This window comes from Leucopleurus acutus (assembly GCF_964270905.1).
Source record: "Leucopleurus acutus genome assembly, chromosome: 8".
Lineage (NCBI taxonomy): Eukaryota > Metazoa > Chordata > Mammalia > Artiodactyla > Delphinidae > Leucopleurus > Leucopleurus acutus.
The window spans coordinates 94235030-94304729 of NC_139151.1; the positions used below are offsets into that span (position 1 = coordinate 94235030).

At 55.0% G+C, this 69700-nt stretch overlaps 1 protein-coding gene across 2 annotated transcripts; it reads left to right on the top strand.

Annotated features, from left to right (window-relative positions):
• Positions 1-5145: 5145 nt before the first annotated feature.
• CD82 (CD82 molecule) lies at positions 5146-54880 on the top strand. Of its 2 annotated transcripts, none has more exons than XM_082844364.1 (9): positions 5146-5261; positions 30252-30382; positions 35407-35479; positions 40291-40415; positions 40571-40645; positions 49759-49860; positions 53155-53358; positions 53584-53667; positions 53964-54880. In XM_082844364.1, exons 2-9 carry the CDS (start codon positions 30320-30322, stop codon positions 54039-54041), a joined length of 804 nt encoding a protein of 267 aa, XP_082700490.1. In that variant the 5' UTR covers positions 5146-5261; positions 30252-30319; the 3' UTR covers positions 54042-54880. The 2 variants fall into 2 exon arrangements, with proteins under 2 accessions (XP_082700490.1, XP_082700489.1); XM_082844363.1 differs by having other exon boundaries at positions 5159-5261; positions 30300-30382.
• Positions 54881-69700: the final 14820 nt, after the last annotated feature.

A 69700-nucleotide genomic window follows, 5' to 3' on the forward strand; every position in this document is an offset into this window, starting at 1 on the left:
CTGTTACAGTCAATTTCTGCAACCGAAAACTAAGTTGGCTATAAACTATCACTTCTCTTTCCTCTGTCACTTACTAGTTGTAGGACCTTGAGCTGGTTACTTACCTTCTCAATGCCTCCATTCCCACATCTTGGAAATGGGCGTCGTAATAGTACGTACCTCCTAGGGTCATTGTGATGAGGATCCAGGGGTGCTATTTAAGTTTATAATGTTAAGGAAACCATGCAGGTCGAAGGGAGGGAGGTGCTAAATCTGGTCTGATTACTCTCTGAAGAAGGATGAACCGAAGTAACCTAAACACTCAGGACTAAGTGTCTGCTGCCAGGCCTCTGATTCATTTGTGCACAAATGGTTGTGTAAGAAAATATTGGGCCCCTTTTTCTTTAAATCAGCTGAATTCAGACTCTCAGTTCCCACCAGAGGAATATCTACTCCAGTCATTCCGAGGTCCCACTTGGGACAGACTGTGTTTTCCAGATTGAGTTTCCCACCAACTAGAATATCTGCAACTACATCGCCTGCCCTGCAAGCGCTTCTAGAACTTTGCCACCCCTCATCGAGAGGAGACTATGTCCCCTCCCCTTGAACCAGGTGGGCTTTCGTAATTGCCTCCGCTCATAGAATACAAAGGAAGTGATACTACATGATTTCTGAGGCTAGGTCATAAAACGCCATAAAACGCCATATGCTTCTATCTTGTTCTCTGTTAGCTCTTGAAACCCAGCCATCTTGCTGTGAAGAGGCCCCAGCAGCCTGCCGAGAGGCCTCATCGGGAGGAACTGAGGCCTTGGACGCCAGCTCTAGCTGAGCTCCCAGCTGACAGCCAGCACCAACTTGCTAGCCAGCTGAGTGAGTGCACCATCTTGAAAGTGGATCCTCGGGCTTCCCTGGTGGCGCAGTGGTTGGGGGTCCGCCTGCCGATGCAGGGGACACGGGTTCGTGCCCCGGTCCGGGAAGATCCCACATGCCGCGGAGCGGCTGGCCTCGTGGGCCATGGCCGCTGAGCCTGCGCGTCCGGAGCCTGTGCTCCGCAACAGGAGGGGCCACAACAGTGAGAGGCCCACGTACTGCAAAAAAAAAAAAAAAGAAAAGAAAGCGGATCCTCAACCTCCAGCTGAATCAGCTGATATTGTCTAGAGCAGAGATAAGCCTTCCCCACTGAACGTACCCCAAATGACAGATTTATGGGCTAAATAAATGACTGGGTGGTTTGTTACATAACAATAGGAAACAGATGCACCACTCTCGCCCATCCCTCTCCTCCTCTTTCCTCCCAGAGCTGTACAAGAGCCTTGGGGCTTTTCCTAGGCCCAGACACCGATGAGACCCTGACACCCATGTTCTTGTCCACAAGGACCTTCAGATCTCCTGCTTTGCCACCTTTGGGGTGGAGAATCTTTGGGAGGCTAGGAACCCATGGCTATACCTTTTTGAGGTCTTATAACCACCATCTCCCCTACCTCCAGGTTGGCCATTTGACATGTTTTGGCCATGCCATGTGGCTTGAGGGATGTCAGTTCCATGACCAGCGACTGAACCCAGGCCACAACAGTGAAATCCTGTAACCCTAACCACTAGGCAACCAGGGAACTCCCTAGAGTGGTTCTTCTTGCCCCTTTTCCTGCCTCCAAAACTCCTGGTTTCACCTCTGGAATGGACTGGAGAATTTCCCAAAAGATGGAAGTAATCTCTCACTAGAGGTGGCTGTGCTCTCTGCCTAGAAAAGTGACCGAGGTAAGTCATGGTGAAGCCTGACTCCCGCTGGAAGAGAGGAAATGCTGAAAAACCAACCCAATTTGACATTTCAGTAAATAACTGAGACACACATCTATTCATTGACTGTCCGTTAAGCTCCCAATGTGTGCCCAGCATTTCGCTGGGTGCTGGGAAGACAAAGCTGAATGGCAGTGCCACCCACAGACCTGGACAGGAAATCCACCTGTGTCCACCCAAAGCCTGCACCCCACCCTCCTCCTCCATCATGCTTCAGGTATCTAAAAACCTAGAAATCTCTGCCTAAACGGCCCAAGCCCAGTTTTAGGGCTTTTACACAAGCGACTTCTCCAGGTCCATCCGTCTGAGGGTACAACATGGCCCCGTGTGCACCCCTAGAGGGGTGACTTGAGTGGCAGCTATAGGCAAGGTGTGTGGACAGAGTTTGGGCATGTGAGCTGAGGTGTTCACAGGCCTGAGTCCTAGGCTACTTGTGACACAGGACACAGATGGTGCTAGGAAGAGAATTAGGGCGGGTGTGCTGAAGACTAGTGTCAGGGCTGACTCACCCCGACACCCACCATGTCCCTGCATAGAATTACAAAGAGTACAAGGATTCTAAATTTCAACATGGCCTCCTTGGTCATTATAAAGAATATTTCTCAAGGCAGGAGAATAGACATATTTTATTTTACAGTCTGTTAAATGTTTAGATATATATGTGGGCCTCGGTTTTCGCTATCAACATTTCAGAGTAGCTCTGTGGTACAGGACCAGTGCCCCAGGCTGTAACTCCTATGGGAAACCCTCTTCTGTGGGCTGCAAAGGATGGTGGGAGAGTCTGGCAGAGATTCCAGAAGCTGCCTGCAGACTGCCCTCCATGTTGCCCCAGCTGCCTCCATCTCTAATCTGGAGTGACAGAGACAGGAAGGGGTGGCAGAAGGGACTCATGTGATCTAATGCCTGCCTGGGGGAAGGGGGGCATTGCTGATGGAATCCAGCTGTTTTGCCACCTGCCAATCACCATCACCAACACCCCCAGCTTGAGGGGAGGGGACCCGGAGCAAGGTAGGAGAGGAAGGTATTTCATGCCCATTTTGCACGGATTGGCTAGGGTGGGAGATGGAGTCCAGGCCAAGACAGAATAGCACTGTGGTTCCCGAAGTATGGTCTCTGGACCCGTAGCATCGACATCATCTAGAGCTTTTTAGGCTCTTGGCCCCTTGCAGGAAAGATGCTGTCCTTCTGTAGGAAGGGCAACAGTATGGGACACTTCTGGGCTTAAAGAACTCCCCAGCCCCACTCCTCCGGCTTGGTGTGGAGATTCTATGAAAGGGACTTTTTACTGGAAAGAAAACATTTATTTACTGAGCATGCACAGTGTGCAAGAGTGGAGAAACACTTCACGAGCACTTCCACATTTAAGCCTCAACAGCCACCCTCGAGATTGCTATTATTTTTATTATCATGATATCTTTTTTTTTTTGCAGTATGCGGGCCTCTCACCGCCGCGGCCTCTCCCGTTGCGCAGCACAGGCTCCGGACGCGCAGTCTCAGCGGCCGTGGTTCACGTGCCCAGCCGCTCCGCGGCACGTGGGATCTTCCCGGACCGGGCTACGGACCCACGTCCCCCGCATCGGCAGGCGGACTCTCAACCACTGCGCCACCAGGGAAGCCCCATGCTATCCCTTTTAAGGGCTCAGTCTAGCGGGGTTAAGTACCTTCCTTGCCTCGCCTTGGGTCACAAGGCTCCCGGGAGGCTACTTGGTCTGTGTGATTCTCAGAGCACCCTGACTTCTTCACCTTTATGCTAAACAGTGGTTCTCAAACTGAAGTGTGATTCAGAATCACCTTGAAGCCTTGATAAAGCGAACTGCTAGGCTCATCCCCCAGAGTTTCTTACTCAGTAGATCTGGGATGGGGCCCCCAACACACATTCCTAACAAGTTTCCAGATGCTGCTGCTGCTGCGGGTCCAAGGACCTGCTTCGGGAACCACCGTGCTGGGCGGGGATCCAGCTCCCCGTCCTGCTCCACCCATGCAAGACCGGCACAATCAGACCTTCCCCACAATGACGTCCTTGTGAAATGCCAGTGAGATAATGGGAGTGAAAGAGCTTTGTCAGCTGCACAGCTCAATGGCTCTGGTCATAACCCAGGGACCTGAGGCTGGTCCCTGGGGTCTGGGTGTGTGGAGGGCTGGGATGCAGGTGGGGGTACCACAGCCATCCGGAGATCTTTTGCAGCCCATCTTAATTCTGAGCCACTTCTCAAGGGAGAAAGCCGGCTTCTCAGGGATGGACCAGCAGCCCCTGCTGCCCCCCAGCTCATCACCCCATGCCTTCTCCCTTACCTCTGGCAGCCTGCTAGCACTGCCTCAGCAGACGGCTGGTCCGGGCTACTCCTCCAGGGGCCAGTCCAGGCAGGCTGGTGCAGCATCAGGCCTTGTGATTCACGGCCTGGGACTGGGTCCTGCTCACCAGCCTTGTGAGACTCAGGGGCCGTGACTTCCCTTCTCTAAGCCTCAAGTTGCTCATTGGTAACATGGGCGCAACATCTGCACAGAGTTGTGCAAACTCAACGGCCAGTACTTTTAAAGTACTTTTCTAAGCCACAGCTTGGCACACAGCCTGGCCCCTGGCGAAAGTTCAATCAGTGGTAGCTGTTAGTATTTTCAAAAAGTGCCTGGGCCCAAGCCACCTCCTGGTAGAGGCCCGGACTTGGAACGCAAACCGCTCCCACGCCGTTCCCCGGTTGCACCCGGATACACCCGACCCAGAATGCCAGTGTGGGGATCCGGAGGCCTGCCTGCCTCGGGTAGGGTTGCCAGTGTAGGGCAGGGCAAGATTAGGGAGGCGGTGAAGCGAGGAAGGGGCGTTCCTGGGGAGAGGCCTCAAGCTAGGAGGGCCGCGGGCGGGGATAAGCCCGGAGGAGAGGGAGTCGGAGGCGGGGGTGGTGGGAGGGCCTAGGGAAGTGGCCAGCGGCCTGGGAGGAGCGTGGGAAGGCTGAGGAAGGCCGAGGAGGGGCGGGACCATTAGGAAGCGCCGGGAGTGAGGTTTCCCACCCGGCAGGGCTGAGGCTCATGCCCACCCAGACAAGGATTTATCCGGGCAGGGCCCGGGGCCTGGAGGGGCGCAGAAGACCCGGCCGAGGAGGCAGGCCCAGGGAGGGCCCCATCCACAGGGTGAAGTTGGGCCGTAGCGGGGCGGGGCGAGGGGCGTAGCTCCATCCCCCGCAGGACCCGGGCCGGGGCTGGCCGGTTAGAGCAGGGAGGCCGTAGCGGACAGAGCCCGATCCGGCTGGAAGCCAGTCAACATTCCTGCAGGGTCTGGGGGCGGGGCTGGCGGGCCCAAGTCAGGAGGCCGAGGGGGTGTGTCTGGGGCGTGGCCTCCGGAGGGCGGGGCCTGGCCGAAGCCTCTGCGTTCCCCGACGACTGCCGGGAGGGGGACGATCGAGCTACTGAACCCAGGGCTGCGCAGTCGAACGCTGACTGGGGCGCGAGCGGGCGACGCCAGGCTTGCAGCGCGGAGCAAAAAGCAGAGCCAGCAGGTGAGAAGGGGGTCGGGGGAGGCCTGCCGGCAACCACGAGCAAAGTTAGTTTTCGTCCCCACTTCCAGAGGCCGCTCGGGCAGTTTTCTCGCAACAAGTGACAGGTCGGGCCAAGAAGGCAGCTGGTGGGTGAGAAGGAACTTAATTAAGTTCCCAAGTCCTGACCCCCAGTTCTCCGGCTCCTCCGTGCTCCAGCTGTGTGAGCCCGGGTGCGTCCCCCGACCTTGCCCAGGACCTCTCGGGTTCCAGTAAAGGAGGAGGTTGGACTAGGTGGACTCCGTGTTCTTACTGCCCTTTCTCACTGAAACCCCGGAAGGTGAGGCTGGCAGGTGAGAGCGGACTCAACAGGTATTCGGATTGCGTCGCCCAGACTACAGTTTGTCTCCCTGCAGAGTGACACTGAGCAAAGTGAACTCTCTGCGAGCGTGAAGCGAATTGCTTTAAAGGTCACACTAGTTCCTCGCATGGGACTTGAACCCACAGGCCTGGGAACCGGGGGCAGAGCCGGGGGTGGGGGTGGGGGTAGGGTGGGTGCCCAAGTCAGGGACGTTTCAGCCTCCCCTTCCCCCCAGCTCTGAGAGCCTAGTAAGACTTGGGGTGGGAAACTCAGCAGGGCATTTGTCCCCCTCCCAGGGCTTTTCCAAGTGAGCTGGCTTGGGAGGCCCCTGGCGGAAACTAGGGGACAAGTTCTTATCCGGGTGAGTGGGGCAGACAAGGGAAAACCCCACAAACATTGGGCCCAGAGTCAAGCCCAGAGCCGGGGCTCTTGCTGCATGCCCAGGGCCCCTTCCTTGGGCTGGAGGTTTCTGTCCCTGTGGCGGTAGGTGCTCTGTGCCAGGGGCCATAGTAGTTGGGCAGCCTAGTTCAGTGGTCAAGGACTTGGGACCAAATTTGGATTCCACTCCCCCTTCAAACTTCAGTTTCCTCATCTGTTAAATGGGGGTGGTGATGGTACTCAACGGTAGTAGTGAGGACTTAATAGAATAATGTGTATATAGTGCTTAGCAAGGCGCCAAGCACCCAGTGAGGCCTCATTGTATGACAGCTGCTCTGATGTGGATGGGCAGGTGATAGACTGGCTTCCTGCCTGGGAATGAGACTGTTTTTGGAGGGCTGGCTGCAGCTCCTCTTGACCTTGTGAGAGCCAAAACTTGCCACCTGCCACCAGCATCACTTTGTCCATTTTGGGGTTGGGGAATGTGTCATCTGGACCAAAGAGTAGCTGAGTTTTCAGTAATATTGCTTGCAGTTGTTAGGTGTCCCGTTAAATAAACCTCCAAATGTTTACTTAGCACCTACTATATATTAGATGGAGCTAGGTGATACAGAGGTGAACTAGCCTCTGGGTTCTGCCCTCATTTTGAGCTGCTGACAGTGAGGTCCCCATCCCCACCATGCCTCTGCTGGAGAGGATAACTCACACCCAGAGCTCAAGGCCAGATGAGGTCTCATGGGTTTGTACTGGTCTGGTGGCCAGAATCCAGCTCTTCCATTGCATGCTTGGCTCAGGGTGGAGGTGAGGGCCAGTGTGGGCACCTTGTATCTGTTTGATCAGGGTTGGGCACTGAAGGTGGCTGGCTCCCTGCATCTCCTGGGGAGATGAGCCCTACACTGTGGAACCAGCTGGAAAACAGTATGGGACAGTGTTTGACTGAGGGCTGTGCTATGTGGAGGAAACAGCTTGTGTATGTATGGGAGGGTGGTGCTCAGGGCAGGTGAGACACGGGAGAAAGGGAGGTAGTGAGACTTGAACAGGACTTTCTGCCTGGGATCCCAAGTCCTGGTTGGGCTTGGATCAACTTGGGGCCCCAGACTCCCCTCTCCAAGCATTTGAGTGGCTTAAGATTAGAGTTTGGTCTGGTGGGGAGGGAGAGGGGTCAGTAGGTGTTGCCTGTGAGGGGGGCAGGGAGGAGATGTTCATTTCAAACAGTGTTTAGTAAACATCTACTGGGAAGTCCTCCTACCACCCCTCCACCCCATGTGATGAATGACGGACAATGACACACTGACCCCATCCTCAGTTGCTTACCATCTGGTGAGGAACTTAGACAAGGGGACTGTGATAGGAGATAGATGAAGGGTCAGAGGGATCTTTAGGAAAGCTTCATGGAGGAAGTGGAGTTTTGGGTGGGCCCTAAAGATGGCAAAGGTTTCAGTAGCCACAGCAAATATAGTGTTTTGGGAAGAGGAGGATGCCGAGGGGAAGGCAAGGAGGTCAGTGTGTTCAGGGCATTTTTTTTTTTTTCAACCTTGTTTGAAAGTAGCCCACATACTATATAGCAGACACTATGAGCGCAGCTTCGGTACTTTTACAACCACCAAGACCAGGGTTCAGATCCGATGGGAAAGGGAACCAGAGGGTTCAGGGGATTTTTAGGAAACTGCCAGATTGATCAGTCTGGCTGAAGAGCTGGGACTGTGCAGGGATGCGAAGGGGGAATGGTCGGTTGGATCAACTTGTAGAGGACCTTGAATGCCAAGGTGAGATGTTTGGATTTGATTTGTAGAAAGTGAGGGCCGCTGAAGGTTTCTGAGCAGGGGAGTGACATAGTCAGGGTGGCACTTTGGGAAAGATAGTCTTGCCAGATGCGCTGGGGTGCAGGACCCAGTGGTCAAGGGATAACGAACCGATGGCTGTGATGATGGAGAAGCAGGGGCCTGGGGGGCTTTGGGGATGTCTGCAGCTGGGGGATAGGAGAGGCACTGTTGGAGGGGAGGGGGAGCAAATGTCCCAGTGGGTGCCCTTTGTTTCTTTCGATCCCCCATGGAGCCTAGACCCTGGTGCATAGCGGGTGCTCAAGAAGGTGCCTGGATTGGGTGGGTGAAGGCACCGGGGACGGTGACAAGTGCTACAGAGTGATAGAGAGGGAGCCGCCCAAGAAGGCTCTGTGTTCGCCCAAGAAGGGGAGGCCTCTGGGCCAAGTGAAGGGAACTTGAGCCAGTCAGCAGGGGCTGGGGGGGCGGGAGAGCAAGGCGGCTGGAAAGAGGTACCTGCAGCTCTTCCCTCTCAGTCCCAGCCCAGGGAAGGCCAGAGTGAGAGGTTAGCCAGCGGGGTCGCAAAGTTCCCACATGCGGCAGGGGGGTGGATTTTGGGTTCCTCCAGGGCTCCTCTGAAGTTTCTGCAATGTGGGGCAGTCCCCTGTCTCTATGGCCTCAGACTTTTGAACCACTTCCTGGAAGCGCCTCACCCCCTTCTCTTACCCTCCAACCCTGGGGATGCAGCCCCTGTTCACCCTGAGGGCCAGACGGCCCCTCCTGGCCCAGGGCAGAGCAGCCCCGAGCCCCGAGCCTTGCTTTCGATTTGGAGCATCTGGGGCCAGCGGACACCCCCTGGTCGGGCTCAGCTTTGACCCCCGGCTCCAATTCTTTATACCCACTTCCTCCACCGCACGGGAAGCTCAGGGGGCGGTTATGATTTCACGGAAGAATCAAACAGTCAGGAGTTGGCTGTGTGAGAGGCGGGCGGGAGGGAAGAGCCTGCCCCTGTGTGCGACAGGCCGGGGCCAGGGTTGGGGGTCCGGTTTAATCTCAGCAGGAACTGCCCTGCCCACCGGCTTCCCCTTCTCTAAGCCTGGATCTGAGGGGCCGGGAGGGAAGCCTGGAGGTAAACATTGGCCGAGCTCCATGCTACACTTGCTTCCCTCTTCCCTTCGGCCCCTGATGCTGCCTGTGAGGAGGCCAGCCACAGGCCCAGGGCCTCTGTGACGGCCCCGCTGGTGTCTGGGGGCTGTCTGGTTCCTGACTCACCCCTGGGGTTCCCCCTACACTGTGGTTTTCCTGTCAGCAGCTGATTCACTCTGTGCTGACATGGAGACGCAGCTGAGGTGAGGGAAGAGGCCTGTCTTCTGGTTCTTAGTTAGTGCCAGCTCTTCTGTTTACAGGCTGTGTGACCTTTCATGAGTTCCTTCTCCTCTCTGGGCTTTCCTTCCCTCCTCTGCTAATGGCCTATTCTTTACTTGGCTCTCAGGGGATTCTGTAACCTGGACTCTGTCGTTTGTAAAGTAGGGCACATGTGAGTGCACACACCACACACACACACACACACATACAACACAGGGTCTCAATACAGAGTGGAACTGGACAATTCCACCTCCTAACCTTGCCTGCCCCCCACCTGAAGCACCCTTGTCTACCGTCTGCCTGTCCGCAGATTAGGGAGATGGTACAGCATGGTGGTGAAGAGTTGGACTTGGAGCAAACTCTTGGCCCTGACCATTCCTAGCTATCTGACCCTTTCTGAGCCTCAGTTTCTGAATCTCTAAATTGGGGATAATAATGGTAACGACTTCATAGGGTGACGTGAGGATAAAACAAAAAAGTGCATGTGTTGGGGCTTCCCTGGTGGCACAGTGGTTGAGAGTCCGCCTGCCGATGCAGGAGACACGGGTTCGTGCCCTGGTCCAGGAAGATCCCACATGCCGTAGAGCGGCTGGGCCCGTGAGCCATGGCCGCTGAGCCTGTGCATCTGGAGCCTGTGCTCTGCAACGGGAGAGGGCACAACAGTGAGAGGCCCGCGTACTGCAAAAAAAAAAAAAAAAAAAAAGTGCATGTGAAGCGCTTTGCAATTTTCTACCTACACATGGTGTATCCTCCATGAATGAGAGCTGCTGCTGCCCTTATTTTCTTCACCTGGCCAGTCTTCAAGGCTTATACTAGGCTGCTTCTCAGGCCCCCAGAGACATTCCCCAGAGCACCAGCCTTCCGTATGGGCCCTCTGTGCCTCTCCAGCGTGTGTGTACGTGCTCCAAGACACCAGTCATTTCCACCTGCGTAGTGCTCTTCCTGGGGGTGGCTGGGTCTCCCCACCGTGACTCTGAGCTTCCTGAGGGGAAGTAGGTCTGAACGTCAGTGGCAGACTTTCTCCTAAACCCCTCCTTTCCCTTCCCCTCTTTCCTCTGCGCTTGCCTACACTGAGTACTTGCCTCTTTGCTGCTGTTTGGTGGCATATAGAGTATCTCTGTGAACCCTCCCAGCCAGGGACTGCCCCATCCATCTCTGTGTCCTGACTCCTGGTACAAGGCCTGGCCCACAGCGGGCACGCAGGAAATGTTGGTTGAATGAATAAGTGATTCTCCTCAGGGTGGCCCAGTAGGACCCAGTTCAGAGCCAGATCCTCGGTGGCTCCTTTTGGCAAAGGCGGAGCTGGGAAGCAGGGTCTGGATGCCCCTGCCTTGCCCTTCAGGCCTGCCCGTCCCGTGCCTGCAACGGGGTCCAGGGAGGTGGGAATGGTGTGGCTGGCCTGGGATTTCTTCAGCCCAGGCTCCGGCTTCCCTCATGAGGCCCAGCCTTTCCCCTCCTGAGAGGGGAAGAGCCCAACTTCCTCCAGCCCCAGCCTTGTGGGAGCCACTCTGGCCCTTAGTGAAGCCCGACTCAGCCAGAAAAGGCACGTTCAAGTCAGCAGTTATTTGTGGAAGGTGTTCCTGCCCCGTGAGGCGAGGGCGCAGGGCTGGGGGATGGGAGGATGCCCTCCAGGAGGCCCACCCCTGACATTATCCCTGGAGACCACCAGGTGGGCAGCTCTGGGAGGCCCTGCCACTCTCTCCTCTGGCTTCTTTCCTGGAAGTGGGAGCTTCTGCCTTTCTTTGGGCCCCACCCCTGACTTTCCCTTCTGTGTCAAGAGGTGATCTGGGGTGGGAGTTCCTGAAGATTCTGGACCTAGGCTCATAGGACCCATGCAGAAAAGTGGACGAAGTGCCGGAAGCTGGGCATTAGGAAGCCTGGGTTCGGCTCCTGGCTCTTCTGTGACGTTGCAGAGTGAGCTGCTCCAGGGGAGTGACCTCCTAGGCCAGTTTGCTTACTCCTCAGGCAGAAATGCTCCAGAAGCCTGCCTGGGGTCCAGCTGGCCCTGGCCCAGGAGAGTGGAGGACGAACCATAGGCAATGTCGTGGACTCTGGAATCAAACTGCCCAGGGATGCTCATTTCTGCCTCTGCTCTTTACCTGCTGGGTGAGACCTTAGGCAAGTGTCTTAACCCCTCTGTACATCAGTTTCAGCATCTAACATGGAGTTGGTTATAACACTTACTTCATAGGGTTGTTTGAAAATGATACGAATCAGCGTACGTGAAGCATTTGTGAGACGTGCCTGGCACACAGTGAGTGCTTTATATGGACCAGATGTTTTGGATAGCGTTGCTATTATTAATAGGAAGCAGGATTTAAGTCTTTGGGGGCAGTCTTTGGTGAATGGCTTGAGTCTGGGAATTTGGAGACCTGGGTTCTGATCCCAGCTCATCCTTTACTTGCCATGTGACCTTGGGCAAGTTGCAGCCCTTTTTGGGCTGCAAAACTCTATTATCCTGCGTTTGCTGCACTTGGCTATTGTAAGACAGGCACATGTGATATCACAGTGCGGAGCTGCAGGGTTTTATTCAGGGAAAGGACTTCTGGGTGCCCAGCCTGTTCTCCTGCCCTGAGACAGCCACAGTAGGTGGGCAGGATCCCACACTGTCACAGAGGTACTGCAGACACAGAACGACAGGGCAGCCCCCCGCAATGGCACTCAACAAGGCTAAAAAGTAGGTGAAACATTTAAATATACACATAAGGGGATTATCTAGATCATATTACAGCTTTTTTTTTTTTTACTTTTCCCCATTTTCTGAATCTTCTGCAGTAAGCCCATATTATTTTTATGCTCCAGAAAGAAAGAAAGAACACACTTATACAATAAAGCTATCAAAAAACGTACTATATATATTTAAACAAAAATGCATTATACAAACGTGGGATCATATTGAAGTTCTTGTTGTTGTTAACAAATCATATTTATTTCAAAGGGGGTCGGGTGTTGGTTTGAAGTGGTTGTCAATTTGTCAAGCCTCAGAAGACTGAGGGAGTGTCTTTGGAGGGAGACAAGAGTCAGATTCTGAATGGGATCACAATCCTGCTTCCATTGTGGTGGACACACCCCAGGTGCCGCCTGGTGTTTAGAAAGCTTTTCAACAATGCTTGACGCCGACGGGCTTACTTTCTTCACGCGTAAAATGGGGATAATAATAATACATAATTCAGAGCGGTGCTGTGAAGGTTAAAGGAGCTTCACACGTTTAAGTTGTGAGGGAAGCCCTCTTCTTCTGAATTTGGAACCAAGTGAAAAGAACAGTCGACAAAGATGGAGCTCCAAAGGAAGCCCCGAGAACGTGGCTTTAGATCCAGTCCCCAGAGGACTGGCTAACCGTCTGCCCTGGAACTGGCAGAGTTCCGGTCCGGTCACAGGCAACTCTGAACAGGGGCCAGCCTCCCTGCAGGGGCTGGTATTATGCAGAGGAGCAGCCCGGAATGGACGCTGCCTGCGGGCAGCCGCCGAGCGTGCCCGGTACGTCTCCCAGATGAACCAATCAGATAACCCACTGCTGGGGTCCTGGCCTGAAGTGAAGAAGTGGGTGGAGCGAGGCCAGAGGTGTTCTCCCTGTAGAGGTCCCTCCTCAGGGAAACAAGTGGAGAGAGAAATATGTGTTCCTCCTCATAAGTACAAGGTGCTTCCAGCGATGCCTGGTAGGCAAACACTCAATGTTAATTTGACGTTGCTAACAATAATGGTAGCAATGAGTAATTCTACTACTGAAGTTGGAAAATTACTCTCCCACCCACTGTCTTAGGATATGGAACATTAGAATGTTGTTGCAACGGGACATGATGAGACGTCCTCATTTATAAAGGAAATAGAAACTCAGTGGGGCTGGGGGATGACAGATTTGTCTGAGATCCCACCGCAAATGAGTGGGTGGCTAGCTAGGCCCTGGGTCACTGACGGTCACGTAGGCAAGTCACCTCCCTGACGCTTTGACCTCTCTGAACTCACAGCAGAGGAGTAACTGCGGCAGGAGGCTGTGTCATTCAGGGGCTCTCAAATGCCCCTCTGATCCCCTCTCTCACCAATTTCGGTGAGGATTAAATGAGATAATGGCTCTGGGTAACATGCTTAGTGGTGGGCCCAGCACGTAAAACTCCTTCCATACAAGCCAGAGGTTGATTAGGGTGATAGTGATGAACGAACGCTGCGCCTTCCACCCCTTTGAGGAAATGACAGAGTCCTCCTCCCCAAAGACCAAGGTCCCCGGTCTGGAGTAAAGGAGCTTTCCAGGGCCGTTTGGAGATCTGGGGGTCAGGAGGGCCTTAGGCCTCTATGGGCCTGGTCCTCTATAAGACAGTCTGAGCCCAGCCTCAACCTGGGTGCTTTTGACTTAGCATGAGGGCAAAGATGGAGCCTCGTGACTAGAGTCACAAGATCGTAGTCTTGTGAGCAGCATTACAGTTCATTGAGTCAACCTACCTACTCAGTCCGATCCCACGGACAACATTCAGCCTTTGCTCGCACACCTCAAGGCTTGGAGAGCTCACTACCCTTCATGTCTGGACATATCTGACTCTTAAAAAATATTGTGTAGAATTTGAACAAACCCACTCTCCCTTAACTTGTTGGTCCTGATCATGCTTTGGGGACCACTTGGGGACCAGGTGGAGTACGAAGGCTCTCTGGGTGTGGGGGAGGGTAACCAGACCTCCCTTGTAGCGCCCCGCCCCACCCTCAGGCCAGAAAGAGACATTTCTGTCAACTTTTTGTTGTTGTTTATTTTGCTGATTTTTATTGGAGCATAGTTGATTTACAATGTTGTGTTAGTGAATCAGTTATACATATACCCACTCTTTTTTAGATTCTCTCCCCATTTTGGTCATTACAGAGTGTTGAGCACTGTTCCCTGTGCAATACAGTAGGTTCCTGTGAGTTATCTATTTTATACATTGTAGTGTGTGTATGTCAATCCCAATCCATTTCTGTCAACTTTTTAAAAAAGCCTTCATCTCTACCTGAACCAATGGACCCTTTAAAAAAAGGCCCATTGAAGACATAGTTTTGTGGGAAAAGTTGGAGGGTGAAGAACAGATGCAAAGGAGGAAATAACCGCTCAGAGATGTCCTGTGAACAGTTTGGTGTTCACACACACACACACACACACGATTGGGATCATACCCTATGAACCACTTCCTGTGCTGCCACTTTTAGGTTAACATTGTAGAGGGAGGATTTTTCCACGTTATTCAATATTCTTCCACAGCGTGTTTCCCGGCTCCCTAGTATCATACCACGTGGATCTGCCGTGACCCAGTTAAGCATTCCCCTGCTGTTGCACACTTAGGCTGTTTAGAATTTTTCATTAGTACCCACATTGCTATAGTGACCAGCTGGTCCGTACGTCTGTTTTGTTCTCAACTTTAATGATCTTCACAGACTGAATTCTTCGAAGTGGCTGTCTCGTCAGATGGTTTTTAAACTCAAGGTCCAAGGACCAGATTCTTGGGAGAAAGCCCTTTCCCTGATACGCACCAGCATGTACCCGCACATGTCGCTCCAGCTTTCCTGGGGCGAGAGGCACTGTCCGTCCCTCTGTGCTGATTAGCAAGCTCACGGAGGGAAGGGGGCAGGCTCTTGGGGCGTGTGTGGGTGCACAGGAGTCAGACAGAAAGAGAAAGAGAAAGAGGAGCTTTTCCTCCTCCACTGTAGTCTGACTTTGGACCCTCCTCCTCTCCGGGAGCCTGCAGTGTCATTAACTAATTATGGGATCTTTACTCTTTAATGACCTCTCTCCATGGTGACTCCTTCCTCCCCAACAGCCTTCTGGGAGCCAGGGAAAGTGAGATGAGTCGGTAGGAGGAGGTTTCTCTGGAGTAGGGCTGGGGGGGTCATGGGCTGGCGCAGTGGTTCTCAAACCCTGATATACCTCAGAGTCTCCTGGAGGGTTTGTTAAAGCACAGATCATACCCCCAGAGTTTCTGGTTCCATTGGTCTGGGGCGCAGCCTAGGAATGTGTGTTGCTAACATGTTCCCAGGAGATGCTGCTGCTCTGGGTGTGGGACCACACTTTGAGAACCAATGGAGTAGTGGATTGGGGCAGGGGAGGCTGTGTAGTGAATTTCAGCTCCTGGGGCTGCTGCCCGTAGGAACCTTGCCTTGTTTAATAAAGGCTTGTGTGAGATCTGAACTCACCTTCCCCCTACCCCCACTTCATCACCCCTTCTCCAGTATGCACTCTCCAGTAGCCATGTGCAAGAGGATAAGATGATTACCACCATCCCTATTTTACAGAAAGGAAAACTGAGGCTTTGACAGGCGATCTGATAGATCCAGGGATGCTCTGAAAGCCGGCAGGAGCGCTAATACAGGACCCCTGGCCTTGTCACCTCTCCCTGCTCCTCCTGAATCTCATTCCCCACCCGCCCCCCACCCCCCCACCAACACACACACACACTCTCTGGGCTTACCTCATGCAGGTGTGATGCAGGAGCAGAGGTGCCTTCCCTGAACCCTGTGCCTGCCCTGGGGGACTCCAAGTGAGGGGGCTGGGAAGGCAGGTTCCCCATCATCTCTGAGCCAGGGTCTTGCTCTACTTTTTACCCCCACTAACCATTCAGCAACGTGATCTTCTTCTGAGATCCAGTGTTCTCCAGCCAGTTCATGTTCCCAGTTATTGTTCTGGGCCACTTTTCCGGGAGGCTAGAAACTTTCTTTGGTTGAGCCTGGGCACTGTGTGGTGGGCACAGCAGAGGGAGGGGAGAGAACCCTCACCTGTTGAGCATCTGATGTGTGCCAGGCCTGGCCCTGGGCACTTTGCAGCCGTGATGTCAGGTCATCCTCCCAGCAGCACCCTCCCCCCAGCAGAGGTTATCATCAGCCCCTATTTACAGATGAGGGAACTGAGGCTCCCAGGGCTGAAATGACTTGCCCAACGTCACAGCTGAAGGAGGCAGAGCTGGGCTTTCAGTTCCGAACTCCAAGGCTGGGCCCCCTGGTCTGGAGTGGCAGCGGATCCTGGACGGAAGGAGCTGGGATGTGGGGGACTCAGCCTGTGCTCCACCACCATCCATGCAAAGAGGGTCAGCCCGAGGGGCAGGGCTCCCCTGGGACTCAGGGTCTTGCAGTGGAAGGACCCTGGCCCAGGCACCAGGAGACCCCGTTCAAATCATACTTCATTCACCTCAGAATGATACCTTATGCTTTACAGCTTTTAGCAGTGGACATTTTCTCACGTACTTACTCCTGCAAGCCTCCCAGCACCTTATGAAATAGGCAGGGAGGGCATTATTACCGAGCCCATTTTACAGATCACGACAGAGGCTGTGCGTGAGATGCCCAGCTAAGGAGGGGATAGAGCCAGGACTTGAATCTGTGTTGTCTTTGCTCCCCGTCCTGAGGCTGGTCCGTCCCCCCAAGCTGCATCCTCAGTAAGGAGGGAGAACTCTGGGCTCCTCTATTCTCAGCTCAGGATTGTGGGTCCCAGGGCTCTTAGTTGGGGTGGTGGCTCTTGGGTGCCAGGGGCCCAGGACCCCGGGAAAGGCTGGCCGGAGATCCTCACTCTGGGCCAGAAACCTTGGGGAAGGAAGATAGGGTGGTCCAGGCTGCCCCTGTTACCGGTTCCTGCCCAGACCTGGACATTTGAGGTCCCTGGTGGGAAGGGGGATCTGGCCACGGTCCCCCTCCCACCTCAGCTCCTGGTTGCTCTGAGGACTGTGCCTGCCCTCCAGATACACGATACAGAATTTTCCAGCCTCTCAGGCCTCGGTGCCCCTGCCCTGTGGTTCAGCCTGAATGCCCTCAGCTCATCCCTTATCTCCTGATCTGCATCTTCCTTGTCCCTCCAGACCCAGTTCTAGCCGCCTTCTTTCCTGTGGCCAAGCCAACTCAACTGTCTTGGGTTCTGTCCAATGAGTAAACTGGCTAACAGGGTTAGATAACTCACCAGGGTGGCCATGAGAGCAGGGACTGTGGTTCCATTGGGCCCAAGCCCTGGGGGGTCTGCCAGGCTGGCAGGGCTCAGGGCGCTGGGTCTGCATGGGCTGGGGACAGCTGAGTCCCTCAGGGTCAGCCTCAGACCTGTGACTCATACTTTGGCCCCCCTCCCCCCCGCCCCACCCGAGCAAGCCACTTCTCTTCTCTAACCACTGGCTTCTTTATAAAAATAAGAAAGCTATCTTCCTCACCACCCGCTGTGAGGCTGGCGTGAGATGCAATATGCAAAGCACCTGCCCCTGATGTCTCGTGGGTCCCAGGTGCTCGGGAAGTGCAGATCCCTCCCCTTGCCTGCAATCAGCTTGGGTTTCATTCCTCCTCCACCCACCCAATCCCCTGGGATGGGTGTCTGGTTGGGCATTGGTGTCAGGCCTGAACTCTATCTTCTCTAGCTGGGAGGTATTCTAGGCAGATAACAGGGGAAGGATTGGGCAGAGGGACAGAATTAGCTCCAAACAGGCCCTGCCAGCCTCACGTTGTGAGCCTGGGCACAGTACCTCCTGAGCCTCAGTTTCCAGGTCTGTGGAGGGGGCATACGCCTGTGATCTGTGTTCTCAGGGTCACACAGGGCTTCCTGGGAGAGCTGGAGGAGTGGGGGTGGGAATCCAGGTGACCTGAAGTGCTGCGTGCTCCCTCGCAGGAGCCTGGAGTCCGGCCAGTCCCAGTTCATTTCCGTGTCCGCTTTCCTGCTGCGACACAGACAGCCCCCTTTCCCTCTGGCCACCTGGAGGCTCACCAGGCTGCTGTGCTCTTGGCTCTGGGCCTGGCGTACGGGGTCACCATCCGTCTGAACTCGTTTCTTCCTGTGCAGCTCAGGGAGCCGGCCCAGGCCTGAAGCCCTGCCTGACTCAAGGTCCCTTCGCTGAGAACTCTCAGAACCCCACGCCTGGCCCCTGGGGCTCACTGGGGGCACAGACCCCTTCCAGTAGGACCAAGCCCCTTTCCTTTCCGTTTCTGTCTGTCTGCACACACCCCTCCTACCTCTCTATGGCCTGGAACCTTCTCGCGGTGATAATAATCACCATGGTTCCCTTTGTTGTGCTGGAGCATTCTGATTCCTCAAGCCTGTTTCCTCCCTGTAAGGTAGGAGTGAATTGCTGTCATCCCAGAGAGGGGAAAGGACTTTTCAGAGCCCGCAGTGGGGACTCACGACCTCTCTGCCCAGCCCCGTCCCCCAGCCCTCAGTGTAGGCACGCCCCTGGAGTTGGGAGTGGGAAGTGGGTTGAGAGAAGGCGAGGGTGGCGGAGTCCTAGGTCTCCAGGGTTGCAGGGGCAGTATCCCTGCTTCTGGGGCTGGCGTAGGGACTGTCCCCATTGCGGAGGGGGGAAAGTTGAGGTTTAAGGGAGAGGAATGAGATAGTGAGGACCTGGCTGGGCTTTGCTCTTTCCTCCCCAGGGCTTGAGTTGGGGGGATTCCATGGGGCTGTGTGGGACCTGGGTACTCATTGTGCCTTAGGCGCTGCGGGCTGAGGTCAAGTCCCTCACCCTGCCTCAGCTCCCGTAGGGCCTGGGAGTGGCTCCAGCACCTTTCTGGTGATAAAGACCCAGCCTGCTCACGAGTCTCCGGAGGGGTGCGTGTGCGTGTGCGTGTGTGTGTGTGTGTGTGTGACGGGGTGGGTGTGTTTGTCCAGGCACCGCTTGGCGCTCCCAGAATCTGGGGGAGGCCAAGGCTAAGAAGAATGGTTTGGGGAAGGGATGGGCCATTGTTGAAGACTGGGGGCGGAGGGTGGTGAACACCCCGGGTGGGCTGCAGGGCAGAGCTGGGCTGGCTCCCAGGGTGGGGTCCTGCCTGGGCCAGCGAGGCCTGCACGCCAGGTGAGCTTTTGCTTCAGGCGCCCCCTGGGGGCTTCCCGTGGAGACCAGAGAGGGCCTGAGGTCTGTGGGCTGGAGCCCTGGCTGCACGGGAGGCTCCCTTCACCTGGGATCTGTCTGTCCTTCTCTGCCTGCCATTCTCTGTCTCTCTTCCCTCATCTCTGCCTCTGCCTCTCTCACTCTCCCCTGCCTCTCTTTTTACCTGCCCCACAGCCAATGCCCCCTTCAGTCTCCCATGCCTCTGAAGCCAGAGCATCTCTGGAGGTGTAGCAGGTGTTGAGGCCCATGGCCACCCTGGCTGAGCCCAGTCTAGGGGAGCTGGAGCCGTCCCAGCCCTGCTCCTTAGCAATCCCTGAGGACCCAAGAGGCCCAGGGAGCCCTGGACAGGGATCCCTGACAGGCTGTGCTGGTCTCCTCTGTGACCTGCTTTCCTGCCCCAACTGCCAGGTGTCCGGGTGGGTTAAATGGCCGCCGCCCTGCCTGGGAACGTGGGGCTTGGGCTCTGCCTGCCATGTGGGAGGTGCAGCCCTTCCTCCCAGCCCCGGAGGGCCTGGACCCCTGCAGCTGACTGTGGAAATGGGGCCCCCGGGCCACCCCTTGCTGGAGCCAGGTGCCCGCCACGGGGAGGACTGGCCGTGCTGGAGTCCCGGCCCTGTGTCTGGAGTGAGTGCCCTGGGTGCTCTGAGGCCCTCAGGATATGAGAGGGAGAGGCCTGAGAGCTGGTCTCAGAAACAGGGAGGGACGGACAGAGGGGAAGGCTGGAGGAGGCCACCAGCAGAGAGAGGGACAGGTACAGAGGGGAAGAGACTGGGGAGGCGGAGGGACTGAAGGACAGAGTGGGGAGGGCCCAGAGGCCCTGCAGTGCCCCCTCCTCCCCTGGCCGAGTGGCCTCTAGCTGGGTCTCAGGTGGAAGACCCCCTCTACCCCCTACCCTGCACCTCCAAATTCTTGGAGTTACAGACCTGCCCTTGCCCTCCTCGCTCTCCATCTTTTCTGTGTTTTCCCCCCAGGACCTATGAGAGAAAACGTACCTGTGTATACCTGTGTGTGCAGCACTTTGCCTTTACTGTGTCTCACTCACCTCCCTCTCTGTCTGTCTCTCTCTCATCAAATGTCCCCAAAGCCAAAATAGCTCTTAAGCCTAGAAAGGTGCTGAGAAGTACAGCTTGGGAAGTAGGAAGTATTAGCCCATTTTCCAGATGAGGGAACTGAGGCTCAGAAAAGTTAAGTGACAGTGATGGGTAGACAGAGCCAGGGTTTGAACCCACATCCGTCCGATGCCCACCCCAACTACTCATGCCAAGATGATTGGGGCTGCCAGATGGTGCTCCATGAGCGTCTGTGCAGGAGGATGCTCTGGGAAGGCTGCTCGGAGGAGGTGGCATCTCAGGGGCCCCATCTCTTCCTTCCTGAACCCAGGGTCTGGAGGGTGTGTGCTGTGACTGCTGCCATGTGAGGTCCCCGATTAGAGCCCCCCTCCTTCTTCCTAATCACCCTGCCACCCTGCGGAGGGCCCACACCCAGCTCCCAGCCTCCCCACACCCAGCTCCCAGCCTCCATCTCCGCAGCCCTGACCCAGAGGGTAACCCTTTGTTAGCCACCTGTGCCTGGCTGGCCAGGCCCCGGGATGGGTGTGTGAGCTGGTCCCTGATGCCTAGTGCCTTCCCAGCATGTCTTCAGTTGGCTGGGTCTGGAGACTGTGTTGTGAAACCCAGTTAATGTAGGTTGGGCCTTGGTGAGGTTATTTTAATTACATATCATTTATAACTTCATTTCTGCAGGCAGCGCAGCATGACAGTAATGCTCAGGGGCTCTGGGTCAGGTTTTGGGGTTCAGCTCCCAGCCCTGTGGTCTGTGTAACCATGGGCAAGTCCCTTCACCCTGAGTCTCAGTTTCTTCAACTGTGAAATGGGGTTAAAAGCAGTGCTTACCTCATAGGGTCATTGCAAGGATAAAGTAAGCCAGTGAAGCGCTTAGCACAATCTCTGGCAAATAGTAACTGTAAAAACATTGGCTTTTGTTATTACCGAATACTGAGGGCTGTGTTCTGAAGAGCCCATCCTGTCCCACAGAGGAAGAGCTGGAGGCTGGGTAGAATCCCCGTGCTGCTTTATGGTGATGCTGGTGTGTAATTGCTTAGTTTCCTGTCTCTGCCTTCTCCAGACTGAGCACTCCCTGAGGGCAGGGATGGGTTTCATCCATCCACTTCCTGTGTCCAGCTCCGGCCCAGCCAGAGTTGGGGGGGGGTCAAAGAACTGCATTGATTCAGGCTGGAAACTGAGCAGAGATGGCCTCTTGGGAGCCCTCTGGGAGGGCAGCCCCTCAGGCCTTCTGACCCATGAGCGGTTCTGACCCCCTTGAGGTCGCCTCTGAGGGTTAGGCCTGGGTTCACTCACATCCTGGTGGTTCAGCCTGGCCCTCTGCACCCACCACTGCCATAGCTGGCTGGTGTAGGGTAAGAGTTCCACAGCCCCTGTGTGCTTGTTACACCTGCAGACACCTGGCCCCACTCCTGGGTACTCTGATTCCATGGGCTTTGATGCTGGGTGACCCCGTGTGAGAAGGCTTGGCAGTAAGGAGCAGTATCACAAAGCTGGTAGGACATTGGACTCCAGAGTCAGAGGGTCTGGAGGACAAAGTTCAGCTCGGCCACTGTCCTCCATGTGACTGGAGCAAGCGCCACCGCCTTCCTGAGCCCCAGACGCCCAGCTTGTAAAACAGATGATGAAGCCGTGCTCTCCACGTGGCGGGGGATGTGGGCTTAAACAAGATAAGATCCGTGAGGCACCGTTCACGTGGGGATGCTTTCATTAACATTCATTGCATCAGTCCTCCCTCTGCCTGACACCTATTTCAAGTTCTTGGGTGACGATAACTTTCCAGGGTCAGTTTGTAGGAATCTTTGTGTGTCCCACATCTCAAGGGAGAGACTCTATGCCTACCCTCCTCCTGCCACGTAAGGAAGGGACTCTTTGCCTAACATGACCTCTTCTCAGAGACTCCTGCCTCTGTCATGCTTACACTCTAGGCTTTGGCAAGCCGATTCCACCATCTTCCTGGACAAGCCTTGATATCCCTATTTTACAGATAAAGACACGGAGGCTCAGTGGGGTAGGCAGCTTGCCAAGGATTACACAGCTCTGTGAAATGGGATTAGCATGTAGGTCTCTCTCAATTCAAAGTCCATACTATGAACTGGTCCATTATTCCCCCTCCCACCATGGGGCTGGGGAGGGGTCCTCAGAAGGTAGTTGACCCCTGAGAGCCCACCTGGGAATCTGGGTCTTCTTGTTAGGGCCCCTAGACTGTGGGGCTCCTGGGCAGCCTCTCATATAGTCCTAAATATCTGTCTAACTTAGGGCTTCCCAACTGATGTACCCGAATGGCTGGTTATCTCCTCAGCCCTGGGAGCAGAGCTCTGGGTGGGTCACCTCAGACCAGGCCCAGTGTTGTCTGTCCACATCAGGGTGCTGAACAAATATGTGTACTTCTCTACGTGTATCATGATGTGAAACACCTTGGGAAGTACTGACGGCTCTAACCAGTCCCCTCCCTGCCCTGTACAAATACACTTCCCAGAAGGGTGGGGATTCATGGTCCTCTCTGGGCCTCAGTCTCTTCATCTTACAAGTGGAGACGGAAGTAGGTGATGTCCAAGGCCTTTCTAGCACTGTGAATCTGAGTGTACAAGCCTTAGAACCCGGGGTTGAGAGGGAGCAGGGTTTGCATGGGGCCCAAGCAGCCTGCAAAAAAATAGGAAGGGGAGCCATGGAGAGGGAGAGGTCAGAGACTATGGCTCAACCTCATCTTGAACCTTTGGCTGCATTGGGCCAGGTGGGGAAGCTGCAGGTTTCAAAGTGTCTGCTCTCCCCAAAACTGCACCCTCTGTCAGAGTGGCCCCTTCTTCATGCTGAAAGCCCTCTGGTCTCATTGCTTGGGTTTCAGAGAAAAGCAAGGAAGGACCACATCTGTTGGCCTCATCAGCCAGTGAAGGAACAGTGTGGCCAGGATTGGTGGGGCTGATCTTTTCCTTCCTGACGGAAGCCAAGAGTCAGGCCTCAGAACTGGGGTAAGATGGGGTGTCAGGCAAGCAGACTGAGGTGTGGCAGGGTGGAGCGGGCAGGCTCCACCATTGACCTAATTCACTTTGGCAGCAGGTGAAGAGAAAGGAGCTCTTGTCTCAGGTCAGACCTGAAGTTCAATCAGGGCTTAGCCACTTACTTGTGTGACCTTAGGCAAGTCACTGAACCTGAGTCTCAGTTTCTTCATCTGCTAAATAGGGGTAGTAATATCTCAGGGGGTTGTTACAGAGATGAAACGAGAGACAGTGGGAATGGCATTATACAAATGAAAAAGTGCTGTCACTCTACAGCCATAGTCTGGCCAGGGTGGCTGATGGCCTGCATTCCTCTGCTACCCCTGGCCTCCTTCCCCCAAATGTCAGGGGTCAGTCCCAGCTTCAGGCTGTTAAGGTCCTCAGGAGAACAGGAGCCTGTCACACCGGCTCCTGGGATCATTGCTCCTTGGGTTCAGCCTCTGTAAGACCAACAGGAGGCCTTGGGCTCTAAAATCCTGGGGTTCCTGGGGACGTCTGATCTGGATGTGTTTCTTCCACCCCATGGTGTTGGTGGTGGTGGCGTTTGCTCACTTGCGTTGTGAGCAGCTGACAGTGCCCCCAGAGCTCTTGATTTGCCCCATCTCAGTCCCCCAACAACCCTACGAGACAGGGGATCCTGCTAGTATCCCCATGTTAGAGGTGAGACGTTGGCCTCAGAGAGAGGTTCAGTAACTCCCTTGCTTAAGGTCACACAGGAGGAAGCAGAGCTGGGATTCAAACCTAAGTCTTGAAGGAAATGTGAGATCCTAATCATGCTTTATGGCCTCCTGATTTTCTGGTTGCCAGGGTAAGAGCTTTTTTTTTTTTAAATTTATGTTTGGCTGCGTTGGGTCTTTCATTGCTGCCCGCGCGGGCTTTCTCTAGTTGCGGCGAGCAGGGGCTACTCTTTGTGGTTGTGCGCGGGCTTCTCATTGCGGTGGATTCTCTTATTGCGGAGCACGGGCTCTAGGTGCACAGGCTTCAGTAGTTGTGTCACGCAGGCTCAGTAGATGTAGCTTGCGGGCTCTAGAGAGCAGGCTTAGTAGTTGTGGCTTACGGGCTTAGTCGCTCCGCGGCATGTGGGATCTTCCCGGACCAGGGCTCAAACCCGTGGCCCCTGCATTGGCAGGCAGATTCTTAACCACTGTGCCACCAGGGAGGTCCCGGGTAACAGCTTTTTATTTTTATTTTTCTGTTTTAACAACAAGGGGAAAAGGTAAGACCCAAGATGGAAAAATAAGGTAGTAGGAAGGTCAAAAAGCCAGCCCCTGGAGTCAGCATGGGTTTCAGGAAACACATCACCTGTCACACATGAAAACAAACACAGCCACCTGTGACCAGTCTCTTTTCACGGGCAATCGGGACAAAGTCCAGAGAACTGCAGAGCTGGGTGGCCAAGAACCAGCTTGCAGGTGGAGTGTCTGCTGACAGGCAGGTTTCCAGAGTAGAACAGCCAGGCCAGGCTTTCTCACTCCACTTTCTATCCAAGCTGACTGAGCTCCCACGGGATCAGTTGTCTGACTCACCAAACTGGCTGGACGTCCAGGTCTCAGGCAGGCCCCTGAGGCACAGCCCGGAGGCTTAGGGACAGAGGCCCCCCCACCCTGTGGAGGGCAGAGGCCTCCTTCCTTAGGTGGCCCAGCCCTGCCCTGTTCCACCCCACCCCCCTTGCCTGAGAGCAGCAGTAGTTACTCTCTGGCACAGAAGCCTCCAGGCTGGGCAGGTATCTGGAGGCTGGATCTAGGCCCCCAGCGGGCTTCAGACTGTTGGTCATGAAATCAACAACTTCCGGATAATCATCATCATCATCGTCATTGGTGGCTTTTACTTGACACTTACTGGGTGCCAGGCATTTTATGGATACTAACTCGTGTAAGCCTCACCATAGCCCATTATCAAGTCCATTTCACAAGTGGGAAAGTTGAGGCAGAGGGGTGAAGTGATTGCCCAAAGCCACACAGCTGGTAAGGTGTGGCAGAGAGTGGGAGGGAGGAGGGGGCCAGGGGGCCAGCATGGCTCGAGCCCTGCTAGCTGCTAGTCTGATTACAGTTCACCTTCACACCTGTGAGGGGTGGGGGGGTTTAGTCTCCCCATTCACTGCTAAGGAGGCAGCTCTGTAGGTTACATGGCCCGTATGTGGCAGATCCAGGGGTGGGAACCAAGGGCTGCTGTGTGACTCTGAGTCCAGTTCTCCTTCAATCTCTATGCGGAAGGCCTGGCGAGCTGGGGCAGGACAGCAGATGGAAAGAGAAAAGCCTGGACCAGGCATCTGCAGGTCCTCCACTGTGTGTGCAGCCCTGATTTTGCTCTGTGACCTGTGGTCTCCTGCTTTCTCTGGCCCCTCTGAGAAAGGCAATGATCTCAAGTCTTCTGCACAGTGGCTATCGCTCTGTGGTGAATGATGAGGGAATGTGCCTTCAGGAAGTGGAGGATGGAGCAGAGGTCCAGGAAGCTTCATGTGAGATTCTCCCCGGCCAGGACCTGCTGCACCAGGGACCCCAGGCCTTCCTGCATCCCACTCAGAGCAGAGGGACCAGGCCATGCTGGGTCTCAATACATGAGAATCCCCTGGGAAGCTTAAAAAAAAAAAAACAACCCTATGCCCAGGCTGCACCCCAGGCCAATTAAAGCAGGATCTCAGGGGCTTGGGGCAGGGGGTTGGCGGGGCAGGCACCAGCACGTTTTAGAGCTCTCCGGATAGTTCTAACGTATGGCCAAGACTGGGGGCCACTGCTCTCGAGCAACTGGGAGACGGGGAAAGTGAGTCCTGGCTTTCCGGGGTTAGTGGCCCCCTGAAACCGGATGAACGCGTGCGCCTGCCCCAAGGCTATTCAGGGACACCCAGGTTCTGGGGTCAGGCTGGAGGGCTCCTCCCCCAACCTCAAGTGAAGGATAAACCAACCTCCTACTCTGCAGGGGTGGACTCACAGAGCCCCAACACAGACAAGAGGCTCTCTTAAAGAAGGGGATCTTCCCCAGGGGCTCCGGGGAAGGCGAGGGAGCCTTGCTTGTGGGCCCTGGCATGCAGAGGTGGCTCAGGGTGCTCACCCTACACATGTCCCACCCCACCCCTTGGGGGAAGACAGAAGAAGGCTGAAAAGAGAGTCTCAGCTGATTTAGGGGCAGTGGAGCTCAGACTCCCTTTGTGTGACTGAGTACTTGAAAGTCCTGGTGTTCTATGTGGAAGTTCCTTCCCCTCCCCTTCACCTCTCCATCTATCCACCCAACCATCCCTCCACTCATCCCTCCTTCCATCCGCCCATCCCTCCATCCCCCATCTATCCCTTCATCCATGTACTCATCCCTCCTTCTCTCCCTCCATCCCTTCCTCCATCCATGCATCTAGTCTTTCGTTCAGCAAATTTGTTGGGAGCCTACTTTGACCTCGTAAATAATACATAGTCTCTCCCCTCAAGCTATCACAGTCCACGGGGGAGATGGGCAAGTAAGTAGAAAATTACTGTACAGCATCATGAGTTATAATAGTAACCTCCACTTACTGAAAACCTACTCCATGCCAGGCATTTTACCCGCATTATCTAATTTAATCTCTGGGCAAATCTGCCAAAAAGGTTTTATTTTCCTCTTCTCACAGATGAGTTAGTTGGGATTCAGAGAGGTTAAGTCACTTGTCCAAGGTCACACAGCTAGGAGGTGATAGAACATCATTCAAACCCAGGCAGTTTGATGCCAGAGCCCATCGCAGGAACTGCTCTAGTATCCAGTGCCATTGGAAGGAAGCAGAGGGGGAGGGCTCCTAACCAGCATATGTGTTGGTGGGGAGCGTGTGGCCCTGATGGTGGTGGCAAGGGTGGCTGGAGTAGGAGGTGTCCTGGAGGAGGTGGATGTCTGAGGTCTGAATTAAAGGATGAGCAGGAGTTAGTAAAATATTAGTAGCATAATAATTCCATTGTATAAACTGATTTGGCATAAAATTATATATTCGGTCAATTTAAATCGGAGTTGCTTAGAAATGGTCCGTTTACCTGCTATAGAGTATAACAAAATCAGCACCTCCTTCCTACTGCTCACAGAGCTGTCAGGGCCTGTTCCCGAATTTTCCAAATGAGATGTGCTTGCACCTCGTTCCCTTGTTTTGTGGCTTTCCAGACATCCTCACAGGAAAGCACGGGCAGACCTTCTAGTGTTTCTGTAAAGCACAATATTGGGAGACTCTCTCTTTGTTCATGAGCAAGTGAAACGCTCACCCTTCGCTCCTTCCACAAGTGCCGATAAAGACACTTACCCAGCTCCAGCTCACCCAGCCCCGACTGTGCGAGGCGCTGATCTCACTTTTCTTTATAACAGGGGGTTCATTTGGGAAACGAGGTCCTGTGAGTCCTTTCTCTGTGGCTGTGCGTTGGCAGAGCTAGGATTCGAACCCTTGTCTATTCGATTCCTGCCGCCCAGCTCGTTCTCCCCCAAGATCCCGAGCTAATGGCAGTCCTGATCCTTGCCACCTTTTACAGACACTTGTGTGTGTGCCATCTGATCCCCTGCCCCAGGGGCCTGCAAACTTCTTCCATAAAGGGCCAGGCAGTAAATGTTTTAGGCTTTGCGGGGCAGTGGCCTCTTGTCATAACCGGCCCACGCTGCCGTTGCCTGTGACAGCAGCCGTGGACAATACAGCTGGGTGCCAATACAACTGAACTTATTTATTTTAATTTTCCGTGTTACAAAACAGTCTTTTTATTTTTTCCCAACTATTGAAAAATGAAAAATCTGTTCTTAGCTTGCAAGCCGTACAGAATAGAGGCGGTGGGTTGGATTTGATCCACAGGCCCCACCTGGCTAATCCCTGCCCTATACCAACCTTTATCCTTATTGTTGTGGATGAGGAAACTGAGGTTCAGGCCTCAGGGTGCGCGGGCAGAGCTAGAGCGTAACCCCGGGCCCTCTGAATCCGACTTTGGGGTCTCCTCGGGGCTTGGTGGTGGTTATGGGCTCCCTGAGGTTGATGCCAGACCCCATCACGGGGCAACCTGGATACGTCCCCAGACTGAGCTGACTCCCAGCCCTTCGTGGAACCGCCCAGCTTCTGCCCAGCATGGAGAACGTGTTCATCTCCTGCTCCCTGTTTCTGTGAGCGGGGAATGTCAACGCTTGCGGGGCAGAAACACTTTGTATCCTGGATCTTGGCCAACAGGCCCTGGAGCCACGCACCCCGGGCTCTGATTCTCAGCCCCTTCTCTTCCCTCAGGCGATTCCCAGGTAGTCTCTGGGCCTGCCCTGATTGGCCAACCCACCTGCCAGTCATGGGGCTGCCTGGCTCCTGTTTTAGTGTCTGAACCCACCCAGCTGCCTCCTGGAGAGGAGGGGGCGGCCTAAGGGGCCAGGAGGCCTGGGTTCTGTCCTTGCTGGTCCATGTGGCCTTGGGCAAGCTGCTTCACCGCTCTGAGTTTTAGTTTGCTTGTAGGATGCTGAAGGGCTTTCTTTGCCCTACGCCTGCTTCAGTTTGTGTGAGTGACAAGAGGCCAGCGGGGTTGCCCGGAGAATCGGGGGATACCAGCCCAGCAGCCTCTGCCTCCTTGCCCACACACCAGAGCTCCTTTGAGCAGTGACCTTGGTGCTCACCACCTACCTGGACAATGGAATCCCAGCCATCCCCAGAGACCCCTTTATACAGCCTTGGCCGCTCCCCGGAAGGCAGCTCTTCACAGATCTTGACCTTGGGAGTTACCACTGCCTAACGAGCTATGTTTCTCGGGCAAGTTACCTCATCTCTCTGAGGCTGTCCCCCCACCCCATGCTCCCCAGGACAGGAAGACCTTCCTCACCTTCTGGGCAGGTCGTGAGGATTAAAGGGATGACGCATGCCAATGGCTGTCCAGAGCCGATGCTGTTCAGGGGGATGCCAGGTGTTCACTGTTGTGAACAGTGAACAAGAACTGCCCCTTTCTGAACACCCGCCGCCCAGCAAGGCTGCCTCAGACACCCAGCCTGAGCGGAGGATGTGGGAGCCGGAGAGTGGAGAAACTCCCTTGCCTGTGCAACACGGCTGGCGGACATCAGTTACCAAAGGACTGTTTCAACACTTCTCCAATTTCACAAGAATGCAGCCAGCATCCCATTCCCGCTGCTGCCCGCTCAAATGCTGTGCTGGAGTTCTTCTGGGGAAATGATGATTTATCTATAAGCTGCTTGGGGCTGAGAGACTCAAGCAGGTCCCTGATAGGAAAGAAAAACAGGCCTCCTTTGGTGAGAGACTCCTTCCTCTCTTGCCGTTTCACTCCGCGCCCGTTTACGAAGCGCCTGTGGTTGTCAGGCGCTGCGCTGGGAAGGGAGAGAGGAGACAAAGCTCTCCTTCATGTGGACCATCCCCAGCAGTTCCTGGGGCCAGGCCTGGGTTCAGGATCTCAGATCTCTGGATCTCCTGACACGGGGCGGGGGTGGGGGGAGGGCACGGAGGGGAAGCCCTTGTTTTCTCCCCCTCTGGGCCTGGGGGAAGCCCCAGGTGGAGTTGCTGAGGCCAGACTTCCCTGGTTCTGAGTCACTGCTGTCCCCGCATTTCTCAGACCCAGGTCTTGGACCCTGGAGCCTGGAGGAGTGTTCAGTCTCATCTCCCCACGTAGCTCTTGGATTCCCCGTAAGGCTTTAGTCAGATGTTGCTTCCATGCCACTTGTGACGGGGTGCTCGTGGCCAGGCCGTCTTTTGCTTTGTTGGAGGCTTTGCTTCGTGCTGTGCCCGAATCTCCCCCTTAACTCTCCTACCCTGGTCGCTGGAGGTGTCGAAGCTGGGCTCCCACTTGGCAAAAATGATGCGAGAAGGGCGAGGGGACCTCCGTGTGGACAGGGGAGAGTCACAAGGCTTAGGACTGCCTTGCACCCTTGCAGGAGGAAGAAGGGATAAAGCCCATGCCTTGGGCCCTCTGTTCCCTCTGCTCAGTGGCCTGCTTCTCCCCACCCCCCAGCCCAGCTCTGCCCACACAGCTGTCCCAGTCCAGCTGTCTCGGCCCCAGCTGCCTGTGCTGGCTCCCTTAGCCCCATGGGGCCTGAGGGCCATGGCCATTCCTGGGGTTTCTGGCCTCAGGGAGCCTGAGGGTCTCCTCCATAATTTTCCTCTAGGCTGAGCCCTGGTGAAGTCGCTGACCCAGACCCCAGCTGCCACCTACCCCCCACACCCTACTGCATGGCTTTGGGTCAGTCATCTAAGCTCTCTGGGCCTCCGGGTCCCCTGAAACAGGACCTGACCTTAGTACCTACCTCATGAGGTAGTTGGGGGGGGGTGAGCTGGGATGATCTGGGGCCGGTGGGTCTGGGGTACCCACCAGCATTGATTCCCTCTCCTCTCCCCAGCCCCCAGCCAGGTCCCGCCCCGCGCTGACCGACCTGCCTTCTCCGCAGCGAGCTCCCGGACCAGCAGGATGGGGTCATCCTGCATCAAAGTCACCAAATACTTCCTCTTCCTCTTCAACTTGCTCTTCTTTGTAAGTATGACCCGTGCTACCCAGATGCCTCCAGAAGAGATGCTCCTCCCAGGCACGTCCCAGTCCAAGACCCTCCAGCCTGGGGATGGTGCTGGGGTGTGGCTGGGGCCAGGGGGCTGAGGCCAGACTGTTGGAAATGGAAGCAGGTGGGAGCAGTGAGGAGATTCCCAGCGTTCCCAGCTGGCTGGATGGCAGAGCACTGGATGGCTCCCCCAGCCTTCCCCCTTCCTGGAGCACCGAGCCCGCCACACCCGGGCTCTCAGGGCCGGAGGTGGGCGTGGGGAGAGGAGAACCCCCGGGGCATCCCCTGACTCCTCATCGGGAAGTTGTAGGGGAGCCTCTGGGATCTTTCTCGTCCTGTCCCGACTCTCCATCCTCCTCCGCCCACTCTGAAGAACTTGCCTGTTAACACGTCTGGGTCTCAACTGCCCCCATCACACTCCCACCCACACGGTGGGGGGTGTCCCTGGAGCTCCCAGAGAGTGGGCAAGAGGAGGCTGGGCTCTGGGCCGGGGTGAGGACACAGTGGTCCTTCCCCAGACCCACCCTGGCAGGCGTCACCCGGTCATGAGCCCCGGGGCCGCCCAGATATAAGCTCTGTGCACATCTGGGGCTGCTTTTCCTGGGGCCCCAATTTTCCTCTCTGGTTTGGCAAGACAGACTCCTGCCTTGGAGTTGCCAGGATGATGGAATGAGTGTGTATGTGTGTGTGTGTGTGTGTGCGTGTGCGAGATTATGTGTAAGTATATATGTGAGTGAGTATATGTGAGGTTATGTGTGTGTGTGAGTGTGTGTATGTGTGAGTATATATGGCTGTGAGGGTGTGGGTGTGTGAGCGGGTGTGTGTGTGAGTGTATGAGTGTGCATGTGTGAGAGTGTGAGTGTGTGTGATGGGGGTGGGGCTGTGGGGAGAGTGGCCTGGAGGGACCTTCAAAGGAGTGCTGCTGGGGACTGTGGCCTCTCATGGTGTTGGTTCACCCTATACTGTTAAAAACATCAGATTTTTTAATAGGATATTTATTATGATTCAATTTTAGTTTTTAAAATGTACACATACATGAATATTTTTGAGAGGAGAAGAAAATACCTCCAAATGTTAGTGTTGGGATTCCTGGGAATTTGGGTTTTATTCTTTTTGCTTCTCTGCAGTTTCCAAATTTTCTACAACAGACATGAATTTCTTGTAGAAAAAAGAAGTTTTACATTACAAGTTACATAGGATTATAGAAAGTTTGGAAAATAAAGAATCTTTCTAAACTCCCCCTCATAACTTTAACCCAACACACAGATACTTACAAGTGTGTTCCTGGCACACACAAGTACACCCATGTGCACACACACACACACACACATACGCACATGCACGTGGACAGCCCTGGTGTTGCCTGCCCTACTGGTCGTCCACCTTGGCTCCGACCCCAGCTCCCCTCTCAAGGACGGCACTGGGGCCCCACTGCAGCTCTGGCCCTCCACTGATGGCAGCCAGGCCTGGGCACCTGGGTTTCCCAGCTTGGCGGTCAGGTCCCTCCCAGCTGGGCCAGGCTTCTGGAAAAAAGTGGCTGCCCACACAGGCATGCCTTTCCTGGCAGGCACTTGGCTCCCAGGCTGAGGCCCACCTTTAAGGGCCAGCTGGCCAGGGTGGGGTGGGGAGTGTGGGAGCCCTGTGGTTCTGTCCCTGGGGCTCTAGGGACTGGAGGGAGGAGTCTGGGCTATAGCCTAGGAGGTGGCGGGGCTTGGGGTTCAAGGGCACAGACACCCCTCTCCCCCCATGCAGTGGGAGGGAGGGAGGTAGAGACTTCATGGAGAGAGGGAGAGGGGTTGATGGTTTAGGGCCAAGACGTCCCTTCTGCTCCCAGTCTCGCCTATGGAGCCAGAGCCTAGAGGAGCCTCCCTTGGGCCCGAGCTCTGGGGACCGGTCTCGCTTGGCCTCCTCCCAGCCACTCCAGGGTCCTGGGGGGCAGGTGTTCACTCCCTGTGTGCTGGGGCCCAGGACGGGGCCCATCAGGATGGTGGTGGAGGGGGTGTTGTGTGGGAGAGGGGAAGCTTTTATCACAGGAGGGAAAGGAAAGAGTGAGAGGAGACTGTGTGTGTGTGTGTGTGTGTGTGTGTGTGTGTTCATTCACAAATACTTCTCCACCAAATGTGTCTTTGACACCCCTGTGTATTCAGACCCCGTCCTGGGTGCCGGCTAGACATTCGCCAGCAGATGAGCCGCGACTTCTTCACTCGCAGGGCTTATGTTCTGGGGGGTGATGGGCTTCGATCAAATGCTCACTCCAATGGATGATAAAATTGCAGTTGTAGGCGCTCCTGGGAAAGATGGACATGGCCCCTAAGAGAGAGCAGATAACAAGGCACTTGACCTTGTCAGGGTGGTCAGCAAGAGCTGCCTGGAGTTCTGTGTGAGGCTGGGGAGAGCGGGGTCCCGGCAGCAGGAGCGGAAGTCCAGCACAGGGGGAGGGGGCCAGCGCGTGCCTCTCCGGGGCTTGGGCGGCGTAGCCCTTCCAGGAAGGATCTGGGTCTTTGTTTCACGCACAGTGGGAAGCGGTTACACGACTGAACTCGTGGTCTGGCAGAATCACTCTGGTTGCCGTGTGTGCTCATGCATGCACGCGGGTACACGTGTACCTCCTCGCCTTCACTCCCTCCGGACCCCAAACTCCCCAGAAAATTGCCCTGTCGTCAGCTTTTCTCAGATCCTAGGAGACCCTGAGGCCGCAGCTGCCGTGGCCGTTCTGGGGGTAGGACGCTGGCTGTGAGACTCCTGGCTCCTGTCGGGAGATTCTGGTGGGTCTGGGTGGGGTGGGTTAAGGTGGGTTTGTGGTTCCTCCCCCAGTCTGGTCGGCCCCCTGCCCTGGCCTCGTTTCTGGCTGTCCCGTGGCCTGGCACTGATCCAGGCACACCTGGTGCTCAGGCCATTGTCACCAGACGTGCAGGGGAGCTGAAACGGCAGCGCCAGGTACTTCGCTCCCTGGGTTCCGGGAGGCGAGCCGAGGAGCCTGGCTGGGCAGTCTGGGATTTTACTCTCTTTGGGATTATATTTGCCCAGAGGGAAGTTTCTGCCCTGTCTTGAATTCTCTATTTGGGAGGACTGTTCCCCCCTGCAGCCCTGCCCCGTGAGTGCAGGAGGTGAGCGGACAGGGGCTCCGCCACGTGGGTCTGAGGTGGCAGGGGCAGACCACGGGCCAGCTGTGCTGTGAGGTGTGAGGCTGGGGTGAGCAGGGCTTCAGGAGTCTTTGGGAACCTGACTGCCGGGTCCTGTAAAGCCCACCTTCCTCCCCGCAAGCTGTGCAGTCTGAGGTGCCCGCACTTTCGGGTGGGGACTTCCTCTCCCCAGGGACTGGCTTTCTAGGCTAAGGCCCGGGACGGACCTGAAGTATCCCTGCAGCTGATGTGCCGACATCTGGCACAGCTGTATAGTCAGACCTGACTTGGAGCCCCTGATGAGTGAATTGGGTGACCTCGGGTGAGGTTAGGACCTCAGTTTCCCCATCTGTCAAGTGAGGACGATAACAGGGCCCATCAGACAAGGAGAGAGGAGGGGACAAGTGAGTGGCTGGGGACAAATGTGGGGAGGTCCTTGTACTTTCCTCTTCCTGGTCGTCAGCCGCTGTTGTCTTTAAGGAACCTGGGCCAGGGCGAGACGAGTGAGGCACTCACTGTGGGATCAGAAACAGCACGGCACTGCATGACATCGGGGCCCCGCTCCTTTTCAAAAGGAAAAATCAGGAACACCAAGCCTGTCTTTATTGAAAAGCTTGATATTTTGTTCATCATGATGGATTCTTTTCCCCCCATGAATTTCCATTTCTTAAAAATGATTGCTATAAACTCGTTTATCTTGGTTCCTGCGTGTTTTTGGTGTCCCCTGAATTTTCACATGTGCGGCAAATGCCCCATTCACCTTACCCAGCGTCCCAGCTCTGGTGGTTAAGGTCTGTAGAGCAACGCTGATAAATCCCTGGGACCCAGCGGCTCATCGCAGGCTGAGGGCGTTATCAGTAGCTGCTGCTCTTGCACCAGAGGTTACGGGATGGTGGCTGAGGCGGGGACCCAGGGCTGGTAGTAAAGGTGGGTGGGGACATGCTGGGACCCTGAAGGTGGGTTATCCCCCAGGTAGACCCAGGCCAGGCCCCAGGGAAAGGCCAGACTTATGGGGTGATGCAAGCCTCCCCGCCTCCATCCCCTCAAGGGAACCTATGCTTTTGCCGGGACTGCAGGCCCTTCCCCAGCCGTGGCTGGCTTAATGGGGTCTTGCTGGGCTGATCTTGGCTGGGGGAGGTGGGCTCCGGTTGTGGGTCTGCCCCCTGGTGGAGGGAAGAGAGGCAGGGAATACCTGGGCCTATGCCAGCCACCCTACCCCATCCCCACCACCATTCGTTTGCTTTTCTAATCCTGCCTTTACACAGTTGGGTTCATGAACTCACTCATCCGCGGGGGGGCCCTCAGCACCTGGTGCGCCCAGGCCCACAGAGCTGCATGCAACCCAGCCCTGCCCTCAGGGAGCTCACAGTCTAGCCAGAGAGACAAGTGGCAGAGTTAAACCCAGAGGGAAAGGCTATTAAGGAAGTGTCCCACGGTGGTTGCCACACAGTAGAGGCCCCTTAGTCTGCCTGGGGGTCAGGAAGCCTCCTGCGGAAGGTGGCCTTGGAGCTGAGAGATCTGGAAGATGGGTTGGGCTCTGAGGGTCATGTCCCCCGAGGGTTTCCCCACCCTGAGCCTGGCTTGTTGGGGAAGCTCCCAGCCCCCAGGCTGGGACAGGGCCAGGAGATAAGTAGTAGGGTACAGGCTGCACCCCCAGAGCCGGTATGCTCAGGTTGACCACACGTGGGGGTAGGAGGGCCTCCCCACTCATGGCCCTGCTGTCTGGGTTGCTGGAGTTGGCTGGACTTGAGGTGCGGGGCCTGAGGCCACCCTGACATCCCTGGCTGGACAAGGATGTAGGCAGCTCCCCTGTGTCCCCCCGGCCAGGCTGCAGGGGCAGCTGGGAGCGGCCCCCACTAACTGCCCCTTTCTCTTTGCAGGTCCTGGGCGCGGTGATCCTGGGCTTCGGGGTGTGGATCCTGGCCGACAGGAGCAGCTTCATCTCTGTCCTGCGTAAGGACCCCTCTGCTCCGCCTGCCCCAGCTGCCTCTGAAAGGGGGCCGAGGCCGCAGGCAGGGCTGCTCCCACGAGTACTTGAACCTCAACGCCGTCCCTTTTCCAGCTGCCCTCAGGGCCTCGCTTAGGTCCTGCATGCTGACCATTCCACCTCGGGCCTCGCCCAGGTCCTGCATGCTGACCGCTCCGCCTTGGGCCTCTCTGCAGGGGTTTCCAGAAGGAATTTTCTCTCCCTCCCCAAACAAAGCTGCCGTTGTCTGGAGAACACTGGGTGGGGGATGAGAGAGGCTTGTTCTCCATCCTGGCCCCCTCCCTCTGCCCTGACCTGAGAAAGCCTCTTACACCCTCAGTTCTTCCATTTGCCGGCTCAGCAAAACGTGGCCAACAGCCCCTCCCCTTCCTAGTTCAGAAAAAGGGCCAGGAGTGGCAGATCGTCAGATATGCGTGAAGCGCCTACTGTGTGCCTGGCACCAGCCAGGTGGGTCAGGCAAGTGTGCTGACGAGGAGGTGCCGGGCCCAGTGTCTGTCGTTTGTGGTCATGATGTGCCAGGCATGGGGCCAAGCATTTGGCATAGATAAACTGTCTTAATCTCACAACAGCCCTGTGCAGTAGCAACTTCCTGCCTTACAAATGAAGAAATGAGGCTCAGAGAAGTAACGTCCCTCGCTCGAGTTCACCCAGCCTCTGAGTGATAGGTGTGGGACTCGAACCCCCAGAGCTTTGGTCCTAAATGCTGCACGTGGTAGGGGAAGCCCCTTGTCTCACTCTTGAAGCTGGAGGAAAAGAAGCCCAATGATGATGATGAGCGCCCTTTCCGATCTACTCACAGTCACCACCAGGAAGTCTGCCAGGCTTGCTGCGCTAGCGTCTAGTGGACGTCCTGAGGAGGGAGGGAAGCAGAGCAGAGCACAGAGATGCCACTCCCCTCAGCAAGTGTGACCTTGGCTCACTTCCCCTCCCAGCAGCTGCCCTCCCCTGGACTCAGGCCCGTGACAGCTGCTTGATTTGAATGAAACGGAACCAGGCTAGGATGGGTGATGGAGGGGCCCTGGGGGCTAGGCCTCCCCTCACACATGAAGGGAAGCAAGGAAGATCCACCCTCCAGCCACTTCCGATGCCGTCTGGGGCTGTCAGTCCTCACTTCTGCTGGGACTGCTCCCCATTCTGGGCTAAGGTTTAGGTTTCCAGCCCCACGCCCTCCCCACATGGGACACATCCCCCTTGGCCCTGCTCGGCCCAGGCTCCCGCTTCCTGGGCTGTGGCCCACACCCAGCGGGCACTGCATCTCGGGGCAAAGTCTCAAGGCCCAGCCCGCCCACGGCGTTTGTGCCCTCTGCACCCCGACTGGGGCTCCGGGGAAGTCCTGCTGCTCCTCCCTGTTCGGGGCTGAGAACCTCAGGCTGGCCAAGCCTTAGAGGCCCCCTGGAGGCGCCCGAGTGCCTTTACAAATACCAAGGCCTAGCCCCACCCTAAGGGATCTGACTTCAGATCAGCACTGAGGTTTTTAAGAATCTTCCCAGGGGTTCCTAGGGCAGCCAGGGTTCAAAAACACCAATCTGCTAGCCCGGTCACTATACCCTTGGGTAAACTGAGGCTCAGAGAAGAGGAGAAAAAGACTCGCTGAGAGTCACACAGCAAGTGAGGTCAGATCTGGGAACCCAGGGCCTATCGTGTGCCAGGCCTGCATGGCACGGCTCTTCCCTTACCAACTGAATCCTCTCCGTGAGTCCATGGGGCTAGGCATTACTAACCCCATTTTACAATGGAGGAAATTGAAGGGAAGGGAAGGAACTTGTCCAAGGGCACACACACAGCTAGAGGGTGAGGGAGCTGGGATGTGGACCAGGGGGCATGGCTCCTGAGACCCCATCCCCTGTACCACAGGGCTCTGCAGCACGCCCCGCGTTCACACCGTAACGAGCGGAATCAAGCACAGTGGTTAAGGGCACAGACCGTGGAGCCGGGCAGCCAGGGTTCCCATCCTGGTTCTGCTGTCTGCAAGCTGTGTGACCCTGGGCAAGTTACTCCACGCTCTGTGTCTCCTCATCTGTGAAATGGGGACAATAACAGACAGTATATCATAAGGCTATCATGAGAAATGAGGCGAGTTAATAAGAGTTTCTAGTAAATAGTAAACCCTACATAAGTGATTGTTAAATGAGTTTATAACACCATCTGAACCTTAGAACATCTTTAAGAAGTAGGAATTAGTTTTATTTCACAGAGCCAAAAATAGAGGCCCAGAAAATGGCTTGCCCGGGGTCAGAGCCTGTTAGCAGCGAACCTGGGGTTACGTGGCACCCTCTTCTCGTGCTCCTCAGTCCCTTTCAGTTTGGGCCACTTCCTCCCCACCTCGCTGGTACCTCCGAGGCCCAATAAAACCAAGGGAAGATGCTGGCCTTGGTGCAGTGTGTGGGCTACCCCACTCCTTCCTAAGTCAGGTTGCTCAGATCAGGGCCAGCCTGAGACCCAGGAGGAAGACAGGGACTGGTATTGATGAAATTTTCTGAGAAAAGAGAGACGCCACACCGCAGCTCGGCTGGCCTCCCAAGAGAAGGACCCGAGTGGGGGTCTCAGCCTCCAGCCTTGCCCCTTGGGCCCCATCTGCGGCCTCTTGCCTGCTCTGGGCCTCTGGGCCCTTACAGACAGATCAGGGTGCAGATCTACCCTCATTGGGCCACGGCAGAAATTCAGCAAGATGGTTTGGATAAAGGGCCTTTCTCAGGGCTGGCACATAGTGGATTTCCAGGCAGTGCCACTTGCCTTTTGATGGGGGGAATATTCGCTGGGAGGGCTTGTTGGAACCCAAACCCAGGAAGTTTAAGAAAAGCAAACTTTGCTGGCCTTCCCCTGCTGTGGTTGATGGCTGACAGCCAGGGCGGTGAGGGCCTGGAGCAAAAATGAAGCCCCTCACTCAGCCCCCCGGGGCCTCTGTCCGGCTCCTGGGGGCTCCTGTGAGGAGCTGAGCGGGGGCCTCCCTCCCCTGGTGCCTGAGAGTGGAGTGGGCTGGCCAGGGCTTTTCCTGAGCTCCAGAACATTCTGTCTGTGCCCAGGAAGTGGATGGAGCTGGATCACACTTTCCTCCCCACCCACACTCCAGCTTTGTCGTTATTCCTTAAGGACCCTAACGCCCCGTCCGTGGTCGAGGTGGGGATTCAGCCCCTCTGAGGTGCCCCCAGGGAATGGTGGTCAATCAGCCTATTGACGGGCAACTGTGGCAGCCCTGGCTGTGCCCGAGACATCGGGGAAGCACATTCACCATGCAGATTCCAGACGGTCTCCTGGAAAGTCTGCCTGGCTCTGACAGACCCGGGAGTCTGCATCCCTGAGAGGTGCTCCTGATCTGCTGAGGCCCCCTTCTGGAAACACCCCACACCCTGAGAGTGCCGCGCCAGCCTCCCTGGAGTGCCTGGGCTGTCAGGGGAGAGAGCCCGCAGCGCCCTGCCTGCCGGGGGGCGCGTCCACCCTGGTCCACCTAGCGCGTCACAGCCTCAGGGTAGAGGGGACCCCACGCACCCCACACCGGGGAGCTGGAGAAGGACATGAGCTTCTCCCTGTGTGATCCGTTGGGATTCTTGGGAAATGCTGGTCAAGTGCCCCGATGAAACTTCTGACCTCCACCTACCCCGGGGGCTCTGTCACTGCCCTTAGGCCCCTGTCTCTCCGCCTCAGGCGTGTTGCCTGTCAGACTCCTCTCTCACTCACACTGATCCGTTCTTTCTGACCTTCTTTTTATTTTCCAAACACACCGAGCTTACTCCTTCCTCAGGCCTTTGCACCTGCTGTTCCCACGGCCTGGAATGCTTTTCCTCAGCTCTTCCCTCGGCTGACGGCTTCATTCTCAGCTGAGCGATCATGTCACCTGCTCAGACCAGCCTTCCCCCACCACCCCGGCCCCTCCCTGCCCATGTCCTTGACCTTAGCCGGCTTCAGTAGCTTCCCGACCCTTCACACAGCCAGAAGAGACACTCCTCACCCCATCAGCTTCGTGGCATGGGGACCTCGGCAGGCTGACGGCTGTATCCCCAGCAGGTGGCACAGAGCCTGGCATACGGTGGGCCCCGGGTAAATCTCTGGGGGCTGAACACATGAATGAGCGTCACGCCTGTGTCCGTACACATGCCCGGTGCTTCAGTGCAAAGAGTGTGGCGCTGGGGGGTTGCCTGTCTCCAAGTCCCAGCTCTGGCCCATGCTGGTGGGCCTCTCTGAGCCTCAGTTTTCTCATCTGTGAGATGGCTGTGCTGGTACCTACTGGGTAGACTTCTGGCAGAGGGGAGACGGCACATGTGAAGTCCCTGAGGCCTAGGGAGTGGGCAAGGGAGGCCGGCATTTGGTCACGGAGGAGGAGGGAGGCAGGCCCTCAGCGTCTGCGGCCTCAGCGGAACCTGCCAGTCTGGGGTTCTTTCATTCAACAGTTATTCATCCAGCCCTTTGCTGTGCCAGACACAGTTCTGGGGGCGGGGGGTTCAGCAGGGACTAGAGTCCCTGCCTTCGTGCCGCTCGCAGGCTTGTGGAGACAGCAGACAATGAGCGAGACAGGCCGGTAGAACGAGAGTCTTTTCAATCCTGGTAAGCGCTAAGGAGAAAAACGAAAGCGGGACGGTTGGGAGGTGGGGATAGGATAGATGGGGGGTGGGGCGCACATCTAGGGGAGGCAGCTTCCAGAGCTGGTGAAGGAACGGGCTTCCGGCTGGATGGCCGACCCCAGAGCCTGACCCCAAGGCAGGGATTTGGTAGCAGACCTGCCCCGGTTTTGTACTTAGTATGGGCGAGATAGGCTGAATCGGATGCTCTCGTCCACCCGCAGAAACCTCGTCCACCTCGCTCAAGGCGGGGGCGTATGTCTTCATTGGCGTGGGCGGCTTCACCATGCTCATGGGCTTCCTGGGCTGCATTGGTGCTGTCAATGAGGTCCGCTGCCTGCTGGGGATGGTGAGTACGGTCCTCCACCACCGCCCGCCCAGCCCCCCTCATCCCGCCCAGAAGGGCCTGAGTAGAGCCCCAGCCCAGCCTGGGTGAGGGCGTCTGAGGCGCGTAGGACTTGGTGGGAGCCCCCAGCTGACTCTGTGCCTGCTCTGTGTTCCCAGTACTTTGCCTTCGTCCTCCTGATTCTCATCGCCCAGGTGACTGCTGGGGTCTTATTCTACTTCAACATGGGCAAGGTAAGCACCCTCCTCGTCCCCACCCCCCGACCTGGGCTGGACCAGCCACGTGGGGTGGGGGGCAGGGTTGGCCTGGGGTGGGGGGCAGGGTTGGCCTGGGACGGGGGCTAGACAAGAGGCCTCTTAGTTGTCACAGAGAAACCCATAGGTGGGGAATTTCCTGGCGGTGCAGAGGTTAGGACTCTGCACTTTCACGGCCAGGGGTGCGGGTTCAATCCCTGCTCAGGGGACTAGGATCCCGCAAGCCATGCGTTGCAGCCGAGAAAAGAAAAACCGGGAACCCGTAGGTGCCAGGTCAGCCTCCCAGGCTTCCAGCCCCCGGTGGTCACATGACAGGATGCTAGAGGAGAGGACAGTACAGGTCGCTGGAGTCGCTGCTGGGCCCAGATCTTGGCTCGATCCCACTACTTTCTAGCTGTGTGGCCGTGGGCAAGCTGCTTTCCTCTCTGTGCCTGTTCCACCTTCTGTAAACTGGGGACATTAATAAATTTAACTCTCAGGGTTTCTGTGATGATTCAGTGAGATGATCTTTATCTTAGCAAAACACTTAGCACAGTTCTCGGCACCTCATCCACAGGTGAGGCCCAGGGAGGAGACTGTCAATGAAAACATTATTTCCGTGTCAGCGGGAAGACACTCAGTGTTGAGGAATAAAAAATCAGACATGCTGGGGCTTCAACTCTAAGGACATTTGTTGTTGACTGAATCAGAAGTCAGGTTTGGAAGCTCGGAGGCCCTGGTTCTGGCTGTCTGTTCAGCATCCTCACTGTGACGGCTTTCCTTCATCTTGCCACTCACCTCATGGCCGCAAGATGGCTGCCACAGCACCAGGTACAACATCTGTGCTGCTGTGGCCTGAAGAAAGGGAGTGGGCTACTGCCAGCCATGGCCACCCCTTTTATCGAAAAGCAAGCCTCCCAAAAGTCTCCCCCAGTCTGGGTTATTAACACACCCCTAGCTTCAACGGGGCTGAGAAAGTGAGTATCCAGCCTTCAGGCTCTAAAGACAGAGACATAAGAGAGGAGGGAGCTGGCGATGACTATTGGGCCTGCCAGTCGATTGTGGCTCTCACGGTTATTGTGGAGCACCTACTCCGTGCACGTGGTATTTTCTAGAAGCTTTATACACATTGTCTCGTCCTCCCAGCAGCTCTGCCGTGTAAGTGTTACGTTGATGAGCAGAGAAGCAGATGCCCAGAGAGATGAGTAACAACGACAGCAGCGGTAGTAGTGATGATAACCCCTCATCCCTAATCCCTCTTCGGCACACACCAGATACTGGGCACAGTGTTAGCCACTTTACGTTCCTTCTTTCCCTGAGCCTCACCTCCTCATCCTGCAGGTGAGGGGTGAGGGCACAGAGTGGTCAGTGGCCAGGCCAGGTGAGAGCCCAGGCTCCCTGAGGCCAGTCGGAGTTCACCCACGGCTCAGCTGAGGCTGGGACCCTGCCTTCCTCCAAGGCTACAGTTCTTGTCCACTGACTGGGCTGGCAGAGCCAGCGGCCAGGTGATCTCCTACATTTTACCACTTGAAGGTCAAGTTGCCACAGATCTCTCTTGGAAGGAAGCTGAGAAAACATTACAGCAACATCAACAACTAATGCTTAATAGAATTTAGAACAAGCCTGGCACTAAACGCTTTGCATGTACTGCATTTAATGATTCGTTCCTCACAGCAAGCCTTTGAGGTCACGGGTATGAATATCCTCATTTTCAGATGTGGAAGCTGAGGCACAGAGAGGTTAAGTCACTGGGCCAAAGGTCACACAGCTAGTAAGTGGCAAAGCCAGGATTTGAACCCTGGCAGCCTGGCTTCTGGGTTCATGCTGGTGAAATGTTCATTACAGTGGTTCCTACCTGAATCTGCTTTACTTATTTATAATCCGCCCAGCCTGTTTCCCAGGAGAATTGGAGCTGGCTTCCAACATAGGCATACAGCAACTAAAATCAGTATGAGAAAGATCCGAATGCACACTGAGACAGAAGAAGGCCACTGTTCCTGAAGCTAGGGGACAGCATACTCAATAGCAGCTGAGAGCTAACTTGAACACTGAGCTTCCTGGCAGCCAAGGCAAAAGGGGAAATAGCAGTTTAGTAGATGAAGGGAAGTTCGCTTGGTGCCAGACAGAAAGCCAGTGTTTAGGGAAGGGAAACTGCTTTTCCAATGCAAGCACTATGGGATTAGGTCTTCATTTCCACCCTGTGGCACCTGGGGCTTCTCTGGGACCCAGTCACTGGTACATTACAAAGAGAGTGGTTAAGAACTGGGCCCCAGTGAGCTGGTTCCTGTGACTCAGAAGGTGGTCAACATGGCAGGGGTGTCAGGCAGTCCACCTTTTCACCCCTGTTTCCCCATCTCACAGTAATAAAGACGGTGCCCATCTGTGAGCGCCAACCACGTCCCAGGGGCTGAGCTAGTCACTTGGCGCACGTTTTAGTTTTGAGAGCATTTTCAAGTTTAAGAAACTGAGACCCAGAAAAACAGTGACTTTGGGCCACGGTCACACTCAGCTCAGATGCATCAGAGCAGAGATTTCCATCTCCATCCCTCCGACCCAAGGCCACGCCTTCCTCTACTCCATGCTCCTCCCCTCGAGCTGGTATAATCTGCCTGGCCGCTGACATGCCTTAGAGACGCTCCCGGCCCCAGAGCAGGGCTTGTTTGGAGAATCAGCTCTCCTGACTCCAGTCCAGGCTGTGTCTGTCGTGGTACCTCACCGTCCCCTCCTGTGCTTCCCCGCAACCCCCAGGCTCCACACCTCACACCTCCCGTCCCCAGCCCCAGCTGGCCTCACCTTGGCCCACCTCCTTTTCTGGAAAGCGGGGAAATTTCCTGGCTTTGCTGGGGAAGTTCTGGCGCCACTCGATCGCCCGAGTTGGAATGAATGATTTATTTTTTCTTTCCTAGCGCATTGTAAATCCCAGTGGAAGACTAAACATGCCCTGGTGGTGTTTATTCCTGCAGATGAGGCCCAGTTGGGGAGGTGGGACTTGTGTGAGCCTGAAGGAAGCAGGCTTTCTGGAAGGCGATGGGTCCGATCTTCCTTCTCTCTCCAGGCCTCCTGGGCGGGTGGGAGGAACTGAGCCTCTGGGCTCTCCCTGAGGTGGTCTCCAGGGCCGTTATCTGTCCTTCCTCCCAGCAGCCACTGTTCCCAGGGCAGCAACAGGGGAGGCTGGGTGCCCTGGGCAAAGCACAGGCCTTCCAAGCCGTGGGTTCTGTGTCTGTCAATGGAGGAGAATAGACCTGGCTGGCCCCCACCCCTGCCAGGGTTGCAGGGAACCCAGACTGCAAGGCTTGTAGAAAATATAGAGTGGTGGCCCAGGGCCTGGACCCCGGAACCAAACTGCCCATGCTGGAGCCCTGCTCTGACACCCTCGGCAAGTTACTCAGCCTCTCTGTGCCTCAGTTCCCTCCTTTGTCAAATGGCAGTAATCCTACAGGTCTGCTCTATTTATCTGCGATTCCAAAGTCCAAAAAACACTTTGAAAAACAAAAATACCATTTGCAACTCATTTGGTGGCAAAATGGAACCGGAACGGAAATGAGCTTGTTGATGGCCATGGTTTACCCCCTTTAGGTGCCCCTTGGGAAATATGAATGGGAGAGATTGTGGGCGGGGGGTGACACATAGCTCCCAGCCCTTCCTAAAATCTGAACGTTTCTCAGTGCCAGAGCCCACTGGCCCCAAAGGCCACCTGATAGTGTGGTGGCAAGGCTGGAGAGCGTTGACAGATGGGAAGGGCATAGTGTCCGCCTGGTGCAGAGCAGATGTTTGCTGGCATCGTTGCAAGAGTTTATTATTACTGTCACCATTACTAACTTCACTAATGCCTAGTAAGGGCCCAGTAAATGGCAGCTGTTCCTGTTGTCACCGGTATTAATGTTCGTATTAGCAAGGGCTGTGGGAACCAGGATTTAGGTGTGGAGTTAAGATTCCTCTGGCTGTTTCCTCATCTGATCACTATCTAGCCCCCGTTTAGTGGGAAAAGGACAGGTCTGGGATTCAGGGCCCTGTGTTCAGGATTTGAGATGGGGGGGCGCCGCTATTTGCTGTGTGACCTTAAACATGTTACCCAGCCTCTCTGAGCCTCAGGTGACCTCTTGGGCCATTCCCAGCTCTGACACTCTGGGATTCTGACTTGTTCTCTCCAGGCAGTGAAGGGTGGGAGGTCAGTGAGGAAGGAGGTGAACTTGTAACTGTTTCCCAGCATGTGCTGGGAGCTGGGTTTGGTGCACTCACGCAGGCTGCACCACTGACCTGCACGTGTGAGACCACTGAGGCTCTGAAAGGTTATGTCAGGGGCTTGTGCAGAAGGTCTGAGGGCTGAGAGCGTGGAGGGAAGGGGCTCGCAGGGTCTGGGTGGGAGCCGGGGGTTGGGGGTGGTGACCTTGGCTGGGCTGGACTGCTGTGTGCTCCCCAGAGAGGGTGGCCAGCCAGGAGAACTGAGATTCCCTCCCTCCTCCTTCCCTCTCCCACCTAAGAAGCCCAAAGTAGCCAAATAGCCATGCGCACACGTGGTGAAACGTGTTCCTTGAGGACAGTGCCGCTCTGTGAGACATCTGAGATGTCTGTTTCCCTGCGATGGAAGCTTCCTGATCCACTAGCTTGGGTTTCTACTGCCATAGGGAGGCAGCTGGAGCCAGGACAGGGGGAGGCGATGGTGACCTTTCTCTTCCCTTTTGGGAAGGGGGGAAGAAGGCGTCCAGGCTGTCCTTCTGGAAAGGAATGTGGAGAGCAATGGGCGGAGACTCTCAAGCACCTGCGTGCGTGGCTCCCATACCTGACTCAGGCCCCACCCTCAGGGAGCCTATGGGGGCGGGGCCGGGAGCATACTACGTGGTCCTCCTGCTGAAATCTGGGGTAACTGGTTATGTAGATTGCAGCCGGACTCTCAGAAAAGACTTGGATGGTCACTGAAAGTAAACATGCCACCCCCTCCACATTCACCAGGGCAAAGGGTCCTCATTTCTTGCCAGGATCCCAGGACGAAGCCTCAAAGCATTGGCAACACCTTCTGTGGGAAACCGGGGAGGGGACAGGAAGGTGTGGGTCCCTTACATTGCATGGGGGTACCTCACTGTAAGAGGCAATTTGACACATTAGAGCATGGAGAGAGGGCTGAACACCATCCCAAAGGGCCATCAGAGGGGCCTGGAGACTTACCCTGGGGAGGAGGGGGTAAAGAGGGACGTGGGTGAGTCTCAACTATCTGAATGATGTTTGTCCTGGGAGAGAACAATTTGATTTGTTTTCTGTGGTCCCAGCTGGGACTTGGGAGGGAGAGGGAGGATAAAAACTAATGGGTAGAAGTCATTTAGGCTCAACTTAAAATGAATTGCTTGTATCAAGAGCCTCCCCAACCTGCAATGTGCTATTTTGTGTGATACTGAGGTCCCCATCACAGGGAGCATTTAAGCAGAGCGTGGTAAAGTATGGGGAGGATTCTTACGTTTGGTTGATATGTTGGACTCAAAGGTGTCTTCTAATTCTACCTCGCTGAGAAAAGTCACACTACAAGGTGACATAAAAGCACAGCATGGGGTTGGGAGGAAAGAGAGTCATGCCAGAGGATGGAAGGATCTCAGGCCAGGTGGAGATGGTGGGTGGCCTGCTGTGATTAGAATCTCAGGGTTCCAGAGCTGCATATGGCAGGTTATGGTCATATCTCGTCTGCTTGCCGTCTGTCTAATCTTGGGAAGTTGTTCTCACTGTCTGAGCCCTGGTTTTGTCTTCTGGGAAGTGGGGAGGATGGTATTGGGCAGAACCAGGGCTGGCTTCCTGGGTGTGTACCCCGAGCAGCCACACAGTGTCCCACACTTAGAAGGGTGCCGTGCTTGGTTTGATGTCTTGAAATTCGTAATCACTTTGAAATAAGGAGTCCTGCATTTTCATTTTGCACTGGGTTGTAAATTATGCGGCCATTCCTGGGCAAGACTCTTTATTACATGTGAAAGCAACCCAGATCTGGCTGCAGGCTCAGCTGGATCAGGCTTCTGAAGGCTGCCACCAAGACTGTCCCTCTCCAGGCTCGGCCCTGCTCCCCTCCATTGGCTCCCTCCTCAGGCCAGCTATCCCCAGTGGCTCTTGGGGTGGCCACCAACAGCTCAGGCCCTCATCCCACCAGATTAGCAGAAATAGAGGGCCCATGTGTGTGACCTCGGGTCACATGCCCATCCCTAGACCGCTTGCTGTGGTCAGGGTGTGGAAGGCACTAAGTGGCAGCCTGGGTCTTTGCCCATGGCAGCAAGGGGGCAGGGCTTCCCAGCCACATGGAGGGATTGAGGGGTGCTTACTGCTAAGCAAGGGAACTGCTGTTTCAAGAAGGGAGAGTAGCTGTGGGGCAGGCAGAAACCACAGAGAGGTTGCAGCAGGGATGAAGTGAGATGGCGAGTGTCTTCTCACTCTCCCTCCCTGCTCCTTCTTGTCTCAGGAATGGCCTGGTTGCCAGGGTAACTTCCCTGGGCTCCTGACACCGCCTCTTGGGCATTTGCTTCAGTTCCAAGCTGAACCAGCCCCTGCAGCCATGGTCCCTGTGGCCCAGTTGTGTCCCTCAGCCCCATTCTGGGCTGGAGGATGGTTGTGGTGTTTCCATGGAAACCACCCAGCCTCAGTGGAAACCACCCAGCTTCCATGACCTTCTCATTTCTGGGGCCTGAAACAGGGAAGTCTGTGCTGCTGCGGCAACCATGCCGGGTATAAATAGAGCCCAGGTCGGTGGGGGAGGGTGGGTGGGAGGATGTGGGGAGATGGCTGTCTATGCACATGCCTCTGGGGACCCCCTCCTTTCCACGCCTCAGGGATCATCTGCTCACTGGGGAGTCGAGGTGGAGCAGAGACAGTCGGGGCAAAAAGACTGAGATTCTGCAGGCAGACAACCCCCGCTGTGTGACATGGGCAAACCACTGAGCTTCTCTGGGCCCTCCTTAAAACTGCTCTGACCTGCTGCAAGGTATGGCCATGTGGTTTAAATGCCGATAGAGCTTAATGGGTAAAAACTTGGGTTCCGGAATCAGAAGAGCCTGGGTCCAAACCCCAGCTCTTCACATGTTGGCTGTGAGTCCTTGGGCAAGTTAATTAACCTCTCTGGGCCTCGTTTTTTGCACCTCCATAATGAGGGAACGAGGTCAGTACCTGGGCCATAGGTCTGCTCAGAGGATTCAAGTGAAATACTGCATTAAAAGTCCTTAGCATGGCGCTGGTAATAATAAGCATTAGATCAAAGTTAGCTGCAGCTGCTGTGATTACTGACAGGCAAGCTCTGCAAATTGTAGAGCTCCGTGTGCGTGATATCAAAGAAGTATTGATGCTTCGCTAAGAGTTTTATGGAAAGGGAGGGGGCAGAGAGCAGTTCCAGAGGGTGGGGCTGCCTGGGGGTGGGGCTGGTCTCGCAGGGTTGGTGAAGGGAGTGGGGCGGGGAGCCAGGACCACAGCAGCTCGAAGGTCGGTCTGGAGGATGTGGGTTCTCTGAGCGCTGCATTCGTGAGGAGCTGGCGGAAGCCCTGTTCACGGGCTTCTGAGCCAGGCTCTGTAAGCGCCCCCCTGGAGGCACCTGTCCCATCTCCCCAATTCTTCTTTCTCAGCAGCAGAGGACCAGGTGCGGGGCTGTCCCTTCGGGGCCCCTACCCCTCTCGGGCACCTTGCCCCAGGGTTCTGCAGGGACAGCAGGTGACCATGACCAGCCTGTCCCTGCTGGGGCACCCGGGGAGGCCCCTGGGCAAAGTCGGCAGGTGGGGCCCGGCCTCTGGGCCGAGGGAAGCGTGTCCGCAGCTCTTAGGCTGGTTTCGGGTTTGCCTCCCTTGCACAGCTGACTTGCTCCTGAAAAGCTGCCGTGGTGAGATCCTCTATTCAGAGCCCCAGTAAGAGGCCTTGGGGGCTGAAGCCCTTTGATCTCTGCGCCCCGAGCCTGCCTTCACTGTAAATGACTGTTTTCTCTGGGGGGGTAGTGAAAAGCAGGTGCTTCTCTCTTCCTCCATGGGGGGCCCTGGAGTCCCAGCACAGGCAGGATGCAAACTTTGTGGGGCCCTGGTGTGGGGCAGGTGGCGGGGTTACACACGCGTCCCTTATCCGTGCTCGCCACACACTTACTCTGGCCAGGCTGGGTCAGACCCAGTCCCTGCCCCCGCAGAGCTGATGTTCCAGTGGGGAAGAGAGACCATAAATCCTGGAAACAGGGGAGCAGGTAATGATGAGACTATGAAGAAAAATATATCATGCTTCCCCTTGTAGGATAAGGAGGGTCTTGGAGGAGACAGAGAAGGGCTGACATTTTCTGGGTGGTCCAGGAAGGCCTTTCTGAGGAGGTGCCATTTGAGTAGAGCTGTAAAGAAAGTGGAAGAGTCAGCTGCATTCATATTTGGGGAAACAGGGTCCTAGGCGGAGGGGACAGCAAGTGCAAAGGCCCTGAGGCAGGAGTATGCCTCGCACAAAGACAGCAAGACCTGTGTATCTGAAATAGAGGGAGGACAATCAGAGGACACGAAGTCTGGAAAGAGCAGGGCCAAATGGCGTAGGGCCTTGTGGGCTGTTGAGAAGACAGTGGTGTGTCTCCAGAGCGTGGTGAGAGGGCCCTGGCTGGTTTTCAGCAGTGACGTGGACAGATTCCCATCTAAAGGGTCATGTGCTGCTGAGTACTGAGGAGATGGTCAGGTGGGAGGGTTTTTTTTTGTTTTTTTGTTTTTTTTGTGTGGTACGCGGGCCTCTCACTGTTGTGGCCTCTCCCGTTGCGGAGCACAGGCTCCAGACACGCAGGCCCAGCGGTCATGGCTCACAGGCCCAGCCGCTCCGCGGCATGTGGGATCTTCCCGGACCGGGGCACGAACCCGTGTCCCCTGCATCGGCAGGCGGACTCTCAGCCACTGCGCTGCCAGGGAAGCCCAGGTGGGAGTTTTTGACCCTGACCACACTGGGCTTAGCGTGGTGACCGGGGGAGAAGGTACCCAGGAAGTACCAGGAAAGTGAAAATTGGTTGGAATGGGTGACGAAACCCTTTTGAGCTGTGAGCGTGTCCCCAGTGTTTGGGGGGAGTGGGGGAGAGGCAGCTTAAGCACATATGACCAGAGGTGGGGTGCGGGTTTCAGGGAATCTGACCTCGGTCCTCACTCTCCCCTCTGCAGCTGAAGCAGGAGATGGGCGGCATCGTGACCAAGCTCATTCAGAACTACACGGATGGTCACGAGGACAGCCTTCAGGAGGCCTGGGACTACGTGCAGGCCCAGGTGAGGGGACGTGGGAGACTGGCCTCTGTGTGTCTGTGTGTCTGTGGCTGGTCGTCTGTGGGCCTGGTGTGCCTGACAGACAGACGATGTTAGCGGTTTGAGTGTCTGTGTATCTGTTGGGGGCAGGGCTCCCGAGCAGCCCCGCTTCCTGCCACCCCCAGCATTTCCTTGGCCAGGGGCCCCGGGCGCTGGAGCCTGTCCAGGGCTGTCCCCAAGTGGCCAGAAGCAGGGGTAGCCCTCCACCCTCTCCTCTGAAGCCGGACTGGGGCGTGCTGACAGCTCCCCCTGGAGGTTAAGAAACCGGGTGCCGTGACAGTCTGCAGAATGTCTTGAGCATTTTGTAACATAAGAGAGTTTGGTGGTTATAGCTAAAAACGGAGAACTTGTCTGGCTAACTAGTTCTCTGGAAAGTTATGTGGTTACCGGGCCAGCTGTTTGCAATCAGCTGGTTAGCAGGTTCAGAATCCTTGTATTTTATCATAAAGGTTAGAAAGCTTAAGTTTTTAAATAATGGTTGTCAGCTGAAATGCACAGCCCCAAGGAATCCCCTTGTTTCCATTTTACTTCTAGTTTAATTGGGAATGAAAGTTAACGTTTATTGAAAACTTCCATATCTATGAAAATGATTCTATGATTTGCTGATATAATAAAGTATGTTGTCAGATTTCTTACTACTGATTAGCCTTAAATTCCTAAAATAAAAATATTTGATCAAAAAAAAAAAAAAGAAACTGGGTGCCAGAGCTGAGATGCTGACGCAGGTCTGAGTGGAGGCTGCCTTTGGGGAGGAGCCGCGGGAACCTTCAGGGGTGAAAGGCATGTTCTATTCAAATCTTGGTCCAGGTGGTGGTTATGCCAATATGGGTGGTAAAGTTCATCAAGCTGAATTTGTACACTTTGGTGTGTGTGTGTGTGTGTGTGTGTTCCACCTCAAAGCAAAAGAGAGAGACTGGCTGGCTGACTGACTGACTAACAGAATGACTGATTGGCTGACTGACTAACAAGCAGACTGACTGACAGAATGACTGACAAACCGGCTGAATGACTAACAGAATGACTGACTGATTGTCTAAATGAATGAATGACCGACTGATGGATGAAACAACTGACGACTGACTGACTGGGTTCCCAGCCTGCCTCGATGATGGACCAATCAGCACACACGCAAAGCGCTCTCAGTGATGGGATCCCAGCTGCCCCGCTTTGGTGGTCCCAGGTGTTGTGTGCCCTTGGCCAGGAGCCGCCCTCTCCATGCTGCAGCTCCCCCTCTGTCACAAGAGGGCCCTGCACACAGCAGGCACTTAGGACCTGCCGGCACTGCCTGCCGGCTGCCTTTGGGGAGACCTGTGGGATGTGAGGGGCAGGGACAGGACAGCACGAGAAAGCCTGACACCAGGAGAGCGTGGAGACTAGAGATGGGTCTCTGTCCCGGCAACATGGGCATGTCCATCATCTGACCTGGGAAGAAGGGAGGGTGACACATTCTAGCCTGCGTGCTTCACAGAGTTTTGGTGACACAGGGGGCCTGTGTCATCTGGAGGGCTCCAGGAGCACAGGGAGACTTTTTTCATGCCCCCTTTGGTTTGATCCGCAGTGGCTGAGACCCTCTGCTAAGATTAGAGGGAGCGGGGTGTCCCAGGGTGAACAAGTGTTACCCTTCAAGGAGCCTGGGGACAGAGGCGGGTCCCTGGGGAGGTGATGAGCACCCCGTCATGGGAGGTGGTGGACTGGCTTGGGGATTCCTGCAGTTTGCAGGGCCTCTAGGTGATTTGATGTCTGTCAGATGCTGCTTGGGATGGTGGTAAGAAAACAGAGGGTGAGTCAGGCTCCCAGGGCTGAAATACAAAACTCAGCTACTTCCTGGCCAGGCCTTCTCTGAGCCTGTTTCCTCATGTATAAAATGGGACTGTTGACCCATGCTTACGTGAGATGAGTTTATAAAGCCCGAGGCACTTATCATGTGGCATGTGGGTGGTGATGTTTAATCATCACGCACAACCACTGAGACACCGGGGGCGGCAGTGCAGGGGCTCCTGGTGAGCGGGGCTTTGCCTGCTGCAGTCGAAGGACCAAGGCGAGCTGCCTCATTTTGCTTGGGTGTGGGAGGGCCTGTGGGTGCCCCTCAGAGGTCTGAGGTGCCAGCCTTTCTTGCTGGAGAGGAGGCAGCCAGGCACCTGCAACATAAAGAATAAATCCTAGACTAGAAACTGCCTGGAGCCGGAGAACGCCTGAGCGAGCCTGGCACGCCCTCTGCTGGCCACCGCGCTGCTGGTCAGGCACTTCCCACCCGAGATAGGAAGGAAGCAGGTGGGGAAGCGACCTCGCGCTGGGCAAGGTGTCACACAGCTCTCCCATGCTAGCCCTTCAGCCTCCCGGGGGCCCTAGCAGAGTGGCTGTCATCACCCCATTCTCCGGTGAGGAAATCGGGGCTCAGAGAAGTGCAGCGGCTTGCCTGTGCACAGGGTAGGGCCAGAAATGGAAAGGACCCTCCCCCCACTCTGCTCTGCCTTCCCGGGCATTTCCCGGCACAGGCTTTGTCCCTGAGGTCCCAGTCCTGTCGGGAATTCAAGCCCACATGTGATCTGAAGCCTCTCGGGGTCCCCTTCATGAGCCCCCAGAAAGACTCTTTGCCTCAGGAGCTAGAGCATTTTCTCCTCTAAAAAGGCAGATGTACCGTGTTTCCCCTTTCACTCTGGCAACCAGGAAGCTCAGAGCCAAACCTCAGCTCCAGCATGTTCTCAGAGCCGAAAAGTGGAACTGGCCTTCCCCGGGCGATTACCGTGCTCTCCAACCTGAGCTGGATGCCTTGCCTGCCTCGTCTCATTTGGTCCTTATAACAGACCGAGTTAGGAACCTTTGTTCCCTCCATTTTGCAGATGGGGAAGTTGAGGTCAGCACTTTGATCAGAGTTGAGTAGCTGGTAGGTGGCAGAAATGGGATTTGAACCCGGTAGCCTGACTCCAGCCCCCAAACCCTTAGCCGTGTGCCGTCTGCCCGCCTCACGTCCCATATACCTTGACCATCTTCTTCCAACTTGACCGTCCCTCCTGCTCTGCTGTATATTTTTGCTGATTTTGTTTCCTCCTGTTTTCATCGTTTATGGTGTATCCTGAGAGCCCCTTTAAATCCCTTGTGGCTCACAAATGCCAAAGTGAAGCGTAAACTCTAATCCCGGTGGATTGGCCGAGACTGGGCTTGGGGGGGAGCTGGAAGGGGCAGATCTGAGCTCCTGTCCAGGAAGACCCCAGCTGAGTGGGCGATGGACTCGAACAGCCTGTCCCCTCCTCTGCCCAGGTGAAGTGCTGCGGCTGGGCCAGCTTCTACAACTGGACAGAAAACGCCGAGCTCATGAACCGCATCAACATCACCTACCCCTGTTCCTGCAAGAACAAGAGCGGGGACAGCAGCATTTCGCCGCAGACGGGCTTCTGTGAGGCCCCCGTTGGCAATGGGACCCAGAGCAGCAACAACCCCGACGAGTGGCCTGTGTACAAGGAGGTGCGTGGACGGCTGTCGGGTAGGGCTGGGCTCGGTGCACAGGGGGTTCAGACCCTCAGTCCCCCTGGCTCGCTCATCTATGTATTCATCAATGTCTCCGTTCAAGGAACACCCAGACCCCTCTCTGCTGGCCCTCCAGGCTGGGGGTGGCCCCTCCTGGGGATTCTGAGTGATGGGGTGAAGTGGCCCATCGTGGGGTGACGTGGCTGTGTTCTCCACTTGTAGGGCTGCATGGAGAAGGTGCAGGCCTGGCTGCAGGAGAACCTGGGCATCATCCTTGGCGTGTGTGTGGGCGTCGCTGTCATCGAGGTCTGGGTCCCATCCCCTCCAACCCTCCCCATGCTGCCCTCCCAGGTCGTCCCTGCTCTGCAGGCCTCCAGTGCGGGGAGGGGCGGGTTGAGGCTCTTCAGCTTCTAGAGGCCCTGCGGCTAGCGTGGCCTGACCGCTGCCCCTCGCCGGCCCCTCTGCCGCCTGAATCACGGGCTGGTCCTGAGGCTCTAGTTGAGGATCAGCTTCATCCAGGTCAAGTCCCGTGTGTTGACCTGGGGCCTCTGGGGACCTGGGCAGCCCAGCCTGACTCTGACTCTCGCCTTCTCCCTCGACAGCTTCTGGGGATGCTCCTCTCCATATCCTTGTGCCGGCACATCCATTCCGAAGACTACAGCAAGGTCCCCAAGTACTGAAGTGGCCGCTGTCCCCACCTCCCTGCCTGTCCCCCAACCTCAGGGCTCCTAGGGGTCTCCCTGGCTCCCCCTCCAGGCCTGCCTCCCACCTCACTGCCAAGACCCCTTGTCCGTCCTGTGCTGGCTGGAAGTGGGGGGCATCCTGGGGCCTGGACCCCTCTCCTTTGCTTTTCTGCCGCCAGCCTTAAGCCCCAGCTCTTCTGTGGCTCCTCCGCTCACTGTCTGCCAGGGTTGTCTTAGCAGCTCCGAGAAAACGCTCCCTGCACAGGTGGGCTGGGTTTCTACCTGCCTTGGGGGCTGTGTATATTGCACGAGAGAAAGTGTATTAAAAACTTGGGGGTGGGGTGGATAAGGCGCCCTGGGCTGTCGGGTGACTGCCCACTGCGTGGGTCAACTTTGTTTCCACTACAATGCTTCTGTCCTCGGTTTTCACATTTTCGTTGAGGTAGCGGCGGGGGGCGAGGGGGGGCTTTACCTGACATGAGGAGAGCACCCCTTCCCCAGCCTGAGCCAGCCCCACCCGGGCAGCTCAGATCAGTCTGGGCCGTGCTGTGGGAGCGGTGCCTAGGTGAGCTGGGCTGGAGCGGGACTGCCTGGGCCAGAGGGTCTGGACTGGCCCTGGGCCGCCTAGGGAATCAGACGGGTGAACCCTCCGGGTGTGGCACAGAGCTGGCCCTGTATTCTCCAGGACCCTGAGCTGTCCAGAGAAGCTAGAGGATGCTTTTTCCTGTCCTCTGTCCCCTGGGGGATGGGTGGGTAAGGCTGTGCCTTGTAGGGGAGTGAGGAGGGGCCCTGTGTACAGTTCTGTAAAACATAGATGACTGATTATTAAAGAAGATTTGTAACAATCTAGCCGGCCATGGTGGGGATGCTGCTTCCCTGGGTTGGGGGAGGACCACAGGGGAGAGGTAATGTTAACAGAGTGGCTGGGGCTGCGGGAGAGCGTTGTGGGCGCCTGACTGCTGTCTCCAGGGCCGGGGGCCCTTTGGGGGCATCTCTGGTCCCCTGTTCAAGCTGGAACCGTGAGAAGTGTGATGCCTGCCTCTTGTCCATTTGCATGGCTGCTGGCGTGGCTGGAGTTTGATTTGTGTGTTCAAACAGGTGTAGATGGTACCCCTAGGTTCCGGCCTCCGAGACCAGGGTACAGGTGCCCCTGGGCTGGCCGCGGGGGTGCATCAGTGAAGCCACAGAATGAACTCCGCCTCTTTCTAGAGCATCTGTTTTTCACAAAGGAAGGAAACATTTTCATATTAAAGAAATGTGATGGAGTAAGATGTGCAGAGTTCAGGAGGTTTTTAAAGACTCAAGATGAGACTTTAAAGGAAGCTCTTACCTTGCACAGGGGTGAGCCCCACACACCCCCTGCCAGCATCACAAAGCCCAGAGGAGCTGTTCAGATGCTCTGCCATCATGGCGGCTTTAGGACATATGAGGAGGAAGTTCCCTGGGGTGGAGGGGGGCGGTGTGGTGGGTAGGGAAGGCTGGGAGAATGGCCCGTCTAGGGTGGCACTTGTTCTGCCATCTCCTCCTCTCCAACTTCTCCGGGACGGGGCCCTGGAGGCAGAGGAAGGGGCCGGTGGGGGACTTGCCTCCCTGAAGTGGGGCGAGAAGGGTAGTGGAGGTGTTTCAGCGGGACCCACCAGGTGGCGCTGTCGCCCCAGCCTTGGAGCTGGTGGAACCCAGAGTTGTCAGGTCACTCCAGGTGCTTCACCAGCTCCAGGCCTGTGGGTCTCTCAGTCGGGTGGGTTGGTTACAGTGCAGAGTCCAGGGCTCAGCAGATCTGGGCTGGGGAGAGGGAAACTGCATCTTTAGCAGCCCTCCAAGGTAATTCCTGAATCAAGTTGCTTTAGTTTCTCAGGCTCTGAAAAGATGTTAGCTACAGATGCTCCGCAAAGAGAGACGGGCTGGAGGGCGGACCTGGGAAAGAGCCCTCGTCTGTACAGGAAGGAGGGAGGGGTGCACCTCAGAGACAGTCTAATTCTTGATCTGAATCCAGTTAACTTCTTGCAAGAGGCTTTCTGCCGCTAAAATCCAGGGCAAACCCGCTTTCGGGCCTGTGGGAGGTGCCGGGCACAGCCCTGGGCTGAAAAAACCTTCAACTCCAAAGGGCTGTTCGCCGCAGTCAGGGACTCTCCCTGGAGCTCTTCCCAAGCTCAGAGGGCTGAGGGCTCTGAGTGAAGCTGTCCCAGCTTATTTTGTGTATAATCTGCCTCATTCCACAAAGGAAGTGCATCTAATAAAACATAAAAACTTAGAGAAAAGTAAAGTTATGAGGAAGTATAGACTTGGGTGAAATAAACACACGTTTATTTGATTTGCCCAACCTGCTGATGGCAAATGCACAGTGAGGGGCTGCAGGAGGAGGGCGCTGAGGAGCCCGGGGCCCTGTAGGCAGTGGCGGGAGAGTCTAGGTGGCCACAGGGCAGCGCTTCCCTGCCCTTCAGTGACGCCTGCGGATGGGGCCCCTAGTGGGACACCTGGAAAGGTAGGTGTGAGGGTGTTGGGTGTTGCAGACAGGGGTCTCTGCCCGGGCGCTTTCTCAGGATCCATCAGGACCCAGGAGTTGGGGACGACACCAGGCTGGGGCTAGTAATCAGTTGAGCACAAGGAAACCTCGGGCCCCTTTCTTCCCCGTGCACAACTGTCCTCCACCCTCCTCATCCTGGGTGGAAGAATGGGAGCGCCAGGATGGTCCAGGAAGCCCAGAGCCCCTTCCCCAAAGAGCAGCAGCAGACGTTAGCTGAGAACACAGCGTGAAATGCCTGGGACTCTGGGGCTGAGGCTGGGAGTCTCAGGAAGGTGGGGGGCAAGCGAGACCTGAGGTAACTCCTGTCCCAGCCACCGGCTGACCTCCGACCTAAATGGGACCTTGGCTACCTCCCTCTCGAGTGGGTGAAGGGGAGGGATGGGGGAGTATAGAAGGTTCTACCTGGCCTCTCCTCACGGGTCCTGTGCCACAGAGAGTAGGAGTGGGTTCAAAACTGTGCCTGGAAATATTTTAGAGAAGACAGGGAAGATGTCATAAGGGATTAGGGGGTGGGCTAAATGCCGCAACCGGCTTCCTCTGGCATGCCCACCTCCTGAGGCACGTGCTGGCCTGGCAGCAGGACTGGAGCGTCATGGAGCGGACTCTAAGGACATCCTCCTGCCTCCACAGCCTCCCTCTGCCCCAGATTTCCTGGGATGACCCCAGGGTTGTGTTGTGAAACCTGGTCACCATCGCCCTGAGCCTGCTGGCCACTCACTCCTACCTCCTGGGAGGACCGAGTTTCTCCCCCCCACCCCCCGCTTCTGCCCCAGGCCCGTGAAATTCCACAGGGAGGTGCTGTGGACTGGCTTCTCTAATTCCCAGCTGGCCCCGAGAGCCAGTCGTGTGTCCACAGGGGCCATGGGTTTCCAGCTTCTGACGTCCCTCCCTGGCGGCTGGGCCAGCTGAGCTGCTGCCAGGCCTTCTGTGGGGTGGGGCCACCCCCGGGCCGCTGTCTCTCCCACCAAGGTCCAGGCCAGGGCACATGCCGTTCTGAGGACTGGCCAGGGGTCCCACGGTGCCTGGCTGCTGAGCCCGTGGGGCCAAGCAGGAGGCCTACGTGGGCGCCAGCCTGCTCTCTGGGTTTTGGGGGGAGCCAATGGCAGTGCCCAGGAAGTGTCCAGAAGGCTGGACTTCAGGGGAGCTGTGTGGCACGGACACTGACCAATGGGAGTGGAAGCCCGACTTGAGCTGGAATAGGGTCCTTCTGTGTGGAGTGGTGGGCGGTGCAGGGCCACCTAGGGGCTGGCCTGGGGGGATTGGCATCCACCAGTAGAGAACTGTAGTAGTGTTTTAATAACTGGCATGGCTGTATGGGTGAGTACTGCTGGACGCCACCCCTGTGTGCGTGCACACACACACACACACACACACACACACACACACACAGGGGCCCTGAAACCCCCTAAGCTCAATCCATTCCTGGCTGGGAAGACTCCCAGCTCTTCTCTGCTCACACTAAGCTGTGGGTGGCCAGCCAGTGGTAGGCAGGAAAGGCCAAATGTCTGCCAGCCTGGAACATTCCAGGACAGGCAGAGCAACCCACCGCCGACCCTGATCCTGCCTGTTTCAGGGCAGAGCCTCCTCCAGACCCTGCCCTGGGGTCTTCCAGGTAAGCAAGTCCCTCAGGCCAAGGAGCAGTGAAGGGGGTCACGGTGACACTGGAGTGGCCAGCCACCAGCACTTGTTGTGGGCCAGGACTGCCACCACCTCCTTCCCCTGCAGAGGGACAGAGACCGAAGTTACCACACTGCCTCAGGGAAGATATCCCACTGCTCCCCGGGGTCTTTGGAACCTGTGGGCTAAGGCTCATTCATTCATTCATTTATTCATGCCAGGAATACTTAATGGCCACCTGTGTGTGCCAGGCCCTGTCCTAGGCTCTTGAGAACACAGCTGTGATGACACCTACGTGGCATTTGTGTTCTGGTGAACGTAGGGAGTCCTGTACACTCACCTGCACGCACCTACGTGTACACGCACACAACCGCCCGCTGCTGACAGCACGGTCCCTGCTGAGGGTTACTTGGGACCCCTGGGGCCCATCCAAGGCCTCTGGCATCCTGTGGAAGGAAGTAGAATAATGAACAGCGAGTGGAACAAACAGGAAAGGGGGTGGAAGGCTCATCACTCAGCCCCCTCCGCTCCAGTCACACTCCATAGGAGTCAGCCATTCCCCTGGCAACCCCCTTTCCAGCCGAAACCAAATAAAATCAAAACACCTCCCAGTCTTGGGGGCTGATGGGCCCAGTGACTTCACCTCTCTTAGTCCCATCTGTGAAATGGGGACGATAATTCCTAACTCCCAGGGTTATAGTGGGAATCAAATGATGTAAGTTACATAATGGGCTACTTCCCATGCCGCCTATTCCTATGACTGTCCTTGGCCTCGGTGGAATTCCTCATCCCCTTGCGGTGGGCCTCTTTGGACCGGAACGGGCAGGTTGGAGCCTCCGGCCCAGGAACTGCTGGTTGGTCCAAGAGGCTGCTGCTGGATGGAATCTGTGTCCAGGCCCCTGCCTGGTGGGGCAGAGCCTCCCAGCTTCTGGGGAAGGTGCAGGGGGTAGGAGGGGCCGCTAGGGGGCAGCGAGCTATGAGCACCCCCCCACCCCAGCTGCCCCCTCTGAAGTCACTTCCCCAGCACCTGCCTTCTGGGCTGGGGGGATGTCAGGCCCAGAGCCAAGCTCCCTGCTCCCTCACTAACGTTACCTCGGATGCCTCAAGCAGCGCCCTCTGGGAACAGGAGTGGGCTTCCTGCAGGATGCTGGGGGTGTAGGGGCATCGGCAGGAAAAGCTGCAAGTTCAGAGGGGCTGGCGCGAGGGAAGGATGCAAGGTGGGAGCTGGAGAGGCCCCAGCAGCCTCCGGGGGTCGGGGGGAGCGGGGGCGGGAAATTGCTGATGGCAGCTGACAGGAGTGGAGCGGTCTGGCCTCTGCCCTGCATCACACACCTGGGTGAGCCCACTCTGGGGCTTCCAGGGGGACAGTGACCCTCTTGGTGACGGTCCCTGGGGGACTCAGGGTCTTGGGGGGCCCAGAGATGTCCCTGTCCTGGGGTCTGCTAGGATGAGAGGACAGGGGCAGGCTCACCCAGGGAGCCGCAGAGAGGAGGTCGGGAGGGCGAGGGTGAGAAGGATGCTGTGAACAGGACCCTGGCCGGCGGTGGAGCTGGGAGTAAGAGCTGGGCCGACTCTGCAGGGCAAGGCATGACTTGACAGGGGGCAGGCGGGGAGGCAAGGCGTGCGGGCCAGGTGCATCTCCCTGGCACCTGCTTCTTTCCCAGTCATCATCACCGTCACAGCAGCCGCCATGTACTTAGTGTCAACCTTTACCCTTCCCACCCCAGCACAGTAGACGCACGCTATGGTCGTGGAAAATCTAAGTCGCTTGCTGCAGGCCTGCCCCACTACATAAACCCAGGAGGAGTCATTCACATTGTAGTCTAAATAAATGGCTCCCCCTGGAGGTGGCAGTGGACAACCAGTACCACGGCACGTGACCACCTCGTGTCCACGGTCACACAGTAAGTGAGGAGCTGGGACTGGCCCCCAGGCCTGTGGCTCTGTGTTCATGGCTCTTTCTACTAGGCCTCAAGGCCAAAGGGAATAAAGACCCCTGGTTCAGAAAAGGAGTAGAGGAGGTAAGCCTTCTGTGAGGAGGCTCAATGCAATTAAATCCAACTTTTCATCCATCCATCTGTGCAATAGCTATGGGGCACCCACTACAGGCTCTGTGGAAGGAATTGGGGTTCGCCATCATCCCTGACATGCTGGAGCTTACAGTCTAGGGTGGGGCACAGGCTGTAAATACAAACATAAACTGGAAAATGTGCCCCCTATTGGGGACATATGACCAAGACACTGTCTCTGCCTGCCAGTAAATGCACGGAGGATGGAAGAAGCCTGTCCCCAGACTGCCCATCTGACCCGACGTCCTCATTGCCTGGAGCACTGCAGGGCTGCCACTCTACCAGGAGGCTGGCCGACCTGAGAGGATGCACAGGAAACGATCAAAATGTGAATGCAAATGAGAACCAGGTACCCCCTACCCCCAAGGGGAACTGACATGCAACGTGGGCAGAAGGAGCTATCTGTAGCTTACGATGGTCTAAAACACCTTGTCAGAGATAAGTTTAATGAGTTTCTTTAGCAGACAGCTGGGGCTGCCCTGTGGGGAGGGCAGAGGACACATGCATGTCCAGCTGTGCTGTGTATATTTCCTTCCCCTGAGGACTGAGGGGACAGGGACTCCGTAGAGTTTCCATGCAGGAGGCAGGTCATCAGGTTCCCATGACTCCATGAATGGATGAGATGCACGTGGCTGGCCCTGTGCACAGCCTGGGCTCCATCTCCTAAGGGTGCAGGCATTCGAAGGTGGCAACCTGGCTCTGACCGGGGTTGGGGCATGGAGCAGTGGAGCCACCTGAGAAAGCACCAGACCTTGCTGCTGGTGTCGCAGGGCAGGGCAGGTAGCTGAGGTGGGGTCACTGCACTGCGAATCAAGAGACCTGGTTCCTGTCCCAGAGGTCCCCTCACAGGCTGCACTGTGGTCCGTTGTTTCCAGAAATGGTCACACTCTCCCCCTTCCTGTGTCAATGCCCTTTGCACCATGACTGTGCAGCTAGCTGCCCCCTGCCCCGACCCCGAATCTTGACTAGCCTTGAGAATTGCTATGGTGAACGGGATGTTGGGGAAGGGGCAGAAGGTCAGATCTGAGTGAAGCCTCAGGAAGTTTTGTGCACTGCCACTCTCTCTCTCTCAAAACCCTGCCACTGCCCAGTGAAGAAGCCCAGGTAGGCCTGCTGGAGGATGAGAAGCATCCTCTCAGTCACCTCATAACCCCAGCTGGTAGCCAGCATCCCCTTGGAAGCAGAGATGCCCAGCTCACCTCTGGCCAGCCACAGACGCAAGAGGAGAGCCAAAGGATCACCCAGCTGAGCCCACCTAAATTGTTAACGTGCTAAACGGAATCGTAGCTACATGGCAATAGCTAACTGATACAGTGATGAGCTTAGGTAATAAGAATGACGGCTATCATTTGTTGAGCCTACTGTACACCAGGCCCAGTACCAAGCTCTCGACATAGATCACCTCATTTAATCCTGCTAGCAGCTCTGAGCATTGGTATTCAGATCTTTGCTTTACAGTCAAGAAAACTGAGACTCGGGGAAGACATGGGCCTCGTCCAAGCCTGCCTGAATGGCTGGTGGCAGAAGCAAGATTGGAATCTAAAGTCTGTTTTCATGGACTCAGTTCTGAATCTCCTTCCTAGACGAACCTCAGTGTCAGAGCAAGCCAGCAGCCCTTGAGATCATAATGTATTCTGCACACAGGAACTGATGTCATGAAGAATGTTCTCAGCCTTCCATCCCCCCAGAATTATGCCGTGTCTCGCCCTGCTCCTCTGTCACCCCAGCCAATACCTCTAATTCCCAAGTGTTTTAGAAAGACAAAGGCACAGATGTTGGGGTCATTTATTTCTTTTTTATTCAACCTCCTATTTAATCAGAAAATATTTGAGGGTCTATCATGTGCCTATTTCCATCGCATTCTTTCTCTCATGACATTTCCTGAAGCCCTATTGTGTGGCAGACCCTCACTTAGCATATGTAATCCTTACAGCAACACTGGGGTAGTTAAGATCATCCCCACTTTACAGATGGGAAAACTGAGGTTCCAGAGAAGTGAAGTGGCCACCCTGAGGCCGCCTAACTAGTAAGTGGCTGCGACATGACTTTATTCCAGATTTGGCTGACTTCAGGATGGTCCTCTTCTTACTCTATCACCATAGCTATGGCTTTTTTTAAAAAGACTTATTTGAAATTTACCCTGGGCTCTGAGTATGGCAGACAGGGGACTGGGAGGCTGAGACGAGAAAGAAAGCGTAGTGGGGTGCTGGAAAATGTTCCCTAACTCCAAGAGCTGTCAGGCACCCTGCCACAGTGCTCAGGCCCAGGTAACCCTGTGAGCGGCATCAGGCCAGGAAGGAGGGAGCATGTGCTGGTGGGGTGGAGAGACAACCACAGCCTCCGTCTTGCTCCCCTGTGTCCACAGCTGACAAGTCCCAGCCATCCTTCATCCCCCGCCCACCAGCCCCTCCCCTCTGCTTAGCTGCTGGACCGCAGCCATCTTCCAGCGCCAGGCACCGGGCACAGTGCCCTGTTCCTCCTGACTGAACTGTTTACAAACGGGGAATTCAGGGACGGTCCAGGCTGTCTCCTCCTCCCAGGGGGATTACGCTCCCAGGCTGGGGGCTTAGCCGTAGGCCTTCAAAGTTTGCCAGAGCCCTGTTCTCACCAAGGCTGTCTCCCCCAGGCTGGCAGCAGGCCTCACCTAGCTGCCCTGGCCTATCAGAGTCTAGCTGCAAGGAGCCTTTGCATGCCCAGGAGCAGCAGCAGGTGTGTCTGCAGGGCAGGAAGGGCACAGAGAGACTAGGCTGGGAGGCCTGAGGGTCTTCTCGGCGACGGCAGGGATTTCACACCCCTCAACTGCACGTGGCTCTCTTCCCCTGGCTCAACTTGGGTGCCGGGAAGATCCCTGCACTAGGGGCCCCCACTGGCTGGGAAACCTTCGACAAGGCACTCTGTCTCTCTGGTCCTCCATCTCTTCATCTTTAAACTGGACAGAGAGCACTCAGAGCCACAAACGCACAGAAGCTAAAACCAACGTGGAGCAAGTGCTCAGAACTTCACGCACAGCATCTTAGTTATTTTTCCAAACAACCCTAAGACGGAAAAATTCTTAGCATCCTCCCCATTTACGGGTGAGAAAACTGAGGAGGCTTGGCGAGGTTAGGTAGCCTGCCTGGAGTCACACAGCTGGCAAATGGGTGGCCACAGGGCATTTGAACTGAGCCATCCCAGTTTCCAGCACAGGGGCTCGGCCTCATGGCCGCTGGCCCCCCTTCTGGGGGAGGTACCACTTGCAAATGCGTGGATACCCTGCCAGATTCTTCAGCTGCTGGGCAGGTGGCCCTCCCACACTCACTCACCGGTGCTCTGGACTGTTGCTGACCCTGTGCTCCCTGAGCACCCTGAATTCCTCTGTTGTGCTAGCGTGCTCAGAAACGAGTCCACTTCGCCTGAAACAATCTCCCTCTGGTCTCCTGTCGAGCCCTGCTCCGCCTTCAGGTCAGCCTTCAGGGAGCTTCCCTGACCACACCCCCTAACGACATTGGTGGCCTTGCTCTGCTCGCCCACGGCCCTCTCCTCCCAAGACAAGATAGCACGGCCTCCTGGCTGCCTGCACATGGGCCATGGGTTCAAATCCAGACCCTGCCCTCCCAAGCTGTGTGACCCTCAGTGAGTGGGTTAACCTTCTGTTTCTTCCTCTGAAAAACGGGCATAATAATAGTCCCACCTCAAAGGGTTGCTGGAAGGACGGAGTGAGTTAGCACACGTGCAGGCATAGAACTGCTGCCCAACCAGGAGCAGCCTCTCAGTGCCAGATACGGGCACTGTTTCCCCATTGGAGCTCTGGTGACAGTGAATTGTAATTGCTGGTTAAAGTTTGTACCTTCTGTTGAACTCTAAGTTCTTGGAGGGCAGGGGGCTTCTGGCTTGTGCTTTGCCGTGCCCCCAGCTTGGAACACGATGCCTGACACAGACAGATATTTGATGCATATCTGTTGAATCTAACACATCCTGGGTGGGGGAGGGAGCTGTCCCCTGGGTCCTCAGCCCTGGGCTCAGCGTGCTCAGGCTGCCTTGCCTCCCCTCCGAGCTGGAGGCTTCTCTGTCTTTTTTTTTTTTTTTTTGCGGTATGCGGGCCTCTCACTGTTGTGGCCTCTCCCATTGCGGAGCACAGGCTCCGGACGCACAGCCTCCGGACGCACAGGCTCACGGGCCCAGCCGCTCCGCGGCACGTGGGATCCTCTCGGACCGGGGCACGAACCCGTGTCCCCTGCATCGGCAGGCGGACTCTCAACCACTGCGCCACCAGGGAAGCCCGGCTTCTCTGTCTTGCTGGAGCAGTCACGGTCCTGTAGGCAGAGCCATCAGATACAAATACACACTCAGGCTTCTCCACTCACCAGCTGGGCGGCCCTGGACAAGTAACTTTATCTCCTTAAGCCTCATCTCTAAAACGAGGATAGTAATCAGACTTGCCTCACAGGAAGGTTGTGAGGCTTAAATGAGGTCATGTCCGTCAGGGTCCCCCCCGGGGGAAGGTGAACTCTGGACCATCTTGGTTGCCCATGGGATGTTTATTCCTAAGTCCTCAAGGTCCATTTCAAAGTTAAGTGTCTGGTCCTTTGCTGTCATGGCCATCTGGGGGACAAGGACCTCCCACCCATGCTTTCAACACCCACCTCCTGGCACCACAGCAGCCGTCCCCAGTGTGAGGCACGGCCACGTGTGTAAATTCCCGGCACCGGACCCGCTCTGGTTGCAGGAGCTCCAGTTCCTCAATGGGAGCCAAGGCTACAATACCAGCACGGGCTGTTCATCCTTCCCATCAAGGGGATTGTGACTCCCGAGCAAATACCTGGATGGAGGTTTTATTCAGGAATGACGTTGAAACACAGCGAGGCTCTTAATCCCCACCCGCGGCCACCTGGGACCCAGAATTCAAATGCAGAGGGTGGCTGGCTTGGCAGGGAGAGGGGAGAACCTCCCTGTCCCTCCCGCTCTCCCGCATGGCATCCTCTGGCTGCCCCTGGAGTTCTCCAGGGAAGAGATCCCCCAGGCTGCCCCAGCAGGTGCCACCCAGCCAGCACATCTCAGCTGTGTCCCCCGGGATGCCAGTCCTGCAAGGTGCTTCATCAGATACACACCCACACACACCACTGCCGCCAGTAAATTGATGGTAGTGAGGGTATGTGGTTGAGTAAATGCGGCAAGCAAGGCAAAAAGCCTTCCCCACCTCCCCCCATCTACCCAACCCCGCCTTAGCTTTTCATGGTGAACACTTTAAGCTTCTGTTATAAAAATAACACATGGTTACAGTAAAAAGCTCACACGATGGAGACAAATATAAACTGAAGATAAAGTTCCTCCGTTCATTCAGGATTCAGCTCATGTCCCCTCTTTGGACACCTTCCCTGGCCGCCCTAATTAGATAGTCCCCCAACCCATGTTATGCTCTGCTGTCCTCACCCAGCTTCGTTTTCCTTCATAGCACAAAACACCACCTGACACTGTGCTGTGGATCGTTTAGCATATAGGTTTGTCACCTGTACTTCACTAGACTGGCAGCTTCATGAGGGCAAGGATTTCTGCCTGCTTTGCTCTTCTTCACTGTGTCCCCAGTGACAAGTACAGAGCCAGGCATAGAGTAGATGCTCAGTTAATATTTTTGAGTGAATAAATGAATGAACAAATGAGCTCTGGTATTAAAAAACAGCACAACATTGTAAATCACCTATACTTCAGTAAAAAAAATGGCTTTACCTTTTTCCCTTCTCCTTTGGTATTTGTCAAACTCCTCTGACATCCATAACACTAATCTTATAGAAGGGGTGACTTTCAGAGTATACTTTGGGAACTAGTGCACACTCAAATCACACATCTAGCTCCCCTTTCCCCATGCTAACGTCTGGAGTCTTGGCTTTCCTAGTGGGAAGGTGACACACAGGCACTCGTGATTATGTACGTTACCAGCTGGCATTCTGATTTATACAGCATCCTTTGGGAGGTGGTAGGTGTGAATCAGCGTCCATGAACCTGATCAACTCTGGATCATTGAGAAGTTTGGATTGAGGGTTTAATCGTGGCTATTACTAAAGAACATGTCACCTAATGGCAGCCAGTATAGGTGACCTTCAGGATGACTCAAATAATTTCCATTTGAGCTTTTCCATCTGGAAGCTGCCACTGGTTTCATCCTCCCTTGCACTTAGAGGCAGCTGGAGCACAGTGGCTGAGTGCATGAATCTGGAGCCAGAGTCCCTGGGCTAAAATCTTCACTTCTGCACTGCTAGCTGTGCAATGGTCGACACATTAATTAACTTCCCTACACCTCAGTTTTCTTTTCTGTAAAAGGGAATAATAATAGTACCTATATACAGGGTTGTTAAGAATATTAAGTGAGTTTATACATGTAAAATGCTTGGGCTCTTCAAGTCATATGAAGAATGAGCTACTCTGACATTCCCTCCTAAATACACCAACTAAAACAAGCCAGATAAAATATGATAAAACAAAAACTAGCAGAGGCCCAAAATGATTTTCGATTCAGGAAATCTGGGATGTAAATCAATATCAATGCCAGCTTTCACCTGCTGGACACTAGTGAAATAAATCAAGAAGAACAAAGTAAATGGGAAGAGATCTCCTGTTCATGGATTGGGAGATTTAGTACTGTTGAGATGGCAATACACTACAAATTAATTTACAAATTCAAGGCAACCTCTTTCAAAATCCCAGCTGGCTGTTTCCAAAAAAAAAAAAAAAAATGATGAGCTGATTCTAAAATTCATATGGAAATTCAAGAGATCAAGAATAGCTAAAACTTGAAAAAGAACAAAGTGGAGGACTCAGATTTCCTGAATTTAAAACCTATTACAAAGCTGTAGTAATCAAGATAGTGTGGTACTGGCATAACGATAGACATATAGATCAATGGAACAGAACTCAGAATCCAGGAATAAGCTAGTACATTAATGGCAAAGGGTGCCAAGACAATTCAATGGGGAAAGAATAGTCTTTTCAACAAATGGTACGAGGACAACTGGATATCCCCGTACAAAAGAATGAAGTTGGACCCTTCTTTACATCACACATGAAAACTAACTTAGAATAGATCATAGGGCTTCCCTGGTGGTGCAGTGGTTGAGAGTCCGCCTGCTGATGCAGGGGACACAGGTTCATGCCCTGGTCCGGGAAGATCCCACATGCCACGGAGCGGCTGGGCCCGTGAGCCGTGGCCGCTGAGCCTGCGCGTCCGGAGCCTGTGCTCCGCAACGGGAGAGGCCACAACAGTGAGAGGCCCATGTACCGCAAAAAAAAAAAAAAAAAAAGAATATAAAAGAATAGATCATAAACCAAAATGTAAGAGCTAAAACTATAAAACTCTTAGAAGAAAGCATAGGTGTAAATATTAGTGACCTTGGTGTAAATCTTAGATCCTTCTTGGATACAATACCAAAAGCACAAGCAACAAAAGACAAAATAGATAAATTAGACTTAATCAAAATTTAAAACTTTCATGTTTCAAAGGACACCAACAAGAAAATGAAAAGACAAACAGAGAATGGGAGAATACATTTGCAAATCATCTATCTGATAAAGAACTAACCAGAATATATAAAGAACTTTTACAACTCAATAGTAAAAAGACAAGTAACCTGACAAATAACCGAGGTGAAACATAGGCACAAGACTTAAATAGACATTTCTCCAAAGAGTAAATACGAATGGCCAATAAGTGCATGAAAACAGAAGTACATGCTTAATATAACGTCATCACAGAGCTGCAATTCAAAGCTACAATGAGATACCACTTTACACCAGAAGGAAAGAAAATGTCAAGTATTGGTGAGGACTGGGGGAAATTAGAACCCTCATACATTGCTGATGGGAATGTAAAATGGTGCAGTCACTTGGGAAACCAGTTTGGCAATTCCTCAAAATATTAAACATGGAGTTACCGTATGAGCCAGCAATTCCACTCCTAGATATATACCCAAGAGAAATGAAAACATACATCCACACAAAAAAATTATTCACAAATGTTCATAGCAGTATTGTTGGAAACAACTCAGTGAAAAAGTGGAAACAACCCATATGTCCTTTGGCTGATGAATAGATAAATAAAAGTGGTATATTCATACAATGGAACATTATTTGGCAATAAAAAGGAATGAAGTACTAATACACGCTACAACGTGATAAATTTGAAAGGATTATGCTAAGTGAAAGAAGCCAATCACAAAAAAAAACCATGTACTGTATGATTCCATTTATGCGAAATGTCAGAATAGGCAAATCTACAGAAATAGAAAATAGTTTAGTTGTTTCCTAGGGCTGGGAGATTTGGGGGGAAATGTGGAATGACTACAAATGGTTAAGGTTACGGAGTTTCCTACTGGGGTGATGAAAATGCTCAAAAGTTGACTGTGGTGGTGTTTACACAACTCTGTGAATACGTTACAAAATCATTGAATTGTACAATTTAAATGAGTGAATTATATGGTATATGAATTTTAACTCAATAAAGCAGTTTTTTAAAAATGTACTCTAGGCAGAAAAGAAAATATCTCAGAGTTGGAAGAACTAAGATGCAAGAAAGAATGGTGAGCAAAGCTGATTGTAAATGTGTGGTTAAATTCTAAACCCAATGACTGTATCATACAAAGCAAATAATGTCTAATTGAAGAGAGTCTAGTATAACGAGGTAGAACTTAGCTTTGTTATGCTACGTAAGAATGTGAAAATATTAAAGGTAACAAAGACTTGATAAAGAAAATAAAACTGCTGAACTAGTGGGGAGGGAATGGAACTCAATATGCATGGAAATCTGGACCTCGTATTATTACTGGGCATATAAGCAGATCACAGAGCAGCTGGCTCTACGGTCAGAGTGCCATAGAGAAGATAAAGCTCACCTCAGAACAGATTGACCAGGGCCTCCCTGATGGCGCAGTGGTTAAGAATCTGCCTGCCAGTGCAGGGGACACAGGTGCATGCCCTGGTCTGGGAAGATCCCACATGCCGCGGAGCAACTAAGCCCGTACACCACAACTACTGAACCTGCGCACCTAGAGCCCCTGCTCCACAACAAGAGAAGCCACCGCAATGAGAAGCCCGCGCACCGCAACAAAGAGTAGCCCCCGCTCGCTGCAACTAGAGAAAGCCCACACTCAGCAATGAAGACCCAACGCAGCCAAATAAATAAAGAAATAAAATAAAGAAATAGGAAAACAAATTAAACAAGAAAAAAAAAACAAAAATAAAACAGATTGACTTTTCTGGGGGCTGGATCTGGGGGCATTGGTGGATAACATTACTTTTTGTCCCTCCTGTTTGTTTTTCTCCTGTTAATGTGTTCTTCAGCGAGGGCCAAACCCATTTAATTCAAAGTGAAGCATAAAAGAAAAGAAACAGGAAAAGCTGTACAAATAAACACACAAAATAAAATGGTGGGAATAAACCCATTAAACAGTAATCACAATCAATACAAATGGACTAAATGT

Excerpts from the sequence above, each read along its gene's own strand:
- CD82 (XM_082844364.1), top strand. The coding sequence starts at position 30,320 with ATGGGGTCATCCTGCATCAAAGTCACCAAATACTTCCTCTTCCTCTTC. Across the intron at positions 40,646-49,758 it reads TCTACTTCAACATGGGCAAG|CTGAAGCAGGAGATGGGCGG; the intron begins GTAAGCACCCTC and ends TCCCCTCTGCAG. Across the intron at positions 49,861-53,154 it reads GGGACTACGTGCAGGCCCAG|GTGAAGTGCTGCGGCTGGGC; the intron begins GTGAGGGGACGT and ends TCCTCTGCCCAG.